The sequence below is a fragment of the Vigna angularis genome, chromosome 8, assembly GCF_016808095.1.
Source record: "Vigna angularis cultivar LongXiaoDou No.4 chromosome 8, ASM1680809v1, whole genome shotgun sequence".
NCBI classification, from domain to species: Eukaryota; Viridiplantae; Streptophyta; class Magnoliopsida; order Fabales; family Fabaceae; genus Vigna; species Vigna angularis.
The window spans coordinates 945,669-1,017,757 of NC_068977.1; the positions used below are offsets into that span (position 1 = coordinate 945,669).

The window sequence follows — 72,089 nt, forward strand, 5'->3', positions numbered from 1 at the left end:
AAAGAAGCAAGCAGAAAGAAATAGAGATCCAGGTGCAGAGGACTTACCTGGAGTAGTAGGGCTTGCAGATTCAGCAGGCGAAGTGGCAGGGGCTCTACGCTGATCTCAGATCTTCAGCGGACGCGGGGGAGAGGCTCCCTGCAGAGATCCAGACGCTCAGGTTGAGAGAGTGAGGAGAGCGGAGAGAGAAGAGAGGGAAGAGAGGAGTAGAGAGATAAGAGAGGAGTAGAGAGAGAGCGAGGCTAGGTCAGGAAATGCTGCTCAGACGCCGATAATGGCCTATTTATAGCCAGATTGTTTCCACTGTAGCAACAGTTTCGGTCATTGCCACCGAAACTGTTGTCACAGTACCGGTCATCTCCTTTTTCAGAAAAAAAAATAATAATAAAAAATAAAAAATTTTAGCATCTACTGATAAGTGCTAGGTGATTTAGACATCTGCTGATGGATGTCACTGATAACATCTACTGATGGATGTTACTGAAAATTTCTTCCCATTTCCTAACTTTTTATTGCACTTGTCTATATTATTTGACTGCTCTGAAATTGTTAATCTGATGATTGTTACACACTGAGGACATTGTGTGATTTAAGTGTGGTCTACTGGGAAGAAATTCTGATTTTTCTGTTATTTCTGTTAGTTTCTGTTAGTTTGTATTTTGTGTGTTAAATTTTTTGTGTTTGAGTGTTAATTTTTTTCTGTTTTAAGTTATTTTTATCGAGTTTTGTGTGCAATAAATTTTACATTTTTCTCTTGATTTCTGGATGATGTCTAAGTTGTAGATTTTTCCTTCACTTACTTAATACTTATAGATTGCAATCCTTGCTTTTCTCTGCTTGGAAAGATGATTATGTGTTTAAGAGGTTGATTTGATTGTGACGAATACCCTGTGTGAGATTTGAGCCACTTAATTTTCTTTCTTGTGTGTGATATGTATCTTGATTGCTTGCACATATGCCTTGGCTTGAATCTTGTTGATATACTTGATTGGTATGCATGTTCAGAAATGATAAAGGCATTTTATTTCTTGAGCCTCTTAGCCAAATAAGCCTACCCGGTTATTATCCTTTGCTAACCCCTTTGAGCCTATACTGTATCCATTTCTTTGTTTTGAAGCTCATACACTGACCCTAAGTGAAAAACCATGATTACCTTAACCTTAGGAAAGTCTGGAGCTATAAAAGTATTTTGTGAATAAGTGTGGTCTCCTTAGGGATTCTGATGAATTGGCTAGTTGGTTCCTCATCTTGTTTTGGAAATGTTATTTCTATCCTGTTGTGTGATAAAGAGAGAAAATAAAAGAGACAGGATGAAAAAAAAGAAAAAAAAATGAATGATGAGAAAGAGAAAGAAAGAAAAAAAATGATAAAAATAATTTTGTGGATAATGGAGTCGAGAAGAGGATCGAATTAGAGGTTGGGTGAAATTTTACTCTATCTCCACTTATTCCCCATTGCTCCTCTATTTCTTTTGAGCTATAACTACTTTATCCATATTTTATCCTCCCCTGTCCTTGGCCCCATTACAACCCAGTAAAGACCTTTTGATCTGAACATGCATATGTTTTAAGTATTGATAATTAGAAGCTTGCCAAGTCTACTTGTGTTTGTTTTCTTGAGTACATCGAGCTGATATTATTATTTACCCTAGACACTTGAGAGAAACACTATAGTGCATCTGTGAGGTTTTGTTATTTTTAAATCACCTCTTAAGCTGAATAATTATTTTACCATGTTTTGAATTGCTTGGATGATTTCTGTGAGTATCTGCCTTTCTTGATTACGTGTTGGACATTGTCTACTTCTTTTATCTCTCCAGAATTCTTGAGAACTGTGTAAAATTCTGTTTGCTTTCTTGCGAGTTTTTATTTTTCTGTCTGCTAAGTCTGTCACTTTCCTGATGTCCTTTGAAAATATTCCCTGATTTGTGTCTTAATTTTGCCCAGGAGTGCAAAAAACTAAGTGTGGTCTATTTTGATGAATCATTATTTTATTCACTTCATTTAGTTTATTGTGCTAGAATTAATCAGGGAATTGTGCTTAATTGTCCAGTATTTTCCCATTTTACTGAATTGAGCCTAATCCGATCAGAAATTCTTATTTTAATTAATTTGAATTATCTGAAACGAATTATTTACATTATTGAGTGCAGGAAAAATTTTGGAAAATATTTTTGGACATTTAGACTTCTTGGCCTCACATCACATCACCATCCACCCTCTCCCACCACTGGAACACCTGAACAAGCCTCAGACAGGGGCAGAAGTGCCTAAAAGTCAGTTTTTTTGCCAATGGTGACCTGTGTTCACCTGACTGAGTACCTGTGTTGGACTTTCTGTACAAATTTGCAATTCCTCTCGGGTAATCGTTTACAGGGGTGCTGTAAACGATTACCAGTGCTGCGTGAATGTTGAGTCAACTTGTGTGTCTTCGTTTGAGTTCAATTCTTATCCGTTTTGCATGCAATTTTTTTTCATAGTTTCGTCTGGATGTCTATTTTCACGTATAGTTTTTACTTTGTTCAAATTCGTTTTGTGCTGTTCCCAGTATTTATTTTACTCTCCTATGTCAGTTCAGTGCTTACTGTTGAGTGTTCTAATATGTTTGCATTGTTTGCTTATTGTTTGGTACTTGTGGTGGCTGGAATTGATCATTTGATGGTGCTAAGACCTCTCAACACTCTTAAGCAAAGACTAAACAATTCATATCACAATTCGGAGGAAGTGGGAGACACTACAATAGAAAAAGGGAAGTCACACACATAGAAGTGGTGCACGGCCCATGGATTACTCTCGGCTGTTGCAATTGCAAATTGGAAATAGAATTTGTGTAATTGGATGTGCAAGGAACGTACAAGCAAAGAGTAGAGAGGAGTAGAGTGCATGTGGGGCTGCTATGTTGACATGGAAGAGCACCAAAATCACAATTGAGATAATAGAATGAAAAGGTGGACAGCACCTTGTTTTCTTTTCATTATTGATGTGACATGGTTTCACGTGATGCAACATTTAAAGAAGCAAAATACAATGCTCTTTCTCACGTCTGAAACAAGATAAGTGGAGGCCCCAAACACATCACACCACGGCATTAGCCTTCTATTTATTTTATGAAGTACCAAACACCACACTATTTCTTGGTTTGAAATGAAACATGGTTTCCATTTGGAAGAGATGCATTGAAAAAGATGACAAATGAGAAGAGGGGCCACGTTGAAATAAGCAAGGTCACGTATTTGGAGAATTCTAGAGAAAGATGTTGGCCACAAAGAAATATTTTAGTGTAGTTTGGAGTGGAGCATACATGAAGGGCCACCACTTTCACGGTTTTGGCTTGCAACAAACAAGGAAGCTACGTTCCATTGATCTCCAAAATACAAGCATCATTTTTAATGGAAAGAGGGAGCCACCTAAAAGAAGCAACACGTCGGTCCAGTAAAGAGAAGCCAACCACACGGCCTTGGCAAGAAGAGGAAGCAATACAGCAAGCAAACTCTCCACAGCTGCAGCACGTAGGTAGCGTTCCAGCAGCTGAGAATGAGCTTCCCGTCCAGCAGCAGCTCACGGTAGGGAGAATCAATGAAGACAGCAGCTTGGGGGCATGAGCTACAATGGAGGAGGAAGAAGGTGCTGGAATAGAGCTAGTGCAGCATCACCTTGGTTGGAGTTTGGCAGGTATCACGGCCCTGGTCCAGCGTGAGAAACGGAAGAGAAGGGGCTGTCATGGCTGGAATCATTGTTTGAAGACAGCAGTAGCATCCAGTCTTCACACTGCAAGCACCCATCCATGTTGAAGGCATCTCTCGGGTTTTTTTCCAGCCACCATCAACAAGTCATTTTCTTATGGAAAAGAGGGACCACCATTTGTGAAAGTTCACGTAAAGAAGAGGAGGAAAGTGGAGTTGATGGCTTGCCAATTCTCACAAGGAAGGGAGTTCACGGGAGAAGACTATTGATGAGAGAATGGCTTATAAAAAGAAGGCAGCACCAAATCAGATGAGAGGCAGGAATTAGGAGTAGTGTAGGAACGGTCCTGGGAGGAGGCTCTGGCCTCTTTCTTTTCCATTTCCAGTAGCAAGCTTTCTCAGTTTCCATTTCAGTGCAAAAATGTAGTTCTTATTTCTCAAGCAGTATAAGTTTGTCACAGTAGTTTGCTCGTTAAATTTTTACCTATTCAAGAATTTTATTTTCAAGTGTTCAATCTTTTGATGAATTAAATTTTCAGTAAAGTGCTTTTAATTTTATTGTCTCTTTTATTTACCGTTTTCTGAAATTATCGTTTTATGAATTTACCATTTTCTGAACTCTCTTTATTTTACTGTCTGCTGTTACGTTTCTGAATATTTATTGTTCCATTTTTACCATCTTTTACCGTTCAGTTTTTACAGTCTTTAAAATTTACTTCAGTATTTTTAATTTTGTGTTATTTAATTTCTAGTCAAATTTATTTTTCCGCATCAACAAAAATTACAAACCCCCCTTTTGTGTTAAATCTAAGACCGAACCACAAATATTGGTCCTTGAGAGACGACCTAGGAGTCACTTCCTAGTTATACTACATTCTTTATCTGTATCAAATTTGTATGACCGCGACAGTCGTACCAACGTTCGTCCCAGGCAGAGGGCGCTCGTCCAGCCAGGCAGAAGTGGACGCTCGTCCAGCCAGGCAGAGGACGCTCGTCCAGAACGCTCGTCCAGGAAGGAGGACGCTCGGCCAGATTGAAGGACGTTCGTCCAAATGCGAGAGGCTCGCGCTCGGGCGCGAGAACACAGGGGCGCCCGGGCGCGACTTTTCGCCAGTTTTTATTTTTCCAGAGAGTCTCGCGCCCGGGTGCGAAAATGGGGCGCCCGGGCGTGACTTTCCAGTGAGTCTGGCGCCCGGGCGCGACTGACAGAGGGCGCCCGGGCGCGATTTTTCTGATGTGGCAGACCAGTCTATTTAACCCCAAAACACGAAGGGGAATGGGTCTTTGGTCATTTGGAGGCGCGATTTCACAGCTGGAGCTCATGGAGGGCGTGAGGAGCTTGTGGGAACATCTCCTCCTCTTCCTTTGGGTCTCCTTCTTCTTCCATCTTCCATGTTGTAAGCTTTAGGGTTCTCCATGGAAATGGAGAACCAAACCCATCTTGTTGGGATTAGTTGTAGCCTTTGAATTCTTGTGTAATTGTTGAATGATTTGATTATATATATGCCTTTTCTATCAATTGCTAGTATTCTTGTTTCCAATCTTAAAGCTTGCATGTAATGGGAACGTTCATGACTTGATTTTGGGGTTTTATGGATTATGGGAACGTAAGATGAAACCTTGAACTGAAATAGGAGTCCTTGTGGGTCATTGATTCTAGGAATGGAAGATGATTCACATGTTGTCTTAGATCCCAGCTCTTTAATGCGGGTTTTGCTTGTTAGATTGCCAAGGAATTGGGGTTTGATAAGGAAAACCTAGGCTCTTTCACCTAAGGAATTAGGGCTAGAGTGTTTTAGTGGATTGACTTTAGTAAATTGATAGAGAGGAGACGAAATTGGTCATACACAAGAGTGCATTGGTGAAAACTAGCCTTAGCAATGTCATTTCATATTATTTCTAGTCTTTTCCATTTCCAAGTGTCTTCAATACCAAAGTCCAACCTTGTAATTATGTATGAATTTACATTTCTGCACTTGTTCTGTATATTGATGTTATGTTATTGAGTCTATATGAGTTGTTAATCGCACAATTCTCTAGTATTACGAGTCTCTTGGGAAAACGATACCCGGTCTTACCGGTTTATTACTTGAACGATTCGGTGCACTTGCCGAAATCGAGCCCAACAAGTATTTTTTGAGCTAACAAGTTTTTAGCGTCGTTGCCAAGGATTTGGGGATTGAACCCGAGTCCTAGCAACGGCTAACAAGTTAAATTGGGCCTCATCAGACAGCACTGTTTTTGTTTTATTCTCATGCAGTGTCTGATTAAATACATTGAGAATGTTGATATATGATAAAATCTCCACATTTAAACCCTTTTCAAGAAAAATGAATCCCCTACTTTGAATTTCGTTAGTCAGTCGGGTATTTTGCTATCTTGTAGATGTTAACAACATTGGTGGAGTTGGCATGTTACGTGCAATAGAGGCAGCCTTCAAGAATTGAAATTGATGAAGGAAGACTCTTCTCTGGTAAGCATTTGAGGTTGGGGCATTTATGAAGTGTGAGAGAGGAGAGGTGAAAGAGACCCTTCTAATTCTGCTTTGTAATAAGTTTAAAACTTGAGAGAGTTACATGTCTTACATTATGGAGAATTAGTACCTCTAGAAGAGATGGACAAATTGGAATTTTGCACATCTAATTTTGAATTTTTGCTTCACCTTATTACCAAACCATCAGTTTTTCGATGTGAGCAATCTTTCCCCAATCTTCGCCTTCTGGATTCTTACAACGTAGTTCGAGTAATGGACAGTTCCAGATTTCAAGAGCAGAGATGGATTTGGGCAGACCCTCCTTTGGTAAGCATTGAAGGCTAGGGCACTTATGAAGTGTGAGAGAGGAGAGGTGGCAGAGACCATTGTAACTCAGCGTTTTGAGATTTGGACAATCATAGATTGCTAGAGAAGCAAGAAAGGGTGGCAGCAAACCTTCATCCGGAAAACAATCCTCATCCACCTTTTCAATATACAACCTTTCAAGACATATGTTCGCATCCAAGGTCTCTCTTAGGGATGTGATAAGTTTCAAACTTGAAAGAGACACATGTTTTATGTTTGATGGCAAACCTCCCCTTGGGAACATCTCTACTTGTGGACAGTCAATTATCTGCAGCGCAGTAAGAGACGGAAGTAGGATTTTCATGCGTTTTGGCAACAACTTCAAAATCTCCGCTCCTCGAATTACAATCATTTGTAGCGACGTTGCAGACAATCCTTCACTGGGAAATGATTCAAATTGAGGGCAATCCTGAATTGTTAGTCCCTTGAGATGATTATGAGCGTGCTCATGTGAAAGTCTTTTTAGGTTTTGACACCTTCTCAATTGAAGAAAATGGAGCTTCGGGAAGAAATCAAGTTGAAAGATTGTAAGAGAGTCGCAGCCATCATCAATTGTCATTCGTTCAAGGCAATTGTAATGGGTAACGGGGATATTCACAAGTGGGCATGAACGAATACTCAAGATTTGAAGTGACTTTGTGTCCATGGTGTTTACGCTAATTATGAGCTTATCACAAGAATCAATAAATAGATTCTTTAAATGAAGAAGTTTCTCTGGCATACCTTTCAGCTTAGGACATTGATTGATAGAAAGTTGTTGAAGACGTTGAAAAGAAGTAGTTTTACATTCCCATTCTTCCCATTCCTTCATCTGGTAGAATTCCAATCTTTCCAAGGACGTGAACGAAGAAGAGTTGCTCCCAAAAAATTCATCACCAATGCTCACTATTCCATCAAGCCCTCTAATCAGGAGGGACTTCAGAGAAGACAATAGTCCAAGGGGAGGCAAGCATAGGCAATATTTACAGTTCTCCAATTGTAAGAACACCAAATTTGATAACGAATTATCGAATACCCAACTTGGAAATTGTGTACCATAATAGCTCCTAATTGACAAATGCTCCAAGTGATTGGAAGGATGTAAATTCTCGAGAACTTCTTTTTCTTTCCTTGGATCATCGGGGATGCGATTCGAATTCCATTTTAACTCAAGTTCCACAAGCTGTTGATTTTTCAAATTTGCTTCTAATGCATCCAAAGGATTCACAATATTCTGCACCTCATTGATTGATAGCCTTCCATGAAGATTGAGTCCTCCTAGCTCCCTAATACTGACCTCACCATTTCTCTCAACACAAAATGTACTCAGTACATGAAGATTTTTCAATTCTCCAAAATGCATTGGCATCTTTGTCACGTTTGTTCTTTTAAATTCCAGGCAACACAATTTGGTGAGTTTATGCAAATTTGAGGGTAATTCCTCCATATATACACAATAGTTCAACTTCAGTATTAGCAAGTTATAGAGCAAACATATTGAATCGGGTAGCTTTTGTATATGAGTATAAGAAAGGTCTATCGAATGGAGATGTTTAAGATTACAAATAGTATTAGGGACCTCTGTAAGCTCAGAACATCCATTGAAAGATAAGACGCGTAAAAACTTGAACTTGGAGAACAATTCATGTATCAAAATCTTGAACTGATTAGGGATACCACTAAAGGAACTATTACTTGTAATTGGAAGAAATGAACGCAGTCTTTTAGCATTAGTTAAATTCCCTAAACCATCAAAATATTCTAGGTCATGGAATGAACATGAAAAATGACGGGTTGTCTTGGGTATATAGTTTCCTTTATCAAATTTCAACCTGAAACAAAAGTCTCCACAAACATATTTTGCCAAATCATTCAAAAGGTCATGCATGACAAATTGCATTTTAATGCTTGATTGAAGAAAAAAAGACCTCGTTAATAGATCATCGAAATATTGTTCACCAATCTCTTCTACATTCTCGATATGTTGAGAGTGACGGAGAAAACCTTCAGCCATCCATAACAAAATTAACTCTTTCTTGTTAAAAACATAACCTTTCGGAAATAATGCACAATAAGCAAAACACCTCTTGAGATGAGAAGGAAGGTGCTGATAACTCAATAGCAGAGCAGGGATAATTTCAAGTTCTTTAGGTAAGTTCCATATGTCACTTTCCAATACGCTTTTCCAATACGAAATGGATGATTTTGTGCGGAGAAGACATCCAATTGTTTTCAAAGCTAAGGGTAATCCTTTGCACTTCTCAACTATGCTTCTACCAATCTTCTTTTTCTCATCATTCAATTCAAGATCATCTTCTTTTAGTGCTTGTTTTTCAAAAACCTTCCAGCATTCATCCTCTTCTAATTGCTTTAGGTGATGCACTTTAGACCTCATGTTAGAAGCAACTTTCTCAGCACGTGTTGTGACAAGAATTCTACTTCCTGGAGCCCCATAGCTAAGAGGAGTTTGCACAGCTTCCCATTCTTCTCGTCTTTCATTCCAAACATCATCCAAAACAAGAAGAAATTTCTTTCCTGACAAATTTTCTTTCAGATTTTTGTGAACCATGTTTAGGTTCCCACTATCATCTTTTTTACCAGTGATTGACTCAAGAATTGTTTTTGTCACTGTCAAAACATCAAAATGATCTGAAACACAGACCCAGGCTTTGATATCAAATTTTGCATCGTCGATCTTGGGGTCATTGTACACATGCTGGGCGAGTGTGGTCTTACCCAATCCACCCATGCCCACAATGGAAAGTATGGATGGATGGTTATGATTGTCAGTTTTCGAAGTGAGCCAATTAAAGATAATTTGTTTGTCGGCATCTCTGCCATAAATAACACTTTCAACCACCAAAGAAGATGATGGCAATTTCTGTGGCACTTCAGAATAACTATACCGTTGCAGGCCAAGAGCATCCTTTTTCTTTGCAAGATATTCTAATTTTGTTATGACATCTTCCATCCCGGAGTTAATTTTCTTGTTAAATGAACGGAAAGTGGAATTGAAGAAGTTTGATACCTTGTAAGTGATGGATTGAGATTGAGATTCAGCTTCCACTTCACATCTGGTGAGTTCATAGTTTATTTCATCCAAGAGATCCTCTGCATCAAACACGGCCTCTTTGACAGCAAAAAACCATGCTTTCACGTGTGGATCTCTGAACTGCTTCTGCTCTGCATCATCAGCGAGAGAATTGATTGAGTGAAGCATGATGTTCAAATTTGCGAGCAGCTTCTCATCAAATTTTCTTCGACGAAAGAAGTCTACAAATTGAGGTGAAGCCAGCTTGTCGAACGCAGCCTGGAGAAAAGCGGAAAGAAGAGCACCACCAACAAGTTCTGCTGCCATGCTAGGAGTTGAAATGGAGTAAAACGAATTGTGTAATTCAGTGAGGTAGTTGGCTATTTTACAAAGAAGATTTGACTTTAATTTTTTTGATCGCAAATTTTATCAGCCTCCAGAATGAATGGTCCAAACAGTGGATGAGTTTGATTGAGCAATATAATATGTGAGCAGTTTGATATTCATTCAACGGTGGTGATGAATTAACGTGTGGAATTTGGAATCATGAGTGAGGAATCTGTATGGAGAGAATTGAAGCAATATTTGTTGTCTTTTTTATTTCCAAATTTTTTTATTATATTTATTTAAATTTTATTATTTCCAAAAAATAATTTAAGGATTATTATATCTTTATATTGTCATTATTATCTTTATCCATCAATATATCATTCAAACTTATGTATTTTCTTATATGATCATTTTTTGACAAGGACAATATATATTATAAAGGAAATCAATTAAATGTAAATTAAAGTTGAAAACTGTTTAAAATTATGTAATAATATTAGCAATGAGCATGAAATTTATATCCAAAAGGTTTGTTTTTTCCGGTTACCTGAATAATGGACTCTAATACCAGATGTTGTATAAGTTTAATATACACACATCATATATACCAAATGTTGTGTTTGCTTCTTTTATGATTGACTAGGTTCTTTGCTAACTCAATGGCCTATCTATTGTCTACTCGGATCACCATCTCCTCTTCTTGTCTTATCTCTAGTTTGTTCAGTAGATTTCTAAGCCAAATTGCCTGTCACATACTCCAAATGCTGTAAGATACTCGGTCATCCACATCTCCGTACTTGTAATAAAAGAACATGGTGATGGAGAAAAGATCGAAGTACATATATACTAAAAGCTTCTTATATGATTCATGTAATGTATAGACATAATTTCAAAAGTTTTGTAGAGTGACCAAGTCTAGTAGTATGAGTTAATTATATCGTTATAGATCATGAGTTAATCATATAAAAATCTTTAATCCTCTGTGTCTTGTTCGGACAGAACTTTTTAAAAGCCAATTTATATTTTGAAGAAACAACTAATGATCTGTATAATCAGTTGCAACAACTCGTTGAAGATGACATGTGCAAAGGAGTTAAAAGATAAATGAATAAAAATTTCAAAGTAAAAAGATAAACAACTTTAAGTTTATAAATTTAGTAAAAAAAAAAATTCTTGACTCAAAATAAATATTTTCTATATATGAATTTATAAATAAAAGACCAACCATGCAATTTCTTCCAACAACCGCTCTTTCATCTTATCATTCCATAAATAATAATTTGTACCATTTAAAAAATCCATCTTTTATTTTTCTTCATCGTTCAAACATATAAACAAAATTCCAAATTAAGTGATTGATGCCACTCTAAAAGAAAAAACATCAAAACAAAGAAGAGTTTGTCGAAGCCATGCAATTAGAGTGTGAGAATTAACACCGGTTAGCAGGTGAACATCTAATTTTGAACTTCTGCTTCATCTTATTATCCAACACTCAGATTTTCAACGTGAGCAATCTTTCTCTATTCTTTGCCTTCTGACTTCTGACAACGCTGCTCGAGCAATGGACAGTCCCAAATTTCAAGAGAAGAGATGGATTTGGGCAGACCCTCCTCAGGTAAGAATTGGAGGTTACCGCAATCAAAAAGTGTGAGAGAGGAGAGGTTATAGAGAAAATTGTAGTCTAGCTTTTTGAGATTTCGGCAATGATTGATACTTAAAGAAGTAAGAGATGGTGGCAGCAAAACTTCACCGGGAAAAGACTCAACCTCCAAATTTTCAATAGTCAAGCTTTGAAGACATGTGTTGACATCCAAGGTCTCTCGCAGGGAGGCGATAAGTTTTAAACTTGAAAGGCACATGTATTTTACCTTTGATGGCAAACCTCCATCTGGGAACTTCTCCACTTTTGGACAATTAACTATATGAAGTTCAGTAAGAGATGGAAATGCTGCAGATAATCCTTCACCGGGAAATGATTCAAATTGAGGACATTCACGGATTCTCATTTTCTTGAGATGATTATGAGCGTGCTTTTGTGAAATTCTTTGTAGGTTTTGGCATCCTTTCAGAAAAAGATAACGGAGCATTGGAAAGAAATTTAGCTGAAAGATTGTAAGAGAGTTGCAACTATTATCAATTGTTATTTGTTCAATGAAATCATAACGAGTCATGGGAATATTCACAAGTGGGCATGAACGAGTTCTCAAGACTTCAAGCGCTGATGTGTCTTCGCTGTGTTCGCTAATGATGAGGTTATCACATGACTCAATATCTAGTTCCTTTAAATGAAGAAGTTGCTTTGACAGACCTTTCAACTTGGGACATTCATAGATAAAAAGACCTCGAAGACGTGGAAAAGAAGTAGTTTTACATTCCCATTCTTCCCATTCCTTCATGCTGTAGAATTCCAATCTTTCCAAGGATTTGAATGAAGAAGAGTTGCTCCCATAAAATTCAGTACCAATGCTCACTATTCCATCAAATCCTATAATCCTAAGGGTCTTCAGAGATGACAATAGTCCAAGGGGAGGCAAACATAGGCAATATTTACAATCCTCTAACTCTAAGGATACCAAATTTGATAACGAATTATCGAATACCCAACTTGGAAATTGTGTACCACAATAGCTCCTGATTGAAAGATGCTCCAACTGATTAGAAGGTTGTAGATTCTCAAGCACTTTCTTCTCTTTCCTTGGATCATCGGGGATTTGATTCCGATACCATATTAAATTTAGCTCCACAAGGGTTTTATTTTTCAAATTTGCTTCTAATGCATCCAAAGGATTCACAATATTTTGCAGCTCATTAATTGATAGCTTTCCATGAAGAGTGAGTCCTCCTAGTTGCTTAATACTGATGACCTCATTATTTTCATTAACACAAAACATATTCAATACATGAAGATTCTTCAACTCTCCAAAATGCATTGGCATCTTTGTCACTTGTGTACGTTCAAATTCCAGACAACGCAATTTGGTGAGTTTATGCAAACTTGAAGGCAATTCCTTAAAATAAAAACAACCATTCAACCTCAATATCAGCAAGTTATAGAGAAAACCTATTGAGTCAGGTAGTTTTTGTATATTAGTATGAGAAAGGTCCAATGAATGGAGATGTTTAAGATCACCAACAGAATCAGGGACCTCTTTGAGTCCATAAATTCCAGTCAAAGATAAGACTCGTAAGAACTTGAACTTGGAGAACAATTCACGTATCAAAATCTCGATTTGACAAGGAAAAGCACTATACACAATGTTATTTGTAATCTGAACAAATGAACGCAGTCTTTTAGCATCAGTTAAACTCCCAAAACCATCAAAATATCTTACGTCACGGAATGCAAATGAAAAATGACGGGTTGTTTTGGGTATACAATTTCCTTTATCAAATTTCAACCTGAAACAGAAGTCTGCACAAACATATTTTCCCAAATCATTCAGAAGGTCATGCATGACGAACCGCATTTCGGAGCTTGATTGAAGAAAGAAAGACCTCATTAATAAATCATCGAAATACTGTTCACCAACTTCTTGTACATTCTTGTTCGATTGAGAATGATGGAGAAAACCTTCAGCCATCCACAACAAAATTAATTCCGTCTTGTCAAATTCATAATCTTTTGGAAATAACGCACAATAAGCAAAGCACCTCTTGAGGTGAGAAGGAAGGTGCTGATAACTCAATAACAGAGCAGGCATAATTTCAACCTCTTTCCGTAACTCCCATATGTGGCTTTCCAATACGCTTTTCCAATCTAAAATGGATGACTTTGTGCGGAGAACACTTCCAATTGTTTTCAAAGCAAGAGGTAATCCTTTGCACTTCTCAACTATCCTTCTACCAATTTCCTTTTTCTCATCATTCCATTCAAGATCATCATCTTTTAGGGCTTGTTCTTCAAAAACTTTCCAGCCTTCATCTTCTTCTAATTGCTTTAGGCGATGCACTCTAGATCTCATGTTAGAAGCAACTTTCTCAACACGTGTTGTGACAAGAATTCTACTTCCTGGAGCCCCATAGCTGAGAGGAGTTCGTACAACTTCCCATTCCTCTCGCCTTTCACTCCAAACATCATCTAAAATAAGAAGAAATTTCTTTCCGGATACTTTTTCTTTCAATCTTCCATGAACCATTTCTAGGTCTCCGCTATCATCTTTAGATTTTGTAATTGCCTCAAGAATTGTTTTTGTCACTGTCAAAATATCAAAATGATCGGAAACACACACCCAAGCTCTTATATCAAATTTAGTCTCCATTTTTGGGTCATTGTATACATGCTGGGCGAGTGTGGTCTTACCCAACCCACCCATGCCCACTATGGAAAGTATCGATAGATGGTTATGATTGTCGTTCTCAGATGTGAGCCAATTAAACATCATTTCTTTGTCGGCATCTCTGCCATAAATAACAGTTTGAACAACCAAAGAAGATGATGGCAATTTCTGTGACACTTTACTGCCTGATCTATCACCAGTATAAGTACCCTCTTTCAAACCAAGAGCACCCTTTTGCTTTGCAAGATATTCTAGTTTTTCTAGGAGTTCTTTCATCTCTGATTCAATTTTCTTGTTAAACGAATTGAAAGTAGAATTGAAGAAATTTGATACCTTGTAAGTAAAGGTTTGAGGTTCGGATTCAGCTTCCACTTGGGATCTGGTGAGTTCATAATCTATTTCAGCCAAGAGATCCTCTGCATCAAAGACGGCCTCTTTGACAGAAAAAAGCCATTCTTTAACGTGTGGATCTGTGAACTGCTTCAGTTCTGCATCATGAGCGAGAGTATTGATGGAGTGCAGCATGATGTTCAAGTTGCCAGGAAGCTTCTCATCAAGTTTTCTTCCACGAAAGAAGTCAACGAATTGAGGAGAAGCCAGCCTGTCGAATGCAACCTTAAGAAAAGCGGAAAGAAGAGCACCACCAACAAGTTCTGCTGCCATGGTAGGAGTTGGATTGGAGTAGATGCTGAATGGAAGTGTGTAATGTGAAATCGAAGTTTAATACTATAATTCAGTGCACGAAAGGATTCTACACCGATGAAATGGTTATTTTGCGACGAAGACTTGACTTTAAGGATAGTGGAACATCATTTTCTTTGATCGCAAATTCTCGTTAGATTAGGAATGGACGGTTCAAACATTTGATAAGACTATGAATAGTGGGGTTATGTTTTATGTTGATTACCGTGTTCGTGGTTTTTATTTTTGTGATGCTTTATAAGACTATGAATAGGGGGAGGGGAGGGGAGCTCCAGGAGTTTTTCTTCTGTTCGAAATTATGTAGTCAAATCTTGGGTTTTGAAAGTTTCTTGTAGAGTAAAAATGACGTTGGGGTCTGTGCATGGGTATAAGTTTTCGGGCACAGGAATGGATGAAGGTTGTGGTATTTTTTTTTTTGTTTGCACATGTGCATCCATAAGCTATTAACCATATTTTATTTTTGTCTTGTGGTCTTGCCATGTTTCTTTTACATGGGTTGTAGTGTTTTTTATTTATCATGCCATGCAATTCTTTTTTAGTGGGATTAATATGTTGTTTTGATTGGGTGTCTTTGAATGAATGTCAAACGGTTTGAGGTATTTTTTTCATGATGTGTTATGGTATTTTTCAAACGGGTAGTTTGATGGGTGAGGTGTTGTGATCGATTCCCGTGATGATTATGTGGCGAATCATCATATTGTGTTAGTTGTGTGTGATTGTTGGGTAGTTTGATGGGTGAGGTGTTGTGATCGATTCCTGTGATGATTACATGGCAAATCATCATGTTGTGTTAGTTGTGTTGTGATTGTTGGGTCTATATTTCTTATGTACTCATTGATGGTTGGCTCGAGAAAGTTCTATTTTTGTGAGTAGACTGTGTTTTGATGAATAGGAAGACCATTTTTTGGTGAACAAGAAAAGTTATTTTTCGGTGAACAAATCCTGTTTTGGTGAACAGGTCAAGCCTCTAGAGCACGGAAGATGACATCTAGTTGGATGGATGGATGATTGGCATTGTTTGTTTGAGTAGAAGGATGAGTTTGAGAGGATTAGGAATGGACGGTTCAAACATTTGTTAATTAAGTTTTATTCATCATTATAAAATGTGAGCAATTCGATATTCATTCAACGTTTGTGATGAATGAAAGTATGAAATCCTGATGGAAAGAGGGTTATGGGACCCAGTGAAGCAATATTTAAGCTAGTTTAGCACATGTGTAATTTTATTTAGCCAAGATTTGTTTATTAATCTTTATTTGTGTCTTTGTCTATCGTTATTTTCAATTTGGTTTAATAGTAATTTTTATCTCTTTATTTATATTTCTTTTTCAATTTAATATTATTATTTTGATAGCTTTAATGTTTGTTTCACTTTTATTTAAAAATAGTCAGGTAACCATTTGTTGTATTATCTAATTGACTGACTCCAGAGTAGGACCTAATTCCCGATTTTGATATTAAATTAGATTATGATTGATATGCGATTTTGGAAGAATATTGTAGTGGTCGATAGCTGCCATTTAAGCGGTATTGATGGTTTGCATGAGATTTTGAACATCTTTATTTCAGTCTTGAGAAACGGGTCATGCGCGTTATTTATAAAGATTGATGAGATACAGAAGTAGTAGAAGATGATCTTCTAGGAAATCTCGTAATGAAATTAAACACATTGAATAGAGGACCGGTAGAGTTAGACCGGTGGAGTTAGAGTGGGAGTGAGTACTTGGCCTGCAGTATCATGTCTTATTGTATATTATTCTAAATTATGCACTAGAGATCATTGGGGAGATAGGATGTTTGAGTATTTGAATTCTACTACAATGGTACATGTAACATTTTTCATTGTCTTTCATAGTTAAATCTTAGAATTGCTACTTTTTAATTTATACTTAAATTATCTTGTTACATATAGAGACAGTCATTATGAACCAAGACCGGGCTTCCATATATGGATTTATCGAATCTCAGACAATTCAATATTTTGGCTTGAGCACAATCAAACTTATTTGCAAACAAGGATATCTGAGTCAAATGATCCTTTCATCGAAGGGATAAGGATGACTTACACTACAAGAACTATCTGTGTTCACTTTAATCCAATCTATATCCAGTAATTGCCAAATAACTTGTATAGTAGTTGTACCTTTCTCGGGGCTAGTATTGATGTCAAAAAATTTCAAAACCAAAAATCCTTTATATGTTGAACAATGCTATATAGTTATATTTTGAACAGTTCTTAGTTGTGAAACATTATTCTGAAATATGCCATAGTTCTTCAATCTCCAAATCATCCAAGCAGTGTAAATCACCGCTGCTAATCACACAAGTTTTATTAGAGCACTACTGCGGGAGACTTGATAAAATCAACAAGCTGAGTTGAGTTCAAACAATGCGTAAAAGAAAAAATCCCCTGCAGCCAAGACCAAAGATAAACAACAGTAGTACACTAAAAAAATAGATGGTGAATTGATTCTTCATTTTTTTACATGGAGAACACAGCAAGGAACACAAAACAGCCCCTCTTTAAGAAGTTGACGGCAATTTCTGTTATACCTTAATACTTGATCCAACACCAGAATAAGTACATTCTTTGAAACCAAATGCACCATTTTGCCTTGCTAGATAGTCTAGTTTTTCTAGGACTTCTTTCATCCCCGAGTCAGTTTTCTTGTTAAATGAACTGGAAGTAGAATTGAAGAAATCTGATACCTTATAAACGAAAATTTGAGGTTCAGATTCGACTTCCACTTTGCATCTTGTGAGTTGATAGTCTATTTCATCCAAGAAATCCTCTACATCAAACATGACCTCTTTGACAGCATAAAGCCTTGTTTTCAAGCGTGGATCTCTGAACTGTTTCTGTTTCGCATCATCAGCTAGAGCATTGATGTGCAGTGTGACGTGCAGCATAAAACCTGTTTCTTAATATCTAGTGTTTGAAATTCATTAAAGAAGCTATTCATAAAATTGATGTTTCTTAGCACATTCATTGTCCCCTTTTGGTACACAGATATACAATTAAAAGAACCCATTTGTGAAAAGGTTTTCCACAATCCTGCAAACCAAATCTATTTCTTCCAAGGACCCTTTCTAAAGGATGACGATCCAGCCATTACTCCAAACTACAGAGCAATCTTTCCCCAGTCGATGCTACATGGCATAACGTTTGCACTTCAATGCCTTCACGATTTTCATAATGTCCTAAATAAAGACATTTGCTTGAAATTCAATTTCAATGCTAAATATTGAAAATATAAATTTCACATTTAATTAGAATATTAGAAAAATAAATCATTGTGGACAGTAGGCACACCTGGTTGAAAAGCTTTTGCTGTTATTGGGCAAATGTTAACTAGAGAGTGAAATACTTACAATAGCCAAGATTGTATTTTAAAAGGTTCAAAGGTAAAGTGGAGAACAAGTACATGATGTGTGATTTCAAACCTCAAGTTCATGTTGAAGTTGGAGAAATCAACAAAATATTACTACTTTTGTTCAAAAGCAATAACAGATAACAATAGCAAAAAACAAGTTGGAGAAAAATGTTCGATTTGGAAAAACAATTATATTCTTTCATATTGACAAATGAGACCCATTAAAACTCATCTGATCATCCCCTTTAAAACTTGGTGTTTATGTAGTATCTGATAGATATCTTTTTTATAATTATTTCTGTAAAAGTCCACAACACACAAACACAACAATCTTCACTCTCTAACTTACAACAAAGACACTCTTAAAACCCATTAAACAATACAAACCCTCTATTTTCATGGGCTACACAACAACACTCTCAACTCCAGAAAACAACGGCCCCTCTCTCTATTTCTCTTCTTCACCGCGGTGGCTTTCTCTCATTTTTCTCTCTTTATTTTTCCCACACACCCACACTGATTTTTCTTTATTGCAATGGGTGTCTTGTGAGTATGGCAATCTTGACCACGCCTTCCTCTATTTTTTCCTTCTTTTCCGTGGTACTTAGCTCTTCACATGAATGTGCCTTTTATAATATAGGAAGACCAACACAAAACAAAAGCTGGTGCAGTGGGTCATTAATTTCCGGGAAACATGATCCTTAAATCAAATGATGGGGTCCATCCATTAAAGTTTATCCAACAATGTTTAGTAAATGTCGATTACTGAGTGAAATATTTGCAATAAGAAATTTGTAATTGTAAGGGTAGAGAGATATTGTGAAGAATTAGCACGTGTACAAGAGACAGACCAATGGAAATTGTGAACATCTAACTTTGAACTTGTGTCTCATTACCTAATAATCAATTTTTCAATGTGACCAATCTTTCCCCAGTCTTCACCTTCCGGATTCTGACAACGTTGTTTGAGCAATGGACAGTCCCAAATTGTAAGAGAAGAGATGGCTTTGGGCAGACCCTCGTCTGGTAAGCATTGAAGGCCAGGGCAGTGAAGAAGTGTGAGAGAAGAGAGGTCACAGAGACCCTTGTACTCCATCTTTTTAAGATTTGGGCAATCAAATATTTGTAGAGAAGTGAGAGAGTGAGGTAGCAAAACTTCATCAGGAAACGACTCAACATCCAACTTTCCAATAGACAAGCTTTCAAGACATGTGTTTGCATCCAATGACTCTCTCAAGGAGGCTATAAGTTTTAAACTTGAAAGAGACACATGTTTTACATTTGATGGCAAACCTCCTTCTGGGAACGTCTCCACTTTTGGACAATCAATTATCAACAATTCATTAAGGGATGGAAGCAGGATTTCCATTCGTTTTGGCAACAACTTTAAATTCTCCGCTCTCCGAATTTCAATTCTTTGTAACAACGGTGCAGATAACCCTTCACTGAAAAATGATTCAACTAGAGGGCACTTCTCAATTATGAAGTACTTGAGATGATTATGAGTATGCTCGTGTGAAAATCTTTGCAGGTTTCGGCATCTGGTTAGTTGAAGTGAACGGAGATTTGGAAAGAAATCTAGCGAAAAGGTTGTAAGAAAGTCACAACCGCCATCTATATCCATTTCTTCAAGGAAGTCATAATGGGTCATGGGAATATTCGTAAGAGGGCACGAACAAATCTTCAAGAGTTCAAGCGATGACGTGTCCATGTTGTTTCTGCTAACGATGAGCTTATCACAGTAACCGATAACTAGTTTCTTTAAATGAAGAAGGTGCTCTGACAGACCTTTCAGCTCGGGACAGTGATCCATAGACAGATGTTGAAGACGTGGAAAAGAAGTAGTTTTACATTTCCATTCTCTCAATTCCTTCATGTCGTACAATTCCAATCTTTCTAAGGACATGAATGAAGAAGCATTGCTCCCATAAAATTCATCACCAATGCTCACTATTCCATCAAGCCCTACGATTTCGAGGGTCTTCAAAGATGACAATAGTCCAAGGGGAGGCAAAAATATGCAATATTTACAATCCTCCAACCGTAAGAATACCAAATTTGTTAATGAATTATTGAATAACCAACTTGGGAAGTGTGTACTACCATAGTTGCTTATACCCAAACCCTCCAATTGTTTGGGAGGCTGTAGATTCTCAAGTATTTTCTTTTCTTTCTTTGGATCATTAAGGATGTGCTTTGAGTTCCATTTTAACTCTAACTCCACAAGGTGTTGATTTTTCAAATTTGCTTCTAATGCATCCAAAGGATTCGTAATATTCTGCACCTCATTAATTGATAGCCTTCCATGAAGCCTGAGTCTTCCTAGCTGCTTAGTACTAAACTCATTATTTCTGTCCACGAAAAACATATTCAGTACTTGAAGATTCTTCAATTCTCCAAAATGCATAGGCATCTTTGTCACCTTTGTATTTTTGAATTCCAGGCAACGCAATTTGGTCAGTTTATGCAAATTTGAGGGCAACTTTTCCAGCCTTAAACAATGGTTCAACTTCAGTATTAGCAAGTTATATAGTAAACATGTTGAGTCAGGTAGTTTTTGTATCGCAGTGTGTGAAAAGTCTAACGAACGGAGATGCTTAAGATCACCTATAGAATCTGGGAGTTTTGTAAGGCCCAAACAATTATAGAAAGATAAGATGCGTAAAAACTTAAACATGGAGAACAAATCATGTACCGAAATCTTGAATTGCCAAGGATAATAACCAAGGTAAGTTCTCTCAATTTCTGTAATTGGAAGAAAAGAACGTAGTCTTTTAGCATCAGTTAAACTCCCAAAACCATCAAAACATTTGACGTGATCAAATTCAAATGAAAAATGACGGGTTGATTTCGGTATGTATTTTCCTTTATCAAATTTCAACCTGAAACAGATGTCCCCACAAACATATTTTGCCAAGTCATTCAGAAGGTCATGCATTACGAAACGCTTTTCCGTGGTTGATTGTTGAAAGAAAGACCTTGACAATAGATCATTAAAGTATTGTTCACCAACTTCTTCTGGATGTCTAGTTTGAGGGCACTGTAGAAAACTTTCGGCCATCCACAACAAAATTAACTCCTCCTTCACAAACTCATAATCTTTGGGGAACAAGGCACAATAAGCAAAGCACCTTTTAAGATGAGAAGGAAGGTGGTGATAGCTCAAAAATAGTGCTGGGATAATTTCATTGTCTTCATTAGGTAAGTCCCATATGTCGCTTACCAATACGCTTTTCCAATCCGAAATTGATGACTTTGTGCGTAAAAGGCATCCAATTGTTTTCAAAGCTAAAGGTAACCCCTTGCACTTATCAACTATCCTGCTACCAATCTCCTTTAGTTCATCGTTCAATTCAAGATTATAATCTTCTGATGCGTGTTTTTCAAAAACTTTCCAGCATTCATCCTCTCGCAATTGCTTTAGGCGATGTACTTTAGACTGCATGTTAGAAGCAACTTTCTCATCACGTGTTGTGACAAGAATTTTACTTCCTGGAGCCCCATAGCTAAGAGGAGTTTGTACAGCTTCCCATTCGTCTCGTCTTTGGTTCCAAATATCATCCAAAACAAGAAGAAATTTCTTTCCTTTCAATTTTTCCTTTAGCTTTTTGTGAACCATTTCCAGGTTTCCACTTTCATCATTTTCATCAGTGATTGCCTCAAGAATGGTTTTTCCCACTGTTAAAGCATTAAAATGATCTGAAACACAGACCCATGCTTTACTATCAAATTTAGCATCGTCCACCTTGGGGTCATTGTATACATGTTGGACGAGTGTGGTCTTACCCAACCCACCCATACCCACAATAGAAAGTATTGATGGTTGGTTACAGATGTCAGTTTCCGATGTGAGCCAGTTAATGATCATTTCTTTGTCAGTATCTCTGCCATAAATAACACTTTCAGCCACCAAAGAAGTTGATGGCAATTTTTGTGAGACTGCACTACCTGATCTATCACCAGAATAAGTACCCTCTTTCAAACCAAGAGCACCCTTTTGCCTTGTAAGGTATTCTAACTTTTCTAGGACTTCTTTCAACCCTGAGTCAATTTTCCTGTTAAATGATCTGAAAGTAGCATTGAAGAAGTTTGATACCTTGTAAATGATGGTTTGAGGTTCTGATTCAGCTTCCACTTGGCATCTGGTGATTTCATAATCAATTTCATCCAAGAGATCTTCTGCATCGAAGACAGCCTCTTTGACAGAAAAAAGCCATGATTTCACGTGTGGATCTCTGAACTGCTTCTGTTCTGCATCATCGGCCAGAGCATTGAGTGAGTGGAGCATGATGTTCAAATTTCGGAGCAGCTTATCATCAAGTTTTCTTCCACGAAAGAAGTCAACGAATTGAGGAGAAGCCAGCCTGTCGAATGCAACTTGAAGAAAAGCGGAAAGAAGAGCACCACCGACAAGTTCTGCTGCCATTGTAGGAGTTGGAAAATGGTGAATGCAAGTGTGTAATTTGAAATCGAAGTTTACGACTGTATTTCAGTGAAGACGTGGGCAGTTGGATATTCATTCAACGGTTGTGATGAATGAAAGTATGAAATCCTGATACGGAAAAAGGATTGTGGGACACAGTGAAGCAATAATTGTTGAGTCTTTCTTATCATAAAAATGTTCACAGCTGTCATCCATAATGGTTGTCTGACATAACAATTCAGCAGTGACAAATAAAAAGGAGAAATAAAAGCTATTATTCCCAACGCTTTACGAGCTATCTTTCACCAAATGATCAGGATCTCATATACAATGTTCATGATACGGTATTAGTGAGTAACTATATACGACGTGTCATATATATATATATATATATACTTGTTTTAATCTACTTGTTTAGTAGATCAAGATTGAACAGCTAATTGAATGTCATCTTACTTCCTCTATGATTGTTAATTTAGATAAGTGGTATTAATGGTTTTCATGATATTTTGTTTATCTATCATAAGTTGATAAATTTTATAAGGTTTAATTTCATCTACTTTTAAAGGTTTGGTTCAAAATAGTTTTATCTTTTGAAAAAGTTCAGTAAGGTCGTATATTTTGTTTAAAAATGTTCAATTCGGTCCTTTTTGTGGACGTCGTTAAAAACATAACGGTGCCGATGCCAATGTGGTCAAATCTGAGTGAAGTGTTATGTTGGATGATTACGTGACACTGTGAAGTGAAGTGTGGTTCTTTTCTTAAAATCAAAGAAAATTCCAATCTAAAACTCTAATGTTTTAAGAACCCTAAAGTGGAAATTAGAATCAGAAACCCTAAATTGAGAAAAATCCTCAATCTTTTTGTGCATGATTACGTAGACCACTAACAAGGGAATGTCGCTGCCTGAAACAGAGCTCCACTGTGAATGTATAAGGGAGCTTCTATTAGGGAAAAGAAGAAATAGAGTGTATCGCCAGACTTGTAAGAAAACCAAAATCAAAACCACCATCACTTCGAACGCAACCAAAAATCATTATGTTTCCAATGATCACCACTGTTAGCGAGAGCTCCACGATAGAAAACATGGCAGTGCACCAGAAAAGGGATCAAGATTGGGGTTTTATGAAACCCACGATAGAGAGAGGAAAAACCCATGGATCACTGGGTTAAAAGTGTGAAAGGATTAGCCTTGTTCGATGTACGACGCACTGTTGGTGAAGAAGGAAGAAAGACAAAAATGCATAAAAAAGATTGGGGATTTTTCCCCAATTTAGGGTTTCTGATTCTAATTTCTACTTTAGGTTCTTAAAACGTTAGGGTTTTAGATTGAAATTTTCTTTGATTTTAATAAAAGAACCCACACTTCACTTCACAGTGTCACATAATCATCCAACATAACACCTCACTCAGATTTGGCCACAGTGGCATCAGCACTGTTATGTTTTTAACGGCGTCCACAAAAAGGACCGAATTAAACATTTTTAAACAAAATATGAGGTCTTATTGAACTTTTTTAAAAGGTAAGACCATTTTGAACCAAATCCCCAAAAGCAGAGACCAAATGATGTATTAAATCATTTTATAACCTCAGACCCTGCAGTTATTTTACAATGAAAACATAAAACGATAACCTCTTTAAGTATCATGAACTTTAAGTCCTCTTGCAACAGTGTTCTTTCTTGAACATAGGAATATAGTAGAAATTCTTATTCTCGTTTTTAGTAGTGTCAGTTATCTAGCATGGAGTTTAGATCAATCTTTGCTCTTTGCAGATATCCAAGTACAGAAAATTGGATGGTCTTGTGACGTTTGTAGAATCATATTGTATGTCACTATGAAATTTGTTAATTGTTCATTTAATTGTTGATCTTTTTAGTCATACTTCTTAAATTTTCTTCTATCTTCATTTCAACACCTATGCTTTTGGGTGGATGCCTTATAATATAATAATTTCTTACAGAAGAACATTCTCTATAACTGTCTCATCTAACAAAATTTTGACATGGCTTCATTTCCATCAGATACTAAACTTTCTTTCGTCCAACATGTATTTATAATACACCAGTTTGAACCTCACTGACATACAGACGTATGTCATGTTTCTAGTTGTTTTTGGAACTTCCATCAGATAATAAAGATCATTTACGTATAAAATATATTGTAAAAGATCTATTGCTTCTTCCATTAACAAATACAATGACCGTTTTCGGTACAACAAATACTCAAGCTTTACATAGCTAATCTACATCAGGTGACTGCTGCACAAATTCTCCTCTCCTAATTTTATAAACAAATAAAAACCAAGGAAGAAAAGAAAAAAAAAATTTAAAAGCTATATTCAATTCTCACTACTTCAATGCCCGTCCCAGCTCAGCAAGAAATCAAATACAATTTCAAGGGTCAAAGAAAATATGTTTAGAAGCATTTACATTTCACAACTCCCTTTGCTTCAATCTCTCTCTGAGATGTATTAGTTTTCCTTGGACCTGTTTAGGTAAATCATCATCAGATAAGCCAATTTCAATCCCTTCTACTTGTTTTCTCTGTATAATATCATGGTACATTGGAAGAAACCGACTTTGGAAAGACCTATAGGAGAAATACGGTAGCAGCACACACACAACAACCAAAAGGGTTACTAGCCAATAGAGACCACTGGGAGCACATGCTTCCACAAAAACCTTGTAAGATGTTGTGGATATTGCTGGAGATAAGTAACCATAGACCAACACAAATACATACCAGAAAGCGATGCTGCCCCATATAAAAAAATGTTGTATCCAAGTAAAGTAATTTATGGATAGTGCCATTTGGCAATTCACAGTCCACACCACACATGTATACATTGTCACCCCAAGTATTTCAAAATCAACCACCTTACCATCTCTTCTGAAGGCTTGATTCAACACAGAATTAGTGGTTAAGAAGAATATCACTAAAGAACTAAGGACTCCATTCAACATCCACCCAAGAATTCGGGGCCAGCTGAACAGGGTGTCTTCTACTCCCTCTAGATATAGAAAGGGATACTGTAAAACAGACCATATGATTATTGATTAGCACAGAATCTTGGCTTTCAACCAATCTTTATTTAAAATCAAGAGCCACAAAAGAAATCAGTAGACATGTCAGCCACACAATAGCATTAGAACTTTACAGAGTAATGTGTTAGCTAGATTTCATCCTAAAATCAATGTTGCTATACAACCATTATAGTGCCACAATAATGCTTAAATATGTCTTCTAAGAAGAAGAACCATATATGTCTATCTGCTGATTCTTAAATATCCTTTAAAAGCAAATTCAAAAAAAGCAATATATATAATACCTTTAGGCAAAGTTTGGCAGAAACATCCTGATCAAAAACACCTAGAGCGATCACTGGAAGTGAAGTGAAGAAGACATTGTAAAATGACATGTACCAATCATTGTAAGCAGCTTGACCAGAGAAAGAAGCATACGCCTCAAACCAAAAAAGGGTAAATCCAAATGCAATGTTTTTATAGAAAAAATAGCATATCTGCATAAAAAAATTCAACAAGTTATCAGCAGCAATTTTTTTTGGGGACAAAGTTGCCTCTTTTTTATCTAGACAAGTATGATCCCAAACACATGTACTCTTACATAGCAGACAGAAAATTATAAGATCTTTTTCATCTGGACTAAACCAATCTACTCACGGAGAGTAAAAATTTTGAGGAAAAAGGGCAAAATAATTAATAAGTTTTATACAGCTGTCTCTTTCTTATGTTAACAGACTTCTATGTAAGAAGCAACTAGAACTTCTTGTAAAACTAGTTTTCAAATAATCAAATAAAGTTTTTTTTCTATCTTTTACGTTACTTCTTGAATGTTGTTATTCTCTCTTTTCTGTAACCTCAGAACATTGAGGAAACTAAAGTTGAACCGTCAAAGCATTGAGTAGGTGAACACTAAATCTTTAAGACTGAGAAATAGATGGATGCATGGTTTTACCATCATTGATATACGCCGATAACACCAATGACCATGTACCAACAAAAGACGCTCTAGAAACCGGAATTGAGCTATTGCAAAATCACTTGCCATTACAGCCTGCAGACAAAATTTATTCACAGATATCAGAAATTGGGACCGTGTCATTCAAACTCAATTCATCATTAGCATATCATACAAAAAAAATGGCATGTCCATTCAGAAATATTAATGAAGAGTTTAGGACTGCTGTGTGGAGTAGTTGTTACTAAATCAAATGTTTTTATATACCTATTACTTGTTATTTAATGATGCTTACTTGTATGGACAGTAATTGGCAAGAAAGACTAGATAGTAATGTTACCCTGTTAAGAATATTTCCCAGCATTCCTCCCCACGGTAATGAATAGATATTAAATGTCAATCACACCCAACTTGGTTCAGTGTTCATAAAAAGTGTTCAATCCAAAGGCTGAGTAATAAGATCACTCCACCAATCACCAAATCCAACATAGAAAATTAAAACCAACTTCATCACAATGCTGAATTTTCTGAGTTTAGGCACTATCTACATGGCAGTCTGATTGTTATTAAACATTTTCATTGGGTTTGGCACCTGGACACAGTTTCGTAAAAATAGTCATTTCTATCAACTCTATTCTGTACATAATAACATTACTGATAACTTATGTTGCATGCCTGTTGGTCTGACAGCTTGGTTGATTATGCTCAAGTGAATTTCTCCATAATTTGAAATAATCCAAATGCAATGACATAGTGAGACAAAATGTTAAGCAGCACAAAAGCGTTAAGAACATATAGACTGCTAAGATTAAGGTAAAAAACTCTTATTTAAGCACATCATCAAGAAGTTATTATCTCATATAAGATCGTTTTCCATAAATTTGAATATAGAAGTAACTGGAATAGGCTAATAACAATATCTTCAGACCTGCATCCCTTCAGCACCACTGATACCAACTCCAATATCAGCCTCCTGAAGCATGCCAACATCATTTGCCCCGTCACCGATAGATAATGTTGTCTTCCCTGTTCCCAATTTTACCAACTTTGTAACCTGCATATTTTTTTGCTGACATGATTATAATATTTTAACAACCCAACCTATGATTATATGCAACTACTCAAGGAATGTATATTATTTATATGACAGAAATTCAAACTGCACACCCATAGTACTCACACGAGCTTTTTGTTTGGGTGAAGATCGGCAACATATGACAGAAGCACAATTAATGGCAAGCTCAAAGAAGGACCTTTCCAAATTCTTATTAAGAGAATAATCCAAGGACTTCCCATCAATTATCAAGCCAAACCCAGAAGAACTTCCATTATTTGCATTAGAACTCTCTTTTGCAGAGTTAATTTGTGAGATTCCTTCTCCAATTTGCTTCTTAATGCTTTCAAGAGAAGCCTAAGAAATTTTTGTATCAAAGATCTACAATAGTGACAGAAAATTAAATTCCAAAAAATTCGAAGGTCGTGTACCTTAGCTAGAGCCTGCTTGTCCCCTTGTTTTTCCAAGTATAGGATATCTGAGGAATCAAGAGTGATCACTATCTGTTTCATGTCTTTTCTAAGTAAACTGCAAGCATACCTGTACAAAGAAAAGGATGGAAAATAAATTAAATTTTACACAACCTTCTCATAAAAAGAATCTAGAACAAGCCTTGCTAATGTACCCTATGTTGACAGCAGTTTCCATCTTGTCTCCTGTCAATACCCATAACTTGATTTTTGCGCGTGCAAGCTTTTCAATACACTCGGGAACCTGTATTTCCATGTCAAATAAGCTCTATTAACTAGTCAAGAACAAAGGTGTTTAATAACTCTCTTTTTTTCCTGTTTCAGTGGTTTATATCTGAAGCTGAAATTCGTTTTTTGTCAGAAACTTCTATTTTATTCTCACTGGATATATAATTTTTAGAAAGTTGCCTTCATTCGAGTCACCCCTAGTCCACTTTAATTTCACATCAACTAGAAATATGGCTTAAATAAAACTTAGACAACTCTAATTTTACAATTTGATTTTGTGAGATTGAGTTCGACTCTTCATTCAAATTCTAAAAATAATAAATGCAAAGACTTGCATGACTAGAATTAGTAAGATTAAAAAGTTTGTACTTACCCCCTTTTGCAGTCTATCCTCAACTGCAGTAGCACCAAGAAGTATCAAATCTCTTTCCATCCTATCAGCAGCTGCATCCACAAGTGCATCTCGGTCTTCTGTTACAGAAGTTTTGACCTTTGAAAACTCCTTATCCCATAACTTATATTCTTCTTCATCAAGTTCACGGTATGTGACTACAAGGGTTCTTAAACCAGCCTCGGCATACCTTTTGATATGATCCCTCGTTTCAACCTCAAATTGTCTTCCATGTTGTGAGAGCCTTTCAAACATTACACTGAATACATGCACGGAAGTACACAACTTGACATCAGTACACGCAACTTACTACTAACAACTCCACTATTCAAAAAACATAGGACAATAATTGAAACCTGTCTGCACCCTTGCATAGAAGCAATAATTGATTTTCCTCATTCCTCACTATCACTGACATTCTTTTGCGGGAACTGCTGAACTCCAAGACATGCAGAAGCTGGTACACTCTACTAGTCAAAAATTAAACCAACGAACAGTAAATTAAACATAGATTTTTAAAAATATGAAATTGTAACAAAATTATAATATGATACGTAAAGACTTGCTCAAAGCTTCTTAAATCACTCTCTGTGTGGACCAAATATATCAAAAAGGTCCAAACCTATAATTGACAGAATTTATCTGAAACGAAGACAAAGAATACAAACTAGAAATATATACCACTCAATGGCAGTATATGATTCAAATAATTTATAAAATTTCAAGTAGAATTTTCTCTTATTAAGAGTTAAAGATGATTCTTGTATTCATAGGAATTGAATATGGGTACCAGGAGGTTTTCAACAACTCACACACACTACTTAACTTATCGAGTTAGATGACCCCTGTGGTAAAGATGATTTTCTTATAGTTGGTAAATTTTGTTTACAGTGGTTTTGCTTCTCTTTTTCAAGATATGTAATCTTACGACCTTTGATATCATCCTTTTTCAGCCAATATTCTTCCAAACATGAAAGGCTTTAATTCTTCCCCTCAATCTTTCATCCTAAAAACAGATTTAAGAGCACAGACGAGAATCTTTACCTTTACATGTGATTTTGCAGAAAAGAAAATTTCCCTATAACTATGTTTACATCATCCAAGAAATTACAAAAAATCCATAATTGAACTTATTTTCTGTTATGGATCTTATATACAATGAAATCAGTTGAAAAGATATATGAAGATGTAAACGGAATGGCAAACCAAAACTTTGAAAATCCTATTATAATTTTGTTTTAGTGAGAATTCTGATAAAACTTTGTTGACAACAGAATCTGAACTACTCTGTTAAATAAAAATTATATAATCTAATATTTGGCCACCAACATTGTGGGAAACATATCAGAAGATGGTGCTGATATGTATAACTAAAACAAAACATGGTAAAAGGAGCTAGCCAACCTGTCAACCTTTTTTCCACTTTCATAGTTCAATTCGTGCAATGATATGCTTGTTTGTGTCCTTGCAAAAAACTCAAAACCGAGCTCCCTTGCTGCTATGACAAAAGCTGCTTCATCTGGTGACTCGGCTTCATAGGAAATTTCTCCGGATTCTTTATCTTCGTCTGGAATAGCTGTGTGACAAATAGCTAAAACTCGGAAGAATTTTTGTATGAAGTCTGGATATGGTTCATTAACCCATTGCCCATTCACTAGGCGCTCATCGCTAAAATTAAAGCCCTTAACCGGATGCAGAGAATCAACTGACTCATTATTCTGGCCCAAGAAATCAGATGATCCACTATCATCATCAGATTCTCCACCTTTTCCTCTCCTAGCAAGTGCCTTCTCTACTTCTGTCATACCACGACCATATGCAATGCCCCCTATTGAACATTTGACAAACTCCATTGAGTTACATGTCAAAGTACCAGTTTTGTCACTCAATATTGTGTCAACCTGGCCAAGTTCTTCATTCAAATTTGATGTGCGTGCATGAGCAGGCCTATCTGATTCTTCATGATACATTTCTTGGTCTTGGTTGATGAAAATGCTCTGTAGAACTTTCACAATTTCTATGGACACGTAAAGTGATATCGGAATTAGATATCCATACAACATAATGGCAGTCAAAAAATGAAGAACAGCAGCAAGTGTTGCCCTTCTGGGATCATAGAACACTGTTGCATTGTCTGGACGAAGATACCATCTTCTATACCTTCCACCACTAATATCCTTTTTGGTCTCAATACCAAAAAAGACTGAACCAATAAAGGATATCAAAACCAAGGTACTGAAGAGGATGTAGATTATCTTATCCATTTTCCTCTCAATTTTGCTTCTCTTGGACGGAGGATCAGTGGAATTCTGCATAACTTTCGTATCATGGCCAGTAAAGATAACAATGCCATAGATAAAATCAGTGTTTTTCAACTTAGAATCTCTTAACAGGATCTGCTGCAAGGAAAGAGGATATTCTTTACCATCATGTTGTAAAGTTCCAATAAATGAGTACAGATTTTCATTAGGATCCTCACATTTAACCATAGCCCTAAACTTTTGTAGAGATTTTTCATCATGAAGATGAACTGTCACCTCCAAAGCATGCTTTAATTTTAGATTAGTTTCTCCGTCAAGATTCATAGTCTCCACATAACAAACCCCGTCACCATAGCTTGATGAAAGCAAAAGAAGATCAGCAGGAAAGTATTCATCCTTGTACACTTTAATGATATCCCCAACACGGAGTTTCTTCCATCTAGTCTCCGTAAACGTATAATTTCTACCATATACCTGAACCTTTCTGTTGTTTGCCTCTACATCCTGAAGAAATACATGAATTTTAGCCAGGAAAACTTCTAGTCTGTGAATGATATGTAGGGTACATCAATGGGAGGAAAACCTTTCCAGAAAACACAAAGATTTAAAAGAAATCAACCAAAAGGGTGACTCAACAAAACACAAAAGTCAAGTGCATCCTAAGCAAATGACTAACAGAGAAAAGAATATCCTAAAAACGCCAAACAATTTACATAGGCATATAGCAGCACTTAATTACATGACATAATAATAATATGCAACAGAATCATCTCGTAGAATTGTCCTTTTTATGGATCAAGAAAGATCAAAATTTTCAAACACAAATTGATATGTACAAGAATTATATTATACTATATATGTTCAAAGAGAAAGGACAGTTTTGCAATACCCCTATATTCCACTTTCCAGAAAGAAAAGGGCATTCAAATATACTTTTATACCAATTAAACCATAACATAATAATTTTCTAATTTTAGAGAATTGTAAGATAATGAATGTTGTGAAACTACTCCTTGATCATCAGTAGTAACTAGTAAGGGGAAAATTACTCTCATTTTCCTATTGATTCATAACATTTATTATACAAAACAATACCTGTTTTCTCCTCCTCCAATCTTCCACAGCTTCCTTGGCCATAGTAGCTCCAATCACAACCAGCAACGGAGCAACAATACTCAGAGCAGTAAAAGGTGCCAATGGACTAAATGAAAGACACGCAACAATGAGAAAGTAGATATTTGCAACCCTCCTGAACTGCTCAAACAAAGACTTGGGGATAAAATTAAAAGCTGTATACTTGGTTGTTGAAACATAATTGCCTCCATAACTCAACTGAACTGCTTCAGGGTTATCTGGATCATTGCAGTACACAACCCTGGAGTACCCCTTCTGCCCAATTTGGGAATGACCATCTCTGAAAGGAGATTTCAAACAAGAAAAACTGTACAGTTTGCTAAAATGTATCCTTCTTTTGCTGCTCCCTCCAGGCATTTTCCAAATGGGGTGTCTAAATGTCTTCTCTTCACACAAAAAACCCAGTTATTCCTCTACTTCTCCATGGGATCAAAGAAGCACCCATCATTCATAACCCCCTCCCTCAAGCACAGATTTTGATCCTCACCTTCTATAAGCAGAATGAAAGCACCAAAGTGCAGGGCCAGATATTTAAAAAAAATAATAATAATAATGAAAATTAGGCCAACCCCTTCACCTAAAAATGGCTACACTCAATTAATATGAAAAGAACTACCCAACATGGCAAGTCAAAGATAAGAAAACGAAAACAGAGAAAAAACCAAACAAGCTTTGATCCCTTCAAACAAGAACACAAAACCTCAACTACACCACAATCACAGCCAAAATGAGCTAGAAAAAGTGTGCTCTGAAATTTGAAAACCCCTTAAGATAAAGCTTTGGGAATTCCTTCCCCTGAATGGAAGCTGCAGATGTCTCTTCCTTGCAAGTCCAACCAAACTGTTTGTGGAGAGAGAAACAGAGAGAGAGAGAGAGAGAGAAAGGATCAAAAAGTAAGAGCTTGGTATGAGTAGCAGTTAACTTTGCCGCTTCTAAAAGCAAACAAATGAGAGAGACAGAGAAACATTGATAGAACCGACTACCGAGCTGGTCATTACTATTAGTTTAGTACTCTGCTAAAATTACTGTCTTGCTTCACTTCTTCACCAAAGAAAACAAAACAAAAATCAAAATAAAAAATAGACCAAAAAACAGTATGAAAGAGGGGTGAATACTGAATAAAAAAATAATGACAATAATAGAAACAGTATCATAGTATACTGTACCCTTTGTTTGCATGAAGAAGAGTAGCACTTAGATCGAAAAGTTGGTGCAATCCACAAACACTTTTGACGTTTTTGTTTGTTGCTTTGTAACACGTGTTGTTACATTGACAACAACAAACCCTGATACAGATAGATACTCCTTCCTTGTACTCTGTCACAACTCTCACTCACTTCCTCTCGTTAATATATTTTAGGTTTAATCCTTTTCGACATCCCTATTTATGTACGAATGTCTCAATTGGGTCCTCGTTTTTTAAAGTGTATCAAAATGGTCCCTAATTTTGAAAATTGATATCAATTGAGTCCTTTCCGTTAAGTTGGCTGGACGGCGTTAAAAAAATTGATGAGTGGATGCTGAGATGACGAACGAACGCTCGTCCACCAGCGAACGAACGCTCGTCCACCAGAGAACGAACGCTCGTCGACCTCTTACTGCTGGACGACCGTTCGTTCCACACTGGACGAGCGTTCGTTCGCTGGTGGACGAGCGTTCGTTCGCTGGTGGACGAGCGTTCGTTCGTCATCTCAGCATCCACTCATCAATTTTTTTAACGCCGTCCAGCCAACTTAACGGAAAGGACTCAATTGATATCAATTTTCAAAATTAGGGACCATTTTGATACACTTTAGAAAACGAGGACCCAATTGAGACATTCGTACATAAATAGGGATGTCGAAAAGGATTAAACCTATATTTTATTGCCTTCATTCTACTTTTTCTCATTTTATTATTATTATTTCAACAATTTTATCTATCATATCTTTTCCAAATTTGGTCAAAAACTTCTGTAATTTAATTTATTTGGTATTTTAAAAATATAATTTAGTCTCTTAATTTTCAAAATCAGAACAATGGCATGTTGATTCCAACAGTAAGAAACAAGAAAAGGAGTCACCATCATCCCAGCCATGAAGAAAAAAAACTGGAAATGGACATGCAAGGTGATAACGTTTGGATATGAATAGAAACTTCCAAAAGTTACCATGACAAGTTAAGAGCATGTGACCCTGCACAACCTCACAAGTATAGGGCATGTGCCTCTGCATCTTCTTCCATTTAAACACTTGTCATTTGCTGCTTCCTCCTCCAATATCCAACATATTATATATATATATATATATATATATATATATATATATATATATATATATATATATATATATATGTTTGTGTGTGTGTATAATATTAGAAATCAAAAGGAAAACTTTTAGAATTTATTGTAGATGTAATACAATGAATTTGAAGGGAGACACATCTATCTGTTTATTCTGATTTATGCAGATTTACATGAAAAAGGAACTGTGAATTTCTTGCCCCACTTCACTCCTTAAATAAAAAAGGAAATAAGTTGATAAAAGGGAAAAATTATATTCAATTTCCTTGAATGTCATTCTCATATAATTTTCTAAAAACGCTTTTTTGTAATTTTAAATCTTACCACTAACCTAATATATTTTTTATTTTATCAATTTAATCAAATCATTTATAAAATAAAATCATTTTTACTGTTTTTACTTAATTTAAATAATTTTACTTTTTACTTTATTTCTTATTTTTTCTTTTTTTTTCACTCTCTTATTAAACAAAAAGCTTACACTAAAATTATATATTTTAAAGTAAAATTATGTTTTCTAGTTCAATTCTTTAGATTTAGTATTTCAAAAAGCATGACGTTAATAACACCTAGCTAGCAATTATTTTTGCTTTAACTTTTCCGTGGATTTTGTGGCAGAGCTTTTCCATTTTGATTATACTTTTGAAAAAGATTTTCTGCATTTTTCACGATTAATATTTTAGTATTTTTTTTCATATTTCTTTATTCAGACAAGGTTTCTTTTTTAATTGTATGAAATTTGGTGACTTTATAGTAAGCTGTTGGATTATGACATAATTACATATAATATAAGGTTTTGATACTATATAATAGTTTAAAGAGATAAGGAAGTTTTGTGGTGGGTGGGCCCTACCCTAGACCTATATCACAACAACACAACCCTTCATAAAGTATATTAGTAAGCATTGCATTCATGATCATATAGAAAAATATATGAAAAAAATATTAAACATAACCATTGTGATTAAACCATGATATAAAAATGATAATTAATTTATAAGTATTGTGTTATAAAGAAATAAGCACTATTATATATAAGTGTAAGAATTGAGCAGCAGAGTAAGTAGTAATGGTGACATGTGGTCCTCTCCTAAAATTTAGGGCAACTTGGCAGTTGGCACATTTGAATTGAGTAGGAAAATTCCCAAACATGGCATGACACATGCTATCGGGTAATCTTCGCCACCTTTCTCTCAATCTCCATTTGTTATCCTTTTATTGTATATAAATACTATATATTTTTAATTTATTCTTCATTTATATATAAGATCAATTGCTTATTCATGTATTTTTTTTAATTTTTTGTATTGACTTTTATTGTAATTGATGAAACTATACTCACTATAATAGCATATATATGGTGATGTAAAAAAATATATAAGAGTTTGACTAATATATTGGAGCATTGACATTGCTAGTTGATTTAAATGGACTTAAGTTTTGTTGAAAACATATTTTTTTTTAAATGTGGATTAAATTTACTCATTTCATTTAATTTATAAGTTAAATGAGATTAAATCGAGTTGGATATTCATATACAATTCGTTAACGTTAATTTTTTTATTTTTATTTTTTTTTATTATAATTATTCTCTGTTTTTTAATTACATAGGTTGACACACTTTTGGCTTTTTTATTTTAATACTAGGATATTGTTAGTAATATTTAAATGTTTTGAATGTTTAAATTATTTATTCAGCTAATTATATAAGTTAACATTTTTATTTTTACTTATTGATATTTGTAATGTCACTTTCTAATCTAAATAAAGTTTACTAAAATAGGTAAACACTTTCATAAATAAGTGGGTTGAATCATTCCACTTTAATGTTATAATAAATATATAAAACAAATTAAAAAACAAAATATTTATATAAGTTAATTCTTTTAATTTACTAACTTCTGATAGAGTCAAATTACAAAATTTATAGTTCACTTTGATACAGTAAATGAATTCATTTAACATCTATCAAAAATCAATTGATATTTTATGTTAGTTATTGTCCCAGCTTTGATATAATTTAATCTTCAAACATATTAAAATAAAGAATGCAAAAAGGGTCAAGCTCGGTGAGTCAGCCCGGCTAAAAAAGATAGGTCGGGATAGTGCTTTCAACTTGAGAATCCAAACCAACCCGGCCTATCAAGTCCAAGAGGTCAGTCCCGCGAATCAGTTAGGCCAATTCAGCAGTCCAACTTTATTAAAAAAATTGAACTTGTACCGCGACATTTCATATAATCTTTCTAACCCAACTAAGTTAAAAATAAATTTTACATGTCAAATGTTGTGCATTTGACTTATTTACACCGTTTAACACGTTCTATCCAAAATGTTAGCTTAAAACACGATTTAACATGCAAAAAAATTAATCATGTTTGGTTAAAAGGACTCTCACTCTCTTTACATATAGGGAATTACTATTCCAGTAGACAAATTTGTGATGCTCTATGTTGTTTACTTCAAATGATTTGGAAACGAGTGAGTTGATTTGCGTGATATTGAAAATTCGAAATCGACTTATAAGAAAAATGATGTATAAGGAAAGAGTGTTTGTGTGTAATTATTAATCATCTCTACATCATTCATATAGTTCATAGACCCATATTTTATTTTTAGTATTCATTATAATGTTGGGAATCTAAATGTGAGTCAAAGTCTCAAATTGAATAGAAATGAGGAAGTATAACAGTATATAAAGGTGAAAGACTCATTATCCCTTGTATAGTTAGCTCAGATGTTATTGGTGTTTGTGTAATCCGCATGGAACATCCTCCTCGATAGACTCAACATATAATAATGATTAAATTGGTTTTTATTTGATTTGAATAAATTTTTAAATTAATTAATATATTATAGGATTTTTTAAATATCAAGATTACAACGATTTTTTATTTATTTAAAAACTAATCATTAACATCTTTTAAATTAATTCTACTCCAAGAATTTTTTATTTATGTTACTTTTAACCGCGAGAACAAATGTGTAATTTTTTAATTTTATCTATCATAATTATTTTTTTATTTGTTACATTCATTAAATTTTTCACAAATTTTTTTTAAGTCCAAAATAAACAATACTATAATTCTCTCTTTATCCTCTCAAATCTTTTCATTTATTCTTCTAAATCTATCTTCCAATATTCATTTATTTTTAAAATTTGTGACTAGAATATATCTAAGTTTTAGATAAAAATAAATTCTAATTTACATCTAAATTAAGGACTAATATATATATATATATATATATATATATATATATATATATATATATATGTGTGTGTGTGTGTGTAAAATAAAGATATGTTTTATATATATATCTATAAATAAAACCATTTTCACTTGAACTTGATAATTAACAAGTTAATATTTATTATGATGTTATTACTTGATGGTTTATTTTTCCCAGGTGTTAAATTATTATTTTTATTGAAAACTAGGGTTTGTAACATTCAGCTTTAAGGTCATGAGGCTATTGACCCATTTGCTAATTAGATGGGTAGACAAGACATTTTGCCGTCCTTGAATTTGTCACTTTTGATTTCTATGGTTGTTTTGTTTCGTATTATTTTAACTGATTGATTTTAAATTAGCTTCTCATTAAATTTAAATTTTAAATTAGTTTCTAATTAAATTTTAATTTTAAATTTTAATTCATTAGTGATTAATTTAAAATCTAATAATAGAAAATAAATAATAAGGAATTAGAGATTAATTTAAACTCTAATTTATAAAAAATAATTATAATTTTTTATTAAAATAATTATTTTAGATACTATAAAATTATGTCTAATTTATAATAATTAATTATTTTTTAAATTTTATTTATTAATAATTTTCTTATAATACTATTTATGAGTATGAAGTTATTTATTTAATAAAATTTTATCTCTTATTTCCATTCATCTAAGAAGATATTTCCATTCCATTTTTCTTAAATTTTTTATTTTTCTTTTCTCATTTCTGAATTTCTTTCTCAAACTATAAATGTATCCATCGAAACCATGAAATTTAATAAACAATAAATATGATGAAGGTACTAGGCAGTATACAACATGGTGATAAGAGAGCCACGTGTACATATGGCCCACTTAACATGTAGGGCCACGTCAGCATAAATTAGGGTTGTAGTAAAACGTCTCAAACCCTACAACGTGCAAATAACCTGTCACGACCCTCCTTATTATTAATTTATTTTCTCATTATTTGTGCATCAACATTTTTTATTTAATGGTAAAAATTTAATAATTTTTGAAATAATGGATGAAAAGTGGTAAAGAAAAATGAAAAGAATAATATATAATCAGGAAAAGACAAAAAAGAAAAAAAAAATACAGATCTTGGTGTACACTCCAATGGTGTTGGCCATTTATTTTCTTTCTGTATAAAGGAATTAATGTGCATATTTATATGGTTTCTGGTTTATATTGCAAAAGTGAAAGAAATAATAGAGAGGAAAATGACATTTTTTTATTACATTATGGATAGATAGGGACGTGGTATTTATCCATAATTTAATGAGTAATATATAGAAAGAGAAAAATAGAGATAATATTGAAGAATTGTTATATTGTTAATTTTCAAAAGCATGAAAAGTATATTAAATGGACATGATTGAAATTATTGATAAGTTTGAAACCTTGGAACATACATTGTGATGTGCATGATGTCTTGCTTCAAATCATGGTATGTAATATGATAAGAAGAATTTTCTATGGCGTGTTGTCTTTGGTTTTCGAACAATTTGGTCTCTAAAATGTTTTGTATTCTTTGGTTATGTAGTTACCACAAGTTATTCCTCTCTTTAAGGGAAAGTGTATATTCTTTTTTTTTTTATAATTGCATGCACATGCATGTGACACAAAAGAGAAAAAAATTTCTATGCTAAAATTCCTTTTTGTAATTATATGTAGGGTAATAAATTAAACATTTTCAAACCTCTGAAACCAAAGGTTGCTTATACGAATCATTTTATAAAATTGAATGCCTTTTTATTTTTTAAACAATTAATTCCATCGTGGTTATTCATGAGAACTTATTGTTATTTAATTTAATAAAGAATGTATACAAAGAGTACAAGTCATTCAGAAACCAATCGTATTCCTATATTTTTGGATAAAATAGTACAATATATTAGTTGATTTGTAGATTAATTTTGTAGAATTATGACAACGTAATAATATAATTATAGATATTCTTTATTATATATAAATTTATAATTTTTTTTCATTCAATTATAATACAAGCGAAAATTATTATTTTTATATAAATTATTATTTATAAATTGATTTCTAATTATGTTGATGAAATAATAATGAAATTTTAAGATGATTTGCTAAGTACAATTCCATATGTTTCAATAATATGGTGAGGAAATTCTATTATTTCATTGGTTTGTATGTGTTGTACAAACAAAGTCTCACATGGATAAAATAAGACATAAGTTTATATACATATAAGATGTCTTCATTGGTAAGAGACCTTTTGAAGTAGTACCAAAAACAAATCCTTAATCCAAAACGGACAATAATTTACCAAACCAGTTTATAATATATAAATAAATACAAATATCACCTTACCAGTTGTAGACTTAAAATAAGTTAAAGTTCATTTTTTAACCACTACTAAAACTAAATATTCATATTACTAAAAATGTGATTTTTTAATCGAAGATAGTATCTCAATATGTTAATAATGATTTCAACTTAACTAAAGTATTTAATACACAAGAATTAAGGTGCAAGATAATCTAATTTTTTTTTCTATTAGTAGGCAGTGTTAGTATTAAAGAGAGTGTTTGTCAAATGTTGAATTTTGTTAGGACCTTAAATGTGGTTGAGAGTCCATTTGTAACTTGAAATTGTTATATAAACAGTTTCAATAATTTCCTTTCAGATCACAACATTATCTTCCAATAGCCTCAAATCATTAAAAAATTGTAATAAAGTTAACCAAAGTTATAGGTTTGTTGATTTCCTTAATCTTTATAGTATTGGAAGTTTACAATATACCCATATAGAACTTCAAAAGAGATATAAGTATAATATTTTTTAAAACTTAGGTTCATGTGTAATGTAATAAGAAATTAGCAATGGAGTATTCTTAAAAAATTTAGATTTACATAGAATTAAATAAATAAAAAGTAGTATAATAAAAATCTTCAATGTTTATAGTGTAGAAAAATTAGAGTAGAAATTTGGCAACAATAATTAAAGTTGGGTATATGGAAAAGCATTTAGATATGGCTAAGAAGTCAATGATCGTGGGCTCAAATAGATTATTGGGTGGTTCAAATGTATAGGAATGTGTCTAAAGTGAGGTGGTTGGAATATTTTTGTGGTGGAGAAACATGCACACATCCTTCTTTTTCAAAATCACATTATACTAATTATTGCATAATATTACATTTGATTGGACCAAATTCTTTACTCTTAAATACACTTTTTAGATTGTTTTCTTAATACTTAAAAAGTCTGTAAATTTTCTAATTCACAAAAGTTTTACTTCTATCATAGGTTTTTCCTCTACTGGATCTTTCTATTCAGTAATAATGTTTCTCATAAAAATTGTCAAATTTGAAATTTATCACTTGAACCAAACACATGGAACAAGGGATGAAAAGTAATTTTGAATTTTAACAACTATTTATTTGAAAATTGTAGTAAATAAATTATTTTTTATTTTTTATTAAAATTATATGTGAAATTTATCACCTGTTGTTAATACTGTAACCAAACACATGGAACAATGGATGAAAAGTAATTTTGAACTTTAACAACTATTTATTTGAAAATTTGTAGTAAATAAATAAGTTATTATTTTTTATTAAAATTGTGTGTAAATGTATACCTACGAACGTGAATAATACCAAAGTGGATAGCAACACAACCATAAAAAGTGGATAGTAATAATGTGTATGATCAATTAGATGGAAAAGAATAAACATAGGCTTAGGATTTAAGATTTAGGGTTAAGGAATAGAAAAAATCAAATGAGGATGAAGTAGACATGAACCTAAACGAAAGACAATGAGGTGATACCAAGCTAAAGTAAGAAGAAGAAGAGAGGAAAATCTTTTGTGATGAAGGAGGAAAAGTTTACATTCAATAGTGGTGGCAAGAAGCGGATTTTGTACACAAAGTAAAAATAGAATAGGTTAAACTATTCAGAACAATATAGAATATGGTTAACATAATAAAATTGTAGTCTATTCAAGATTGTGTAAAATATGGTTTTAACTAAATTGTAGTCTATTCTTTGCCAATAATTTAAAAAACGTCACTGCTTAAGTATATATTACCTTTATGTAATAACATTGTCTATATATATATATATATATATATATATATATATATATATATATATATATATATATATATATATATATATATATATAGTTATCATTAGGGTAGAAAAGGCCTTTAATATCACGCGTATAATATCTGACCATTGAAAATCAAACCTTAAAAATGACCAATGGCAGTTTCGTACATAAAAAAACCATTTAGACGTCAACTATGGAAGGGCCATAACATCTAAATACATATACACGTGGGGGGCCCTCAATGGACACCAAAGATATACAAGAAAATAGACGTCAAAATGGACACCAAATATATATATATATATATATATATATTGTACAGTACGGTCTCCTTGGAATCAACCGATCGGACGTCTAGACCGACCATCCAGACTGGTCGATCACTTAGGCCAATCGACCATCCAGGACGATCAACCACCAGGCCAACCACATGGTTAGATTACAAACGATAATAACTTATCAAAACCCTAAGGCATATTAAGGTGTGATTAGGCCAATGAAAAATAAAAGTTCATTACAACTAGTATAAATAAAGGTCTAAGGTATGACTTTAGACCAGGATGCACAATATATGCATTACTAGTGTGCCAACCACTCGGTTACATTACTAACTTGAGCGTTGGAGTGCCTTTGATAGGTACCCGTCCATCCGGCTTGGACAAGGAGAAGGGAGAGTGAGCAACATTACTTAGAGGATGGAGGACAACTAGCAAGTTCGTATGGTCTTCAAGACAACCTAGAGTTCTTTGAGCAACGTCCGTCCAGTCTTCAAGACAACCTAGAGTTCTTTAAGCAAAGTTCGTTCAGTCTTCAAGACAACTTGGAGTGCTTTGAGCAAAGGGACTTCAACCCTATACCCAAAACATATATATATATATATATATATATATATATATATATATATATATATATATATATATATATATATATATATATATATATATATATATATATATATATATATATATATATATATATATACACACACATATATATATATATATATACATACATACACTATCAACTACTATTTTTCAATAATTTTGTTTAAAATAAACATTTTTAATCAATTTATTTAATTATAATTTACAAATTAAACATATCCTTAACATACATATATTTAATAATGATAATAATAATAATAATTACAATAATTAATAATTAAGATGTTAAAAATAGTCGTTTTAGATTGAGTTACATGATTTTCTTAACCAACATGAATACATAGTATATTAACTTGTTTTAGAATGAAGATGCTTTTCCATCATGATTGTGTCCTAAAGTCTAAATTTCGAATTTCAAACCTTTAATTAAAGAACATAAATATGAAATTAGTTGCATAGCAACGACTTTGGTTGAAAAACTTTGCATGGCATTCATTTATTTATGAGATAAGTCACATACACATGAACATTAGGTTAAGAAAAAGTTTGAAATTTTTGTCCTAAACTGCAAGTTCAACAATCATTTTCTTTTCTGAAATAGAAATTTTTGGCTTTTCTTAATTCTTTATTTAGTTTTTTGTTATTTTTCTTCATATCTTTTTTTCACCATTTTAAAATATCTAAAGTTGAAAATAAAGAATATTTGTGATAAAAATTATCTTATGACAAATAAAGAGAAAATTAAGAAAATGTAGAATGAAAATCAGATTAAAATTGAAGAGAAAATATAATGCTTTCAATAAAAATTGCATGTGTGGTTCTACGAGAGCATCCCTTATCAACTTTATTATTCTTCATTTCCATACATATTATTGTTGAAATTTAAATTTGCTATTCAAACTTTTTTTTTGGGAGATTGATTTCAATGGTATGATTTTTATTTATTTATTATCACAACCTTATTTAACAAAAATGTTACTATGACCTATAAATATAGCACACTAGCTAGTATTTTTTTCTTAAAAAAATATTAGACGTTAAATCAATGAATAAATCAAAAAGTATATAATATATGAGATGTCTTCATATTCTGTATAAATAAATTTTCTTATTTTACTTTTAATATATAAGTACCTTGTCATATATATATTTTTATAACATCATTATCTTATATTAGCAAAAATCAAACAAGATGGCCCCTATATTGTTAGAAGGTTAAATTAACTTCAAATTTGAATGATTCCATTATGTATACGGTCATAGTAGAAAAGACGCAAGATAAAATAGTCAAGAATTATTGATGGCATTTTTTTTAAATAAAAAGTGTGAAGTTATTTTAAAATGTGAGTAATATATTTGTGGAAAGGCAAAAAAATTATTACATTTCCTTAATAAAACTCATCATGCATAGTTGGTATCAGTGAATATTTATTACTTGCGAGTAATGGATAGCGAGTATTTTAATATCCAATTATAAACGTGTCAGGTGCGATATTATATTATCCATATCTGCGGGTATCCGCTACCTGAAAAAAAATAAAAATAAAAATTTAATTTATATTTTACTAAGTTAAATTTAATTAACATTAAAATTAATGTATATTTTATCATATTAAGTTTAATTAAAATTAAATTTTAATTTAATTTATATTACATTTTATATATTTTTGTAATTTTATTTTAAAAATTTATAAAATACATTTTTTTAAATATTTATGGATATCCACGGATACTTGTGGATTTTAAAATATTTACAGATATTTTTTATTCTCACAAATAGCAAATGAATTTTGTTATTGTGGGTCGAGTAAGCACTATTCATAATTGATCTGACTAATTATCATTCTTAATCACATGTATCCAATTATTTCTTGTTGTCAAATAAAGAGTTTCTTATGAAAGTAAAGTTAACCTAGCAAAAGAAAAATAAAAATAGTGCAAGTCATAATGTAACTATCCACATTATTGAATTGAACTCAAAAAACTATAGAATAAATTTTGGATAAAGATGTTGATAAGTGAAAGCAACAGCATAGTAATTACTACTCCTAAGAAAAAAAGGGAAAATTCCCTTGTTGAGAGGTACTATTGAACACTCTATTGATTGTGACAAAAATGCAACTAATTTTGGACACATTGGTTCAAATTTTCAAACGTATAATGCACTCCACTTTGTAAATGTGGATTCTTAACTCATTTTGATGCAAAAGTCTTGAGAAGTGGCTTTCCAATAGTTCCAACCATGCAAGTTTTGTTTGGATGATGTGGAAGCTATTCTGACAAGATTTTCGACCAACAACGAGATTATTGGCTGTGCCTTTTCATCTTAAACGTGGATCTCACGGCTTTCTTTGTAGGAAAAAAAAGTGCTTTTTTATTATATGTAGATAGTTTTGCTTTTTTAAGAAAACAAACAGTTTGGAATTGTGCTTTTGGGTTGGATTGCTAAAATCTTGCTTTTAATAAATGTTGTTTTGATGAGTCTTTTTAAGGGAATTCAACATGATTAAGTAACACTGAAATTTAGATTTATATTTCAATTCACAATTTTATATAATATATTTGATATCATATTTAATCTAAAATACTAAGTAAAAGAATTTATGATTTATTTTTTATATTATTTAACATTTTTATTTTTATTTAATGTGAATTTTTTATAATTAAATTTTTAACCAATCGTGTTTTTATCACATATGAAAAATCAAGATTAAACGCTATTTAAATTTTATTTCTACTTTTTAAAACATTTTAAAAGACAAAATCGTTTTATTATTAAAAGACAGGTAGAAAGATAAAAAAGAAAAGAGTATTTAATTATTAATAAATTGGATATTGTTATATAAGAATATGAAATTTAGAGATTCTTGTGAAACTAGAAATAATATATTTTTTTATTGATATTTATTAAATGGATTGACATCTTTTAATATATATTTTTATCACCATGATTAGGGTTATTTCTCACCTAACATTTTATTTCTTCATTATTATTATTATTACTATTATTTCCTATCTCCATAATATAAAAATTGTTTGATATGAAACTTTTGTAATACTTCATAATTAATTATAAACTGCGTTTTTAATTAATTAATTTATAACATAGTCGAACATAAAATCTGAAATTTAAAAATTTAGATTATATAGAAGAAATGAATGAATAAGTTTCTTGTTAAACACGGGCTTCTTTGGACAGGCCCATTTATTTGCCTTCACTTTCTTGTTAAAATTTGCCTTCACTTTTTTAGCAACACTTTCTTAAACAAATATAAATATAAAATGTTTTTTAATGTAAAAGAAAAAAAAATATTTATACCATATTTTCCTTTGTACGTTACACCATACTTTAATCATTTTATAATTATACTCATAAATTATTCTTATGCATAATAAAACGGGATGACATTTTTGAAGAATACGTTTCTAATATCTTTTAGAATTTAAATTTTTAAAATGATTAAAAACATTATAGAATTAAATATCAAAACTCATATAAAACACTCTTCCATAATTACTTTTTTTTTAAGTTTAAATTTTGAAATATATCAAACATTTTTTCAGAAATTTAATTCAAAATGCTTTATAAACTACACCTGATTCTGAAAGAAACATTGACTCTCATCCATTTTATTTAAACGGGGATATTTTTTTTTAGTTTTAAAAATTAAGAAAGAAAAAACTATCGTAGTTAAAATAAATATAAAAAAAACTTAAATAGATGGTGCGACAATAAGTATCGTTTGAAAACCTGCTGTTTGACTTGGTTACTGGGCCTGTTGGCCTTTTTGAAGAAAGAAAACTTTTGGATCAGAATAAAAAAACATTTTTTTATAGACTTTTTTCTTTCTCAACTTCATGATTTCTTCTCACACCGATAATAATAAAAACAAGCTTTTAAAATTCTGATATTTTCTAAAAATGTATTCGATAAAGAAAAACAAAGAAAAAAAGATCTGTTTCCGAAAACTAGAAAATAACTAGAAACAGAATATATTTGCTTCTAGAATATTTTTCTCAGCTTCGTATACGAACATTTTTTTAATATTATTTTATTTCATTGTTTGAAATAAAAAATTTTACATTGATATTTATTTTTTAAAAAATTAATATTATTGAAACCTTGCTCATATATAATTTTTTTTTCACAAAATTAGGTGTTGAATTTCTAACTCGATTTTAATTTCGGTTTTGTCGAATAATATTTGATTTTTTGGGTTTTTTTTTAAATTTGATTATCGTTTTTAAAATTTCAAATTTAAATAGAGTTTTCATTTTCAATTGTCATGTTTATAGATTTAAATCCTTTCATGAAAGAACTTGGAGTGAATTATTTATTTGAATGCAAAGATATTGGCTCCAATATGAATTATTTTTTGTAATTTGAAATATTAAATTTGGTTTCATAAAAATGTAGCATCAAAACAATGTGCCCTCGCTCAGGATAAAATACAAATACTTAATTATTCTCATAAATATCATTTAATGTTATTCATAAATGTCACTGTCACATAACCAATAGAGAATAGGAAGAGTGAAAGTTTAATTAATTAAAACCTCACATTTAAGCCAGTGTTTTTAATGTTATCATCAAAATATAATTTTATTGTTATACTAAAGGATAAAGTTATTTTAATTGCTTATTCATATATATATATGTATATATATATATATATATATATATATATATATATATATATATATATGTATATATATACATATATATATATATATATATATATATATATATATAAGTACATCCTTACTTGATTTTGTTTGTTAATATGTTGATATTTTAATTTTTAACTATTATTTATATAATAATATTTAAAGAATTAAGTAAATATTTTCACTTTACTGTTATAAAATAAATTAATCAAATGGATCAAGTTAATCCACTTTTATTGTATTACAATAAATATATAAAATAAATTGTAAAAGTAAAATATTTGCAATTAATCAATCCAATTTTTTGTGGACAAAATATATTTAATAATGGTTGAAATAACTTAAACTTTCTCAAAATATATTTATCACAAACATTGTTATAAGCATTTATTCCAAGTATATTTTAACACCACCAATACTCTTCCTCCTCTCAAAAGTTAAAATAATTTCTTAGATAATGACATTATAAATCCTACCTCTATATAGGAAGCAACTTCGAAAATGACAAATGATATCATCTAGGAAAAGTCAGAATCTAGAAAGCCATAACCTTAGTGTTATATCATTGTTACTAAGCTTTCTATAATAAAGGTTGATTTTAAGGAAGAATATATTTGAAATTCGAAAGACACTTAGATAGTGAAATATTTCCACCAAAAAATAATTTTTTTTGATAAAAAAATTTATAGATTTTTTCATATATTTTGAATCTAGAAAATACTCTTAAGAAGGGTAGGGTTAATAAAAATTCAAACATGCTAATTAATCTTAGTAGAGTAAAATTAATCTCAGTATTATAGTTATTTAAAAAACTAATGAAATACTTTCTTATACTAACTTTTTTTTATAACTGTTGAAAGTTACACATCGATTAGAGATAAAATTAATTTATAATATATAAATTATTAGAAATAAGGTCAATTTATAATATATAGATGAGTATAAATATTATTGTACAAACTGTAAGATTAAGTTAGGTTTAAAGCTTATTTCTTACTATTTTGAATATATTAAAAAGGTGGAAAGAATTAGGATTGCTTCTAATTTAAGTTTAACAAATGAAAAACCATGATTAAAAATAAAAAAATTATAAAATAAAATGAGTGTTTTTTTTATATAAAGATTATTCATTCTATAAATAAAAAATTCGTAAATAAACTATAATTATTATGTAAAAAAAAATAGAGAAACATGTCATCATGGTTTTAACATATAAAAATGAACAATTTTCTTGTTTTTCTTGGAGAAATTGTTGAAAGAAGACTAGCAGGGTGTCTTGAACATGTGATATGATTGTACTTAAGTTTTTTTTATTAGTTTTTGGGAGTTGTACTCTTGACTAAACAAAAAGCCTAAAAACACAGTGCAGGTGAGACAGAGACATATGAATGAGTAGACATGTTTTGTTTGGCCATCACCTAATGGTTCTCCTATGTTTCAACATGCTTACTTGAATAATAGAGATCCAATAATAATGATGCCATAAATACATCAACTTCACACTCAATACCATATTTTATGCCACAAATTGCTTAGGTAAATAATGATAGGATAAGAACAAAAAAATAACATTATTAATCATTTTGTGTGAAACTCTTAAATATATATATATATATATATATATATATATATATATATATATTTCGTAATGTAGAAATAGAAGGAGTAAAATATACAATTTTATAAATATTTTATTAAAATTGTAAAAAAGTATTCTATTTTTTTTTTATAAAAGATATTAAATTATATTTAAAAAAAAAAAGAAGGAGAGGATATGCATGTTTACCATATTTTATTTGAACATAACCTTTTTTTCTTTTTGTTATGTTCTTTACGAGCTCATTTGTTACTTTCCCTTTTAGAGTTACTACTATTAATATAAACTAAACTATATCTTTGTATCGTCGTAATATTTTTTATAGATTTTAATATCTAATTTTTTGAAATCAATAATATATATATATATATATATATATATATATATATATATATATATATATTGTATATTTCATTTTTAGTAGTTTATAACTGATAGAAATAAAATATTATAAGATCAATAAAACAAAATAGATTGTTTCAAAAAATATATAAAATTAATATAAGTATCTCCAAAAGTAAATAATAGTAAAAGTAAAATGCGTACAAAACAATTAAGAATGATTTAGAGTTTTAAAATCACTTATACAAATACAAATAAAACTACTTCGCATCATCATTGCATCTCATTGCGGATACATCAACACTTATCCCTTATTTGCACATATAGTGAAGTGATAATCACAAAAAAGACAAACAAACACAAGAAAACACAAAAGAAATTATATGGTAAATTAATATCAAAAGAGTTATCCTAAGACAATTAAGTCATATCAAATATAAGCTAAACATGGATTAAATACAATAAATCATATAGATACATATAGATAGTTAACATCGAAACTCACTAGAGGTATGCACCTGTGGTGGTTTCTAGGTTCTGCAAAATCTAGCCTCAAGGGGTTATCACCCGACCACACACAACATTAATCCCCTTCGCGCCTAGAACTAAACACTATCAATATTCTATAACCCCGTGCTACTATTCACGACATAACACATTGTACTCAAAGTGAATGGTTATTAGAGGGTCAAGATACCTTTTCATGGAATCTCATATGTTAAAATATACACTAAAGTTATCACCACAAGAATTTTCTCATTGGAATTCCTTTAATAGAAATTCCTTCAATATCATCACTATACATGTCCACAACCATATTATCACTTTAATCAAACATAATAATAATCATAAATATACATAAAGTCTGTTATAAATCTATCTCAAACGGTCAAAGAAGAAAACAAATATAACGTACAAAATGATGCTCAAAGATGGCGCTCAATATCATATATTTCACAAAAAGGTGGCATTCAACGTCAATCATGACACTCAAACATCATTCTTCTCGCAACAAGTCACACTCAACGACACATTTGTACCGCTCAACATTCTAGAACAAGTTTTAGACATGTAGTGCAAGATGGCGCTCTGTGGTATCTTGCTACCACTTAACACTTAGCAGTTTAAAATTGGCACTCAAAGGCTTAAAGCTAAAATGCTCCCAAATCTGTCAAAATGAATTGTCGTTCAACACCAGCCTACCACCACTTAGCATTGTTATAGAAAACAACAGATGAAATTATGCAATTTGAGAGAAATGAGACCTGTTCAATTGATCAATGTATTATTCCGTTTTGGTCAAAGCAATTCTCAATATTAGGGCACTTACCAATTGACTCAATTGGTCAGATTCTAATCCCTTCGATCAACATAAAATCAAGTAAAACACTTAAACATGACAATCATTCAAAACATACTAAATTCATAAAAAGCAATCAAATTTTATCCCAATTACATTAGAACAATATACATATATAATCAAATTTATAAAACTCATGCACATAAAAAACAACTAACTTCCCTTTGACAAAATTGCTCAACAAACTTCAAAGAGTTAAGACACCTCCTCCTAACTCACAAATTATTAATTTTCTACACCTAGAGACAACGTCAAAAAAATCTAATCATGCCAACAAACACATTCATTTGTAGAGATTCAAGAACACAACACAAAAAGACATGCAAGCAAGAAAAACCCACATGCAACAGATGAAACAAAGAAAATGAGAAGAAAATGGTTGAAAAACTAACTTAGATAAACGAAGAAACTAATCGATACAAATTGAAGAGCTCGCTAAATCATACAATTTTGATTAAATTTAATCAGACTAAAAAAAATCTTAAAAAATAATTAAATAATTCTAAAGAAATAATTTTTAAAAATATAATATATTTTAAAATAATGATACCCGAGACAAAATTATTTATATTAAAATATTTTAGTATTAAAATAATAAGTTTTATTATTTTTAAATTACTATCCATTAAAAAATGTAAAATAATTCTTTTTTATAATAATAATATCTGTAGCTGTATTCTCTTACAAATTTTATTTTGTAAATTTTTTAAACTTAACTAATTATTTTATTATAAAAAACTGCTAGTGATAAAATTATAAAACTAATTATTTTTACAAATATCAATAAATTTTTTTTATTTTAATAATTATAATAATATATATATATATATTTTATTTTGTATTATTATAAGAAAAAAATGAACACATATGCATGCATGTTGACAGTTGTATTTTCACTTATATATTATTTTAATTCAATAAATTATACTTATCATATATTAATTTATGACGACATTAATAAATAAATTCATAATTAGTATATACAGATAATATATACATTAAAACGTAATAATTATTTTAATAAAACTATTTATAACTTGTATAAAAAAAATCTTAAACTACACTACAAGACAAAAAATTCCACCTATTTAAACTTTATATTTAAGTCTAAAATTTAATACAACCATTGTTTTAATCTCTTAATTTAAATCTCAAATTTAATACTAGGATTACTTTAAACTTTGTATTTAAAACTCATATTTAATTTCATTAATTAAAGTAAAAACAACTTTATGCCCACTGGATGTTATTTTTTTTTATTAATAGCGTTTCAAAGACACCAACATTTGCCGATAAAATCAAAAGAACCCCATAAATTCAAAAGAACCCGATAAATTCACCTACTTCAATTGAAAATCTCCTAGTGGACCTTACTTCAGCATTTATTAGATTTCTTTTCTCAGTTTTTTTCATATACATTAAAATCAAATTATCTTTCTGTTTTTTTTATAAAATTCAAATTAAAATAATAATTTTTAGACTGAAGAATTTCAAATTAAAATGAACGAAAATTAATAAAAAAGTAAATTATAGGAAATTCCTAAGAAACATTTAATAAAAAATATAATTAATATTTTAAATTTCATAAGAAGCATAGCTGTTTATGTTTTATGAAAACTATAATTAATTTAGAAAAATAAAATAAAAAATATGCAGCTTCTTCATATACCTTTTATTTGTTTAATTAATTACTCTTTTAATTTACTATTAATGCAGAAAACACATTGATGCTGAAAAAAAATGAATGAAGAATTAATTGTATATAATGGTAGTAATTAGCATTAGTTAATTTATTCAGTGTAATTAATATAATGAAGTGTGAATGAGGAAGAGTAACAGTATAAAAGAGGAGAAGCACTGTGACTAACAATTATTCCTATGGTTTTTCATTTTCATGAATTTGTTTAAATTGTGTCCCTAAAATAAGAGAGACCGGTCAGTACTGAGATCGAATCGAGGTTGAAGTGTGTGTTGTGTTGTGGCACAAAAACCGAAGCAAAGTTGAGAAAAACACACACAGTGAGAGAGAGTTCTGATGTGAAATTGGAAAAAAGTGAAAACAAAGCAATCAATTCATGGTGATTCCTTCGGTTGATCAGAGGAGCAACTGAATTTTGCTGAATAGGTGTATTCGATTTCTCATTTGTTGTTGTTATCTTTCTGACTTGGTCAGATTCAAGTAAACGCTCTTTCTTCTTCGGAAACCCTAGGTTCGTCAATTCCCAACTCTCATTTCAGTTCACGGATTTTCTCTCTGCTTAATCTGTCGTTTACCTATCTTGAATGCTTTTTTTTTTTTTATCATTGACTAACGGGGAATTCTCTTCTGTTCCCTTTTCGTGGTGGCCATAGTGTTTGTTCTTGTTTTTACCGGTGATTTGTGTTGATCAAAATGTCTATGGGTTGTCTGCGTCTGTTGAATTTCACAATAATAAATGTTGAAAATCTTCTAAAGATGTGTGTGTGTGTGTTTTTTTATGTCTGGGGATTGGATTTGGAGCTATACTAGACACGGTCTAAAATGTTGGATTTTGCGTCGGTTGACTTCACTGGGTTGTGTATCTGAGTTAATGCAAGTTTGAGATTTGGGAATGGTGAAATAGATTTTGCATGGAATTGAAGTTCGTGATACTAATGGTAGGTCTTGTTGTAGTAAATAATGACAAACAAAGAAAGAAGGTGAATTTTTCCATGGCTCAAAGTTTATCGTAGTAGTCGTGGCTTGGAGTGAGGAAGAGGGTATACTTTGATGTGTCATGGATCTGTCTAATTTTTTATGGGATCTAAAAAATTATGCTCTTCAAAGCTGTAGTGCCATCGGCCAAGCATACTGAAATGTTGTTTGAATCGGTAGGAAGTCTGTAGCCTTACCTTATGGCCTTTGTTCCCTGTGGGAGGAGGATTTTGAGTGGGAGGGTGGGGGGATTTGTTGTTGAGTTTATATGCTGGTTGGAAACCCACAGCAGCACCAGATGATATACAAGAAATGAATTCCTTATCTAGTGTTTTAATTTCAGCAGATTCTATTAGGAAAAGGCCTTACAGTAAATCTTATGTTGGAGGTTGGAATTGTCCATGATACGGGAAATGCTGTGTGTTTGCAATTGGGATTGTAATTAAGCAACTAGCAAAATTGATGTGTGGTTGAGGTGGTGAAGGTTTATTTCTATTGACTCTGACTTTACTACAAAGGATGGATTAAACAACTTACATTTATTTGTTGTCATGGAGGAATGGATGGATATGGCTGGTTTATTTTAGTTTTCCTTCATTTTGTATGCTGGGTATTACATGAATCTTAAAATCTATTTTTCTGGATCAATAATGGGAAGCTTTCTTGGCTCAGAGGTCTAGGAGCTCTCAAATCTTTACTTTTTAAGGAAATTGTTTTTTTGTCTCTCCTTAATAAAGGAGAACTAAACTTTTTGAAGTTCTTTATCTATTGTGGAGAAGGATGTCTACACATTGTGCCCTGAACCATTGGTTTCCCCCCAAAAAGAAAATTGTAAGGGGAGGGGTTTAGTAGAAATTTATATGCTGCTAGGAAGTGCATTACAGTCCTAAAGAATGGACAAGAAATTTGCATCTATATTTTTGGATTGAACAGATTCTGTTAGGAAAAGGTTTTATGATAAATCTTGTGTTGTAGAATGGAACTGCCAATGACCTATTGACGGTGTTTTATCTTGGCAATTAAAGATGTAATTAACCAACTTGAAAAGCTGATGTGTTGTCGAACTGCTGAAAGTCTGATAGTCTTATTCTGACTTGATGAAGGATTGGTTGAACAAATTATATTTATATGTTGAAAATGAGTGATGGGCAGACAAATTATTTTGGATTTTCTTCTTGTATGCTGTGGAGATTAAATGAATCTTTGAATCCATTTTACTGGCTAGATCATCGGAAATTGCATAGGCTAGGACTTCGAGCTCTCAAGTTTTAAGGAAATTGTTTTTCTCCCCTATAATGAAAAGGTGAAATAACTAAGATAAAAGCGAAACAAAGAGGGATAGGAGGATAATGTAAGAGCAAAGTAAAAAGGTAGTAAGTAACAAAGAAAAATAAATCATTACTGGTGGAAAGCTTTCCAACCCTCGGCATATCTATTGGAGAAGCCTGTTGAAAGGCTGTGTGATTTACTCCAAGCAGGAAATATTTAATGCCTAGTCCTGTTCCAAATCATCTATTCTCCCATGTTAACTGCCTTAAAATTTAGAGAATTGTTCACCAACCAAATGCACCAAATTTAGTTTTCGTATTACCAAACAGATTTAGGCCTAGATTCTCCTTTGGTTTACCACAATCGTGATAAGTAATTATCAAGTATTGGTCCAGGGACTTGGCCTATGTCTGAAATAATAGAAGGCAAATCAAGGAATTCCATACAGAAATACTGGCTGAGCAGTGGAAGTACAAATGTGGAATGGATCCTAAGTAGGCACCATAACTTGCATGAGAGGAAAGAGCTGTATGTGGCCTAAAAGCTTGCAACATGTTAATTGAAATAATTCTATTCCTGTAGCAAACCAAGTAAAAGATGTGATGTTAGGTGGAGCTTTGAGTTTCTGGAAAGGATTATTGAAAACTACAGTAAAATTGATCTAGGTCTCCTTGATTCTTCTAAGTTCTAGCCCATATGAAAGAATTGATCCGTGGACTCTTCTAGGGAGTTATCATGGTTTCTTGCATATCATTTTTCTAACTTCTAACTCATGTTTGAATAGAATTGTTAGGGAGAAAGACAATAGAGATGTGTATAAGCATATATCAAGTGCTAATCTTCTACCTAACAGTCATCCCAAAACTGGAATCTATTACCCACCCTCAAGGAAAGCATAGTTTACCAGAATATATTTGTATGATTAGTCTTTTAACCTTTGTGGAGCATAAAAGCAACATTAAAGTTGAAGTAGAAGTTCAGAGGGTTAATTTAAAATTAAAACTGCATGTAAAACTAGTTTCTTAAATGCTCATTCTTTTAACTGTTTCTTCACTTAAATAAGTTGCTCTTTAAACATTTATGTTTTCAAAATTCTTTTTGCTCCAAATTCTCCTTTTGAGGAAAAGAGAAGCCCAAATTTAGCTAGATCAAATATTACCTAACTGGAGAAGCTTGGATTGCGGTGTATTCACCCATTTTTTTATCTAAGCCATACCTACTATATTTGTTGCTTTGATTTGCTTAGGTTTTCTTAATATATAACACGCATGGAATCTCTGCCTAATTATTGAGGATAAATGATATTTTTATCTCAGAATTTTTTTTATATGAATACACACACCTCGATCTCCCCATGTTGTTGTCCTTAAATTCCATGCTAATTTTCTTTCTGCTTTCAAATTTGGTGACGTGTTTATTAATGAGTTTCTAGGAAAGTGACCACTTAATTACTCAAATGAACCATATCAAGCTTTGGATGACTAACTTGGAGTTCCATGATTATGGTGGTTTGAGAACATACAAAGAAGTCCATTGGAAGCATAAATAATCTTCTTCCATTTACTGATTTTTAGGTGGATAGATATTTGAGAATAGAGGAATAAATTCTGCACGGGAATAAAGTTTGTGCATTGATAATAGCAGTCCTTGATCAGGTAAGTTATGTCAAACATAGAAAGATGGATTTTTTGTAGCTCAGTTTATTGCAATAATAATTGCTTGTGGAGAGGAAGAGGGTATAGTTACAAGTGTTATTAGATCTATCATGGTTAATTGTATCTAAAACACTTAGCTTTTCAAAGCTTGAATGCTAGCAGCAAAGCATTGCTGAAGTGTTGGTTAAATTGTGAAGTGTGTGCTGTGTACCTTATGCATTGATATTATTTGTTACCCCGTGAGAGGACTTTGAGAAGAAAGGGGGATTTTTTGTAGAATTTTCTATGCTGCTTGCTAATCCATTGCAGTACTAAAGGATGTGCAATAAATTTTTATCTAATGTTTTCAATAAGAAAATTCCATTATGAAAAGCCCTTTATGATAAATCTTGTGTTGTATGCTGGAATTGGCCATGGCGTAGGCATTATTTTGTGTTGGCAGTTGGAGATGTACTTTAGCACCTAACAAGACTAGTATGGTTGAACTGCTGAAGGTTTAAATTCTAATGACTCTGACATTACAAAGGATGCATCATGCATTAATCAAATTACATTTATTTGTTGTCAGAGAGGATGAATGTAGAGCTGGATGATTTTAACTTTGCTTCTTCTTGTATGTTGAGGAGATTACCTGAATCTTAGAATCTATTTTTCTGGCACAATATTGGGAAATTTCCTTGGCTTGGAGGTCAATGAGATTTCAAGATTTAAGGATTTAATTTTCCTTTTTAATAAAAAAGAGAAATTTACTAACACATTGAAAGAATGTGGATTTTTCTCTAGCTCAGTGATTATTTTAGTTATCAGGTCTTGCAGAGAGGAATAATGTCTTATTAGATCTTTGGAAACATAAAGGATTCAGATGACTTAGCATTTCAAGTCTTGAGTGCTAAGCTTAATGAAATACTGTTTGAATTGGGAAGAAGGATTTCCGTACCTTGAACCATCTGCTTCCCTATGAGCAGTGGATTTTGAGAGGGAGGGAGGGGTTGTGTTGAATTTTATATGCTGCTAGAAACTTCATTGCAGCACTAAAAAATGTACAAGAAACCCTTATCATATATTTTGGATTGAAACATATTCCATTGCCACTAGGAACAAACTTTGATAAATCTTGTGTTTTAGGTTGGAATTTCCAATGGCATATTGGTGCTATTTTTTTAGGTTGGCAATTGGTGTGTATTTAAGCATCCAACGTAACTGACATGTGATTGAACTGACAAAGATTTGTTTCTAGTGATTGCTACTGACTTTACAAGGGATGAATTGGACAAGTTACATTATTTGTTGGTAATGAGTGATGGATAAGGAACTGGGTTATTTTGGTTTTCCGTTGTGTATGTATGTGTGTTGAGGTGGTTAATGAATCTGAGTCTATTTTACTGCCTCAATCATGGAAGTTGCCTAAGCTAGGACTGGGAGCTTTGAAGTTTAAGGATCATTTTTTTTTTTCATTTGAAGCATAAGGAATCTTCCATAATGTAAGAGCAAAGAACAAAGCAAATAGGCGAAAAATAAAGAATATTGATAGTGCCATGCATATCTAAACCAGTAATCTTCTCCCAAAAGTAGACATTTGATTTGAGCCATTACCCATCATCTAGGAATGAAGAGTTTTAATGGTAGCAAAACCATGTGAAATAAAATTGTAGTCTGTTTGGTAATTTTATAATTGTTTAAGCTTAAAAATTACTTATTAAGTTAAAGTTTCATGGATAATGTGTTCTTGAATTTTGTGATTTGAAATAGGGGAGTTGAAGTCAAGAGTTTCCTAAGTTAGAGCTTTTAAAGCTCATTCTTTTTTGTTTTCTTCATTAAAAATATACTATCTTTTAAAAATTCTTTTTGGATCAAAATATCCTTTTATGCAAAATTGAAGCCCTAAATAAGCGAGGAAGAAACATTACTTTTATTTTAACAGTTGAAATTAATTTCCCGATTTTCTTAATTGTTTTTCTCTTAGTGGTCTAAGTTTTATTCTTGTCAGACTCATTCTTCTAATGAAAAGTTAAATTTAAGAACAAGTTAAGTAGGCATGTGCATTATCTAGTAGCTCTTGACTGAGGATGCATGTTAGAGATATATTATAAACCCATTCATGTGTCTTCACCTAGTAGCTTAAGCTTTAGATTGCTAGTTCATGATACTTGCATTGCATATGTATGCATGGATATATGATGGATATCATCTTTGTGATATTATTGCACGTATGGATCTCACTTCTAATGCTGTTCTGTAAGATTTTTTAATTTGTGTGGATAATTGTTTATTTTCTTGTGTAGTGAATTTTTTGTTGTGACCATTGCTGCAGATATTGGAGATTGATGTGATTCCCTATTCACCTGCCTGTCTGCATGCGGTGCTAAATGGATTCCTCTGGTTCTTATCTCGTGCTGTTTTAGATGTGTAATATGTTATAGTCCCTGTTTAATTTGTTACACCTTGCTGAATAAAAAGTAGGCGGATATCTCAAAATTCAAGATTGGCAATACTAATTAAAATTGAATGAGAGCGTTTATCAGTTACAACATTATCAGTGTTGAAAGGAGCATTTTGGTTGTGGATAAAAGAGCATCCTTGTAAAGTTGTTGGATGCACTTTCTAGTTTGTTTTGAGACAAGGGCAAATGCTACCAACCTGGAAGTATTATAACATTGATTTCACCACTTCAGTATGTGATCAAATTTTTTTGGGTGGCGCATTTAATAATAAACATATTGATGTTATGTTATAAGAAGAAAAATGGAGCATGTTTTGGAAAAAAGATTCCCTCTTAATGCAGAAGATTACAAGTTATATGAAGAAGTTGGTGAAGGCGTTAGTGCCTCTGTATACAGGGCTCTTTGTGTTCCTCTCAACGAGATAGTTGCAATCAAGGTTCTGGATCTAGAGAAGTGCAATAATGATTTGGTATGTAGACATTTATTTTCATATTTCACGTCACATCCCTTTCAGTTAAATTGTGCTGTTCATACTTGGATTCGGGGGCTTATGAAATTATGAAAGAATGATCTCAACCATCACTATTCATTACACTGTTTGGTGCTAATTTAAGTATTTGTCTCCTCCCTTGATCACTCTTTAAGTCTGTTGAATTATGTGGGTTGCATTATTTGCTTTAATACAAGGATAATTTTATCAATTCAATCTCTAATTTATTGTTTGATAATTATTTGTCTATTCATCTATGTGACTATATTCTATATCTGTCATTGGATACATTCTTATTCATACTTCTGCAAATTGTGCAGGATGGAATTCGAAGAGAGGTACAGACGATGAGCTTGATTGATCATCCAAATGTTTTACAAGCACATTGCTCTTTTACTACTGGACACAATCTATGGGTTGTAATGCCATACATGGCAGGGGGTTCTTGCCTCCATATAATGAAATCTGCCTATCCAGAAGGTTTTGAAGAGCCAGTTATTGCTACTTTATTGCATGAAGTTCTCAAAGCTCTTGTTTATCTTCATGCCCATGGTCACATACATAGAGATGTTAAGGTGTGATGCATTAGCTATCTGCCCTCTCATTTTTTAAAACCTATGCACCCTTGTGATATTGAAAATTGAGAATCTTACAGCTAGATTTCTTAATTTTAAACTAAAGGGCATTAACGAATTGAATCTGAGATTTTCGTTTGCTTATGTTTTGGTGCTTGTAAAACTGTTGCTGAACTCAACAACTGTCTTATTTTTATCTTTCCCCTTTTTTCATGTTTGTTGGCTTTCTGTTCTTTTTCTCCTCTTTTAAATTTTTGTAACTGTGCAGGCGGGGAATATTCTGCTTGATTCTAATGGTGCTGTCAAACTAGCTGATTTTGGAGTGTCAGCATGTATGTTTGATACTGGAGACAGGCAACGTTCAAGGAACACTTTTGTTGGCACACCTTGCTGGTATTAACCCTCCTTTATTTTAGTTCTTTGTCTGGCTACTATCATGTGAATGATTATTGAAGCTATGAATTGTCTTTATTTTCACAGGATGGCTCCCGAAGTCATGCAGCAATTACATGGATATGATTTTAAGTAAGTGTTTTGTATTCTTTTCTTCCCTTGTATGCTTAATTAATACTTTTGTTATTGTCATTGTTTTGGTCCCTGATATCTTACGCTCTGCTGGGTTCTCAATTTTTTTTTCTTTTTCTGTAAACAGAGCAGATATATGGTCATTTGGTATAACAGCACTTGAACTTGCTCATGGTCATGCCCCATTTTCCAAGTATCCACCTATGAAAGTAATTTTCATGTCTTCAAATATTTGCAATTGCCTTCAGTTGCATGTCTCTGTTTCTGTGAGCTCATGGTTGAATTTTTTCACTTATTTTTCTGGATGCAGGTTTTGCTTATGACTTTACAAAATGCCCCTCCAGGTCTTGATTATGAAAGAGACAAGAGATTTTCAAAGGTTTGTGTTGTTTACTAAAGCACTTTGTAGTTTGTATCTATTACTTGTATTCTTCTTTTATATCTAAACTTTTCCTCGTCTCTTTTCAGGCTTTCAAGGAGTTGGTTGCCACCTGCTTAGTAAAAGACCCAAAAAAGCGTCCCAGTTCAGAAAAGCTATTAAAGCACCACTTCTTTAGACATGCACGTGCTAGCAAATATCTTGCTCGCACCATTCTAGATGGGCTTGCTCCTTTAGGAGATCGTTTTAGATCGCTAAAGGTTTGCTGTTCGTTTGCAAATTCCTCTGTTTTATGTATAGATTAATTGGGTTTTTATTATCATTTCTCTTGCTTGTGTACCAGGCTAAAGAGGCAGATTTATTGGTGCAGAACAAGGCTCTTTATGAGGATAAGGATCAGTTATCTCAGGTAGGTTTATTTTTAGTTCTGTGTGTAAATGATTGCTTGTGGCACTGTCTATGCAAGGTGATGTTTTATGAGTACAGTTTCTCATTATGTCACTTTAGTGTATCATTGTGTTTGCGTTGTGTTGTATTGTACGTACAGAAAGAATATATTCGAGGAATTAGTGCCTGGAATTTTAACCTGGAAGATTTAAAAAGTCAAGCTGCTCTTGTAAGTATTGTTACCTTCCTTCCTACTTTGTCTTATTTATTTATTTTAATTAGGTTGGAAACTTAAGCATTGTTGGACATTGTTATCATTTTGTAAATTTTTCTTTTGTCAACAGATTCAAGATGATGACATACCTAATGTAGATGAGCCACAAAAGGATAAGAAGGAAAAAGTCAGATCGGATGACTTCAGGGATTCTGCAGAGACGATATCATCTGTAACAGCTAATCATTCAGATGATGCACCCACTCAGAACAAGGAGGTACTGTTATTGTCCAAAAGTGATCTAATGTTTATTTTACCTTGTGCTTTATGAACTATAAAACTTTTGTTTAAGTATACTGGACAGGATTTACACCATATCCCTATTTCAGGATGGATTTAATAATCTTCAGGATTTGGAGGGTTCGCTTGCTTCATTTCCTAGTAAACCTCTTCAAGCACTTAAGTATGTTTATCTTCTCCGTTCTTTCCCTTTCATCTTCTTTCTCTTTTTGAATTTTCAAGTGTTAGCAGCAATGTGTTTGAGATTTGGGTTATGATATCATATATGTTTCCACTTATGTGGTAACTTGTATTGCAGGCTGAAACACTGCTGGTTGTATGTTAGAAATTGGGTTGTTCGTTTTATTTTTAGTAATTATTTATGGTAAATTACTTATAATGTACAAACTGAGCCCTGTGCTATCACTTCATCTCAAATCAATTCATTAAATCTTACTATATTCTGTATGTAGAAGTTTAAGCAATAATATTCTTTTAGATTCAGTTCTCCATTTATTAATAGAAATATAGAATGATATACTTGTTTATATTACTTTTTTTTTGTCTAATTAAGAATTAAAGAGAAATTTTGGATGTGGCAAATGGGATGTATAATTGAATTATTCGAATCAGTATTCTTTTGGTGACCAATTTAAATTCTTCCTAGCATTTTCTACAATTATGTTATAGTTTAGCAAATAACAGTGCATTTTCCATTATAGAACATTTGATCTTATTTATATGTAAATTATGCAGAGGATGTTTTGATATGTGTGAGGATGACGTTAATAACAACAGTCCAAGAGATCTGGATCATGATTATGGAAATGAAAGTTCTGGGCCAAGTTCTTCATTACAACAAAACACCAACAATCAGCAAAAGAAGTTTCCAAGTGGTTCTTTGCTACCTGATAATTTTCTTTTTCCCAAAAAGGTTGTCACTGACGGGGACAGGTAATTTTTCATTTTTACATCAATTGTTTGCAGCTTCATTATTTTTCTTCCCCATTTTCTTCTGGACCTGTTAATAGAACTTCTCATTTTCAATCACTTTCTTGGAAATGAAGAATTTTTTTTAAAAGGATTTGAGCAAACTGAATTGTCCAAAATTTGTAGCTACTATACATGTTGCACAATGTCTGTGACACTTTGTTTTGTGCTTATCTTTATCACTTTTATATTTTGGATTTTGTTGAACATACTGTGCGGTTGCACTGGTTTCATTAGGAAATGAAACATGATTACTAATAATTTCTGAAAATTTGGTATGTGTTGAAAGCTTGGTTTTATTGATCTGAGATCGAGAGAATTGTGATATTAGACATTATTGTTACTTTACTACTGCTGCATGTTTTGTTTGCAATGTGCTATCATATATGTTCTGTTTTTCTTTAAAGGGATTACCTACAAACAAAGTATGCTTCGGAGAGGAATCACAGTGGGCCATTGCAATATCGACAGAAGAGAGATACCAACAACCTTCCATTGGGTAGGTGTATCTTGTTAGTCTGCTTGATATTTTAATAATCTTTATAGTTTTCTTTCTCCTGTGCCAGCTAGATTTTTACTTTATCTAAAAATGAATGCATTAAGAAATTACTTGTATATATTTTTCTTCGTTTTTTTTGTGCACAGTTGAGGACACATCAGATGGAGCGTTTGTCCAGCGTAGGGGGCGGTTTAAGGTCACATCGGCTGATCTCAGTCCAATGGTCTGTATCAAATGGCAGATATTTTTACCTATTACTTTTATCCATGATGAAGATTTTTTTGTAGAGATTAGTAAGGCAGTTTTCTTGGCACTTCATTATTGGGTGAAAGTAATGTGGAACCCACTAAATCATGTGGGTGGTAACGTCTTATTTATATTAACTAGTGGGACCAACATGAAATCCACCTTATATTGAAGAGTTTGTGGAAAGGAGTGTGTATTGTCATTTTTCTTGTGTATGGTGAATCTTCAAATAGTGCCATCATATGAGTTATAGATCTTGTTAATTTCTGGATTGATCTGCTAGAGTCATTATATGCAGACTATACTGTTTATCAAAGATTGCACCTTTGCTAACATAAGATTATAAAAATTGTGGTTGAATTTGTCTGCTTGAATGATTGTTTCATTAATTACCAAGATGGAACTTGGTGATGTTTTACGCAATGGCTTTGTAATCATTGCCTTTTCTTTTACTCATTTAGGGTCCTTCAAACAATGCTTCTGGCCCAGTTGTTAGTCCTACCAGCCCACCAAATCAAAATTTCATGGCTGGCGCTATTCTTCCATCGCTTCAGTGCATCTTGCAACAGAATGGTTTGCAAAGGGTACTTTTTTGTTGAATTTCTTAGTTTTCTATCTTTTTTACTCTTGACAAGTATATATCATAACCTTATTTTCCAATGGGTTTTGCTAGGAAGAGATTATAAAATTAATAAAGTATGCAGAGCAATCTTCTGGTAATGCTTCTTTGTGTTGACCCTTAAAATTTCTGGCAATTCAGTTTGTTTACTTTAACTTTTTTAACTTGTTACAGGTAAGAATGCAGAATCCGTAGAGGCAGGGGCAGTTGATAGTTTGCAGGTAAATTACTCTGGTACAAATTTTTCTCGTCATACTTTTTCTTAAATGATGAGAAGCATTATCCAAGGGGAATGTGGAGAAAGTTTAGAAACTCGGGGGACTAAAATACCCAGAAGGAAAATTTCTCTGCACTTCGTGGCAACATCCAACACAAAACTATCCAAATTATTAGTGTGCTTAACGTTGTCAAATTGGAGAGTCTATGCAAATTATCAGTTTATATTATTGACTTGACTGGTTGAATCTTATGAGAGTTTACTTTAAAAAACTATTAATGATGTATTTGCATAACACTACCATTGTTAAAATTATAAGTCAGATCAAGAACTTGCACAATCTTTTGTGCCAAACAGCTTCGTGTGTGGTGAATCATGACGTGGTTCATTCATGAGCTGTATTGTAGTAGGATCTTGATCTTTCATGAACAATATTGTCAGGGAGAGACAGTGGGTGAAAAACTGAATGTATTCTTTCCAAAATTCTTTCTCCCCCATGTGTGACCCTCCTCGCTTCTGACTCTGCTTCATCTGGGGTTATCCTTTGTTTGCAACTGTCTGAGCATTTTTCCACCGCAGCCGTCTTGGTCTGTAGCTGGAAAATGAGAATGAAACTAGGGTTTTTGTTGTCATTTGGGTTACAGTGGCTGTTGGGCCTAAACACAATGGGAAGTTTTTTCTTTCTATTATACTATTATAAAACTATAAAGATCTCTACAATATATAAGCATATCATAAAGTAAATATCCTGTTGTTGCATTTTAGGTAAGAATCTTACAATCCTTCTTGCTATCCCTGAGTAATGAGTTTTGATTTCCTCCCTATCCTAGGTAGAATCTTGAGTTTAACAACCTTGAATAACATAATACTTATAACACAACAATGATTCAATATTTCTACTTTATAATCAATCTAGTCACAAGCCATTGTTATAAAGTTTAATAGAACATTGGTACTAGAAATACAAACGCATAAATGGCCATCTTTCTTTCGTTGACTCCAGTTTTACACAAACTTAGCATATCCAACAAAAGGTGTTTGATTGCTGTTTTCTTTTCTTCAAATCCATTTTGCATTGACATCCTATTTCTAAACTTATCCTCGTCCTCTTTCTTCTTGCTGTAGCAGACCTTCTTGACCATGATTAGACCCATAATAAATATTAAAGGAATTTGACACGTTGAAGTTTGGAACCGTGGTTGACACAATTCCGATATGAATTTGAGAATCAGGTCAAGGATTAATCACAAAGACAATAAAAAGTAGTGTTTTAGAAAACGATGGATGAGAAGGGGTGGTTAAGAAACATTTTTATTTTGCTATGCTATATTCGTACTGTTGTGTTAAATGGTTTCATATTTGTACAACTTGCAGGTACCTGCAACAACCAGGGAGAAGGAGCTGCATTTTCAGGTGGTTCAACTCCAACAGAGGTACATGATACAACTGAATTTTTTATTCTTTAATTTATGAAACTTAAATTCAATGTACATCTTAGTTTCAACTCCTATGCAGCATTGGAAGCCTTGTTGAGGAATTACAAAGACAAAAGATGAAAAATGTTCAGGTATATTTTAATCTTGGTCCATCCTACTCTTACTATTTCATCTCAAACAATTTGTTTATGCCATGTTTTAGTTTCAATCTGTAACACCACATATTTTTGTTTTTTCTTCAATATACTTCTATTCAAATTCCTTATCCATTGCATTTGCAAGGTAAATTCTAAATTTACAATCTATCCACCTAAAAACCATTCTTCAATTTGAACAATTGGTTGCCTCTGTTTAGGGGCATATTGAAATTATACTGTGCATTGACATGAGATTAGGATTGGTGAAAAACTGTAATTCATAAGGTAAATGTTAGAAAGTGAAAAATATTAGTTTTATTCATATTAGAATTCCATTATTGGACCTAAAATTGTAATTATGATAAGTACCCAAGCACTTCAGTAACCTAGCTATCAAAACCTAATAAACACATAAATACTACACCAAAGATAGCATATTACTCATGTGGGAATTAGACTTTCCTAATTCCCATGCCCTTATCATAAGACTGTACCTAAGAGAGGAGCCTCTTTTGAGACAACGTACCCAATAACTTGGGGAACTCATCCTCAATAACTATTAAAGGGGACAATCCAATACTTAAATGCTTAACCAAGCGTCCCATACTACATGATGGGGGACTTAGGCAAATAATATCAAAATTCAAAGTCCAATTAGAGACCCCCGACATTCTCTGGAGATATGACCAAATATATATTATATAAATAGGTGGGTGCAAATCCCACCTTACTAACCTTACTAAGCTAGTGTTGTGACATTAAGTTTAGCTTGAAGTCTACCTTCTAATATGATGTTAGACTTTATTCTAGTAAAATTTTGTTGAGTGTGTTTCATCTGCTATGAGACCCCCTCTATTCCCATGTTCATGAGGAGGTGATAGGAACATGTTTTAGACAGGAACTAGTTCATTAAACTCCTTCTATACAGTGGGTTCCAAGAAAGGTAAATTTATTAAATTGTACCTACCAAGACTGCTACCTTTTTTGTGCCAAGACTTGTCCCTGCAGCCGTATAGTTCATAAATTTTGAAAGCACTAATTTATTACCAAAGCTGCATGTTTCCTACCAAGATGTTCCTTAGTCTCTCAAGGATCAACCATGGATTAGCTTATCACACATTTGCTTTCTGAAAATTTGGTATTTTGAATTCAGCAGTCAAGTCATGGTCTAAGATGTCTCACCTTCTGTCTGCTTTGCAGTTAGAGAAACAATTGAGCAGTATGATTAACAAAATGGAGAAGTGAAGAAGTCTATGGACGTTATGATGATGGTTTAACTGATATTTAGACAACCCCTGACGTTCATTGATAACATTCAAAGATGATTTACGACGTACTTGAGGGATGGAGGAACGTCTCAATTGTATTACCATGTGTGGTGTGAACTTTTGTTTGCGGCAGACACTAATTTTGAGATGCTATTCCTTGAGTCGCCTGTAAAATGTAATTTATTGAGATTGGGATAATGATATCATGTAATTTAAACTTCTCATTTTCTCTTATTCTACCTAAAATTTACTCATCAGAGTTCACATGAATGCATATAACTACATAGCTCAGTGATGTAGCAATCTGTCTTGTGTTTTCAATAAGTTCATATCACCTGACAACCAAACACATACACAGAATGCTGGCTGAAATGGCTAGTGTTCAAGTGTAAAATTCCAATGGTTGATGTAAATTCAAATTTTTATTTATATTGCTGACAATAAATTCTCCGGGTGGATTGTATTTTTTTCATATAAACTGCAGCTGAAACTTATGTGTATAAAGATATATTTGTTACTTATTTTTGTGAATTTTGAAATTGTGACCTAGATATTTTTTCTTCACTGAATGTGTCATTTGCAGCGTGGCTTAATTGTGATAGTATTTTTCTCGGTAAGAGAAAAATGGAATGGATTATAACAACAAATGATTATTTTCATTCCAAGAGGTATAATATACAATTTTGATTTTTTTAAAATTTTATTTTATATAATTTTTAAAACTTTTTTGTTACATTTATTTTATTGGGAGTGTCTTTTCATTTATTAATGTTTTATTTAGTTGATGTTTTTAGGATACATATAATTTATTATTCTTATAATCCAATTAGTGATGACAAATGAACCGAGAATTTATCTTCGTTGATTTTTTGCATTGCCTGAGTAGGAGTAATATTTGATTATTTTTCTTATAGGGTAGAGAGATATGGATGTCTATGTATATATTTGCATCGAGTAATATTTGATTTTTTTTTCTTATAGGGTAGAGAGATATGGATGTGTGTATATATATATATATATATATATATATATATATATATATATATATTTGCATGGTTCTTATTTCAATACTCAGCTTTGATTTTCGTTTAAATTATTAAAGTTCTTATAATCAAGGTAACTTAATATATGTGTATATATTGTTTTATTCATTCTATTCTTTGGTTTGTTCAATATTTATCAAATCTATTCTATTCATATTTTCAAGGTATATCTCTTATAAAAAACTTGAATAAACATTTTTTTTTGTTGGTTTTAGTTAGTTCAGAGCTGGGTGTGGTCAATAGACTTAAAGAGTTTGGCAAAATGACCAATTCACTTTAGAATTGGGTTAAGTGATCAATAAACTTAAAGAGAATCCGGCTGAATAGTCGATCTACTTAAAGAGTTCTATAAAATGATTATTCTACTTCAAAGTTCTACTGGATGATCAATCCATTTAAAGAGTTTGACCGAATGGACAATTTAATTCAAAGTTTGGTCGAGTGGTCAATTAATTATAAGAGTTTTGAATGTTCAATCTATTTCAAAACTCGGTCAAATGACCAATATACTTAAAGTGCTTAGTTGAAGGGCCAATCTACTTCAGAGTTTGGCCAATTGGTCCATTCACTTCAAAGTTTGATTGAATGATCAATTTACTTAATGAGTTTGGTTGAATGAGTAATCTACTTAAAGAGCTTCATCAAATAGCCAATCAACTTAAAAAGCTTAGTTAAATAGCTAATCTATTTAAAAAGTTTGGTTGAATAGCCAATCTAATTAAAGAGCTCGATCGAATAGACAATCAACTTAAAGAGCTCTCTGCAAAATGACCAATCTACTTTAGAGCTCGGTCAAGTGGCCAATTAACTTAAAGAGCTTTACTAAATGGCTCATCAACTTAAAGAGCTTAATAAAATGACTAATGCACTTAAGAGCTCGGTCGAGTGGCCAATAAACTTAAAGAGCTTGGTTCAATGACAAATCTACATGGCATTGTCCACATTGTAAGACCCTTGTCATAGATGTCATTGAGAGTTTGAGTTGAATAGGAAATTTGATTGTTTTAATATTAAATTAAAAAAATGTTTTGTAATTTAATTAGTTAGAAATTAGTATAAGAGGGTAAAGGTCTTGGAAATATAATTATGTGTGGAGAAAATAAAGTAAAATAATGAATTGTTGAATTAAAGTGTGAAAAATATGAAATAGACGAAAAGTAATAAGTTAAATAGAAATAAAATGAGTATGATATTAGTGAAGTCAGTTTGGCTTAGTGGTTATGAGATGTATGTTTTTTTAATTTGTGTATGTGAGTTCGAAATCATAGATTTTGAAATCTGTTCAAAAAATGGATGGACTTGGCTAGGGAGTCCAAGAGAATGAGAAGAGAGAAGGAAGAGTAGTTTAGCAAATATATTGGCAGTTTGAATGAAGGTGATCAAAATAATATTGAGATGATGGTTATTAAACTCTCGACTTAACTCGTATGAGTTTACGTTTTCAGATATAGTTTCCGAGTTAATTTGAAAGTAAATTTGTTTTCTGTGTAAACAATTTTTACTTAGAAAGGGTCGAGTTTTTTTATTATCACAAGTTTACCTAAACTCTTTGATAATCTTGATTGGGATCAACAATTTTGAGAATGGATACGATGGTTTTGAGAATATATTTGAAGAGCAGGATTTCGAGGACGTGGATGATGATCAAGGAGAAAAGATTTTTTCCCAAAGCAACTATGGAGAATTCTGGACTGCGGAACCATTTCCTATTCAACATGGTTTGGATGAACTAAATATGCAGCCTTGGTAATTATTAATTTTGTTTTTATGCTTTTATTACACATTTTCTTTCTTGTAATGGATGTATATGATTATTAAATTTTAGAGTGTCTGTATATAAAATGTTAAAATTCATATTAATTTATAGTATAAAATTTTTATCAGGAAAAATTATCATGAATTTTCATTATGGAGAGTAAATCATGGAAGCAAAAGGTTGATTATGTGAAAAACAAATTACACTTGCTAAAATATTTCTGGTTGAATGTATTAGTTTAGAAGTGATATGTGTAGAAGAGAGATGTAAATAACATTTTTGGACGCATTTTTAATGGTTTAATATTTGTTAATTAAAACTAATTATATATAGAATGATTTATTATATAATGAGTGATTTACTATATTTAGTGAGATTCTGGAGTTTTATTATTAAAAAATTAATAGAATATAACAATACAAGACCCATTGAAATACTTTGATATGAATTTATGATCACACGTGATTAGTGTAAAAAAGACCTTTAACATCACTCTTTATAATATAAAAAATGATTGATGATATTTTTTGTAAATAAAACAATTATTTAGACGTTGGCTATGGAGGGACCCGACGTCTAAATACTCATATATGTCGGCTTTCCCGAATAGACGTCAAAACTAAACGAAAATGTTAAAAAAAATAATTTTTTATTCTATTTAGACATTTGTTACGGGGGAACCGACTTCTAAAGAACTTTAGACGTCTGTTATTGGGGGAACCGATGTCTAAATACACAACTCAGAAATTTAAAAAGTCATTTTTTGACTCTATTTAGACGTCTGATCCTGTCACTTCGATTTCTAAAGCACTTTAGACGTCTGTTATTGGTGAACCGACGTCTAAATACACAACCCAGAAATTAAAAAAGTCACTTTTTGACTCCATTTAGACGTCTGATCCCGTCACTCCGACTTCTAAAGTACTTTAGACGTCTGTTATTGGGGGAACCGGCTTCTAAATGTCGGCATTAAAACACTGTGAACGCGAGACAGCCGTTACGCACTCATTGTTCATCATCTTCGACGACGATTTCTTGCGTTTTGCACTCCTCCAATTCCCTCCACTACCTTTTTAAAATCATCCAATAAAAAAAATGTACAATACATTATCTTCAACTAAAATATAAAGTTGTAAACTCGAATCATCGTGAGTCAAGAGCAACCTCAGAGACGTCTGACATGTATGGATCGGACGTCTATATAGACGTTTGACCTATATAGGTTAGACGTTTATATATAAATCCGACGTCTATAGACACGTCTGACCTAAAGGGTCTGACGTCTCATTAACATTATCCATATAGACGTCGGACAGAGATAAGACATTAAAAACACAAAATAACAGACGTTTAAGGTCGTTTCTGCACTAGTGTGTTAACAATAATAATAATAATAATAATAATAATAATAATAATAATAATAATAATAATAATAATAATAATAAGAAGAAGAAGAAGAAGAAGAAGAAAAAAAAAACTAACTAATAAGTGCCTTTTAATTTTGGGTGCATAAAATATACAGTTATATTTCACATTATATATATTTATTATTACTTTCACTTAAAACCAAAATAGCACCATTTCTGTCAAACTGAGTGCAAAGGTCAAATGTGTGGAATAGATGAGTTTGAAAGTTGATTAGTTAAGACAAGTGGAGTGTGTTTCACATAATTATTCTAGAACACTTATTATACAATAAATAATTAAATTAAATTAATAAATTTAGATTAATTTGTGCATAAAAGTATGTTTAAATATGAATAAAACGAGTTTATGGGTAAGTTAAATTAATTTATGCACATTAAATTAAGAATTCAAAAAGGTTATACCTTTTATAAATTAGCTTATAGATAAGTTAATTTTCGTATACGAAGAAATTTTTGTTTTCTTATGAGAAGCTTTTCCGAATGTATTCTAATTTATAGAAATTCTCTTTAAGTTATTTTTAAGAAAAAAGAAAAAAGTATAGATAACGTTATCTCTTTAAGGAAAAGTCTTTATAGGTTTTTGTGTTTATTTTAAAGCAATATTTTTTTTTCAATAATGTTCCTAAATATAATCCCTAACTATAATTAAGAGTAACTAATACACAATCATTTAAATTGAAAAAAAATATAAGAGTAGTAGATGTTATAAAAAGAATTAGAATTATTCATTAGTATTTGGTGAAATAGTAGAGTCTTTTCCCTTCTTAATTCTATGAATAATTATTTTATTGCTAGTTAAGAGTATATTTCCATTGTCTCATAATAATAAGTTTCGTATAAAAGAATAACTTCTAAAATGAAAATTAATTTTATTTTTTATTTATATATTATTCCTTATGTTTTTTTATTTATACCTCTTTTAATATTGATGAGGAACAATACAAACTCTAAATGA

The 72,089-nt window shown here is 32.4% G+C and overlaps 5 protein-coding genes across 13 annotated transcripts; 1 reads left to right on the top strand and 4 right to left on the bottom strand.

The window, feature by feature from the left end:
- Nucleotides 1-5,715: 5,715 nt before the first annotated feature.
- Nucleotides 5,716-10,042, bottom strand: LOC108345299 (putative disease resistance protein At3g14460). Its single transcript, XM_052866682.1, has one exon. The coding sequence runs from the start codon at nucleotides 9,856-9,858 to the stop codon at nucleotides 6,349-6,351; it is 3,510 nt and encodes a 1,169-aa protein (XP_052722642.1). The 5' UTR covers nucleotides 9,859-10,042; the 3' UTR covers nucleotides 5,716-6,348.
- Nucleotides 10,043-11,113: 1,071 nt separating this feature from the next.
- LOC108345045 (putative disease resistance RPP13-like protein 1) lies at nucleotides 11,114-15,254 on the bottom strand. Its single transcript, XM_017583603.2, has one exon. It carries the CDS (start codon nucleotides 14,799-14,801, stop codon nucleotides 11,382-11,384), a length of 3,420 nt encoding a protein of 1,139 aa, XP_017439092.1. The 5' UTR covers nucleotides 14,802-15,254; the 3' UTR covers nucleotides 11,114-11,381.
- A 1,731-nt stretch (nucleotides 15,255-16,985) lies between these two features.
- On the bottom strand, nucleotides 16,986-22,959 carry LOC108345928 (putative disease resistance RPP13-like protein 1). Its single transcript, XM_017584784.2, has 2 exons — nucleotides 19,111-22,959; nucleotides 16,986-18,041 (listed from the first exon to the last, which is right to left on the bottom strand). The coding sequence occupies exons 1-2, from the start codon at nucleotides 22,638-22,640 to the stop codon at nucleotides 18,032-18,034; spliced, it is 3,540 nt and encodes a 1,179-aa protein (XP_017440273.1). The 5' UTR covers nucleotides 22,641-22,959; the 3' UTR covers nucleotides 16,986-18,031.
- Nucleotides 22,960-24,794: 1,835 nt separating this feature from the next.
- LOC108345789 (probable phospholipid-transporting ATPase 8) lies at nucleotides 24,795-33,222 on the bottom strand. 6 transcript variants are annotated; one of them, XM_052866944.1, is made up of 12 exons: nucleotides 32,320-33,212; nucleotides 32,118-32,223; nucleotides 30,166-31,526; nucleotides 29,118-29,231; nucleotides 28,744-29,020; nucleotides 28,298-28,386; nucleotides 28,104-28,212; nucleotides 27,799-28,029; nucleotides 27,547-27,672; nucleotides 26,616-26,714; nucleotides 25,969-26,160; nucleotides 24,795-25,669 (listed from the first exon to the last, which is right to left on the bottom strand). In XM_052866944.1, exons 1-12 carry the CDS (start codon nucleotides 32,511-32,513, stop codon nucleotides 25,073-25,075), a joined length of 3,495 nt encoding a protein of 1,164 aa, XP_052722904.1. In that variant the 5' UTR covers nucleotides 32,514-33,212; the 3' UTR covers nucleotides 24,795-25,072. The 6 variants fall into 6 exon arrangements, with proteins under 6 accessions (XP_052722904.1, XP_052722905.1, XP_017440030.2 ...); XM_052866945.1 differs by having other exon boundaries at nucleotides 24,795-25,126; nucleotides 32,118-33,222; XM_017584541.2 differs by having other exon boundaries at nucleotides 32,118-33,212.
- A 19,262-nt stretch (nucleotides 33,223-52,484) lies between these two features.
- On the top strand, nucleotides 52,485-67,162 carry LOC108344603 (serine/threonine-protein kinase BLUS1). Of its 4 annotated transcripts, XM_052866929.1 has the most exons (23): nucleotides 52,486-52,818; nucleotides 56,126-56,206; nucleotides 58,518-58,585; nucleotides 59,044-59,116; nucleotides 59,458-59,712; nucleotides 59,981-60,105; nucleotides 60,193-60,237; nucleotides 60,365-60,446; nucleotides 60,548-60,616; nucleotides 60,706-60,876; nucleotides 60,960-61,025; nucleotides 61,164-61,232; nucleotides 61,348-61,494; nucleotides 61,607-61,680; nucleotides 62,253-62,450; nucleotides 62,894-62,985; nucleotides 63,132-63,208; nucleotides 63,693-63,815; nucleotides 63,905-63,947; nucleotides 64,025-64,071; nucleotides 65,442-65,500; nucleotides 65,583-65,634; nucleotides 66,841-67,162. In XM_052866929.1, the coding sequence occupies exons 5-23, from the start codon at nucleotides 59,485-59,487 to the stop codon at nucleotides 66,883-66,885; spliced, it is 1,812 nt and encodes a 603-aa protein (XP_052722889.1). In that variant the 5' UTR covers nucleotides 52,486-52,818; nucleotides 56,126-56,206; nucleotides 58,518-58,585; nucleotides 59,044-59,116; nucleotides 59,458-59,484; the 3' UTR covers nucleotides 66,886-67,162. The 4 variants fall into 4 exon arrangements, with proteins under 4 accessions (XP_052722887.1, XP_052722886.1, XP_052722889.1 ...); XM_052866927.1 differs by having other exon boundaries at nucleotides 52,485-52,818; nucleotides 58,518-59,116; XM_052866928.1 differs by lacking the exon at nucleotides 56,126-56,206.
- The last annotated feature ends 4,927 nt before the right edge of the window (nucleotides 67,163-72,089 follow it).

What these genes read in the sequence shown, in the direction of transcription:
- LOC108345299 (XM_052866682.1), bottom strand. Translation starts at nt 9,858, where the DNA reads ATGGCAGCAGAACTTGTTGGTGGTGCTCTTCTTTCCGCTTTTCTCCAG.
- LOC108345045 (XM_017583603.2), bottom strand. Translation starts at nt 14,801, where the DNA reads ATGGCAGCAGAACTTGTTGGTGGTGCTCTTCTTTCCGCTTTTCTTAAG.
- LOC108345928 (XM_017584784.2), bottom strand. Translation starts at nt 22,640, where the DNA reads ATGGCAGCAGAACTTGTCGGTGGTGCTCTTCTTTCCGCTTTTCTTCAA.
- LOC108345789 (XM_017584541.2), bottom strand. Translation starts at nt 32,513, where the DNA reads ATGCCTGGAGGGAGCAGCAAAAGAAGGATACATTTTAGCAAACTGTAC. An exon ending in ATTGGAGGAGGAGAAAACAG is followed by an intron (nt 31,527 to 32,117) that starts GTATTGTTTTGT and finishes GTATTTCTTCAG; the next exon opens with GATGTAGAGGCAAACAACAG. An exon ending in AGGATAGACTGCAAAAGGGG is followed by an intron (nt 28,387 to 28,743) that starts GTAAGTACAAAC and finishes ATGGAAATACAG; the next exon opens with GTTCCCGAGTGTATTGAAAA.
- LOC108344603 (XM_052866927.1), top strand. Translation starts at nt 58,949, where the DNA reads ATGGAGCATGTTTTGGAAAAAAGATTCCCTCTTAATGCAGAAGATTAC. An exon ending in ACATACATAGAGATGTTAAG is followed by an intron (nt 59,713 to 59,980) that starts GTGTGATGCATT and finishes GTAACTGTGCAG; the next exon opens with GCGGGGAATATTCTGCTTGA. An exon ending in TACCAACAACCTTCCATTGG is followed by an intron (nt 62,986 to 63,131) that starts GTAGGTGTATCT and finishes TTTTGTGCACAG; the next exon opens with TTGAGGACACATCAGATGGA.